General features: G+C 45.3%; 3 protein-coding genes across 3 annotated transcripts; all 3 read left to right on the plus strand.

Annotated features, from left to right (window-relative positions):
* The first annotated feature begins 8,451 nt into the window (after positions 1–8,451).
* LOC139831723 (uncharacterized) lies at positions 8,452–9,248 on the plus strand. Its single transcript, XM_071821047.1, has 2 exons — positions 8,452–8,881; positions 9,001–9,248. Exons 1-2 carry the CDS (start codon positions 8,452–8,454, stop codon positions 9,246–9,248), a joined length of 678 nt encoding a protein of 225 aa, XP_071677148.1.
* A 12-nt stretch (positions 9,249–9,260) lies between these two features.
* On the plus strand, positions 9,261–9,854 carry LOC139831724 (uncharacterized). The gene has a single exon (XM_071821048.1). It carries the CDS (start codon positions 9,261–9,263, stop codon positions 9,852–9,854), a length of 594 nt encoding a protein of 197 aa, XP_071677149.1.
* Positions 9,855–9,896: 42 nt separating this feature from the next.
* Positions 9,897–33,779, plus strand: LOC127303973 (uncharacterized). Its single transcript, XM_051334689.1, has 3 exons — positions 9,897–10,592; positions 10,681–10,875; positions 33,135–33,779. The coding sequence occupies exons 1-3, from the start codon at positions 9,897–9,899 to the stop codon at positions 33,777–33,779; spliced, it is 1,536 nt and encodes a 511-aa protein (XP_051190649.1).
* The last annotated feature ends 38,310 nt before the right edge of the window (positions 33,780–72,089 follow it).

Consider the following 72,089-nt stretch of genomic DNA (forward strand, 5'->3'; position numbering starts at 1 on the left):
TATTAACTGGAAGGAACTAGGCTATTGATCAGATTACAGCCCTGATGTAGGCCTACATAATTAGTCGGAATTTGATTTAATTATGACACATACCTCACATATGTGTGTTCTGGGACATGTACAAATAGTATCCAATTAACAGATAAATTATATCGTGGTTGGTAATTTTATCTGGACACTGTTTGGAAAACGAGTTTAAAATAACTTGGAAGCTTATCTGTAATTGGAGTTTGACTCTGGAAATTACAGTATAAGTAGGTCCCTACCCTCTAGCCTCAATTTTGCAATTGTGAGCGGCACCACGGAAAAGTGCAGAGGAATAGAGGGTAGACCTAATCCCATCGGTTTATTACAATGGTATCAGAGCGCACGGTTTAGGTTGACGGCGATTAACCGGAATCGAGTACGGTTGGTTTCGGTCGTCACCGATCCATATTGCTTCCGCAGCAACTCTGCTCCTACCCGTCCGCCGCGCACACAAGCTCACAACCAATCTCGCCTATTCAAGATCGATCTAGCTTTACGCCGCCGCATCCAATCGATCTCCACCTGCGCACAAGCCCGTTGTTCTCTGCAGAAGACGCCGCCCACTCTAGAAGCCAGTCCACGCCCGGCCGGCCTCGCCGATCTCGGTCGCCGTCACTCCAGTCCGCCTCGCCGCCGCCCGACGCCCTACCGCCGCGAGCAGGGAACGCCACGCCTTCGTCTCCACCTGAGCTACGCCCGGTCGTCGATCCGTCTGCCGCTACCAGCTTCTGACTTCCGACGTCCACATCCTCACCCAATCCTGCTGTTTGGAATCAACAGCATCAGTACGTCTCCCACGAGCTACAAGCTTAGAATCTGAAGGTCAATTTTTTTTTTTCTTTTAGCTGCTACTGCATTGAGGTGTTATCTGCTGCTGTTTCGGGAATTTTTCCTGCTGTTTGGAATCATCAACGTCAGCGCAAGATATCCAATGGCTTCCAATAGTGTTTTTGCTGAATTGCTGAGATCATACAAATTGGATGGATCAAATTACACTATTTGGAAGAGGAAAATCACGTTTTTACTCACTGCTGAAAACATAGATTATATTACTATGACACCTGAGCCAAACGAACCATCCGTGGATGCTTCGGAAGAGGAAAGAGACAATTATGAAGAAGAGATGAAGGAGTGGACTACTGATAATAAAAAGGCTAGAGTCTATATACTTGGTTCTATGTCTGATGCATTAGCTACTGAGTATGAATCTGAGAAGGCTTCCTATAGAATTATGAGAAGGCTGGAGGAGGATTTTGGTGAAGTTTCTTTAATCAAAGTTCTTAGCTTGTTCAACAAATTTTTGACAGTAAAGATGACTGATAGTGTTTCTGTTAATGAGCATCTGAATAAGTTATCTGTGTTGAATGAGGAATTGAGAATTGCAGGCTACCCTTTTCCTGAACAAGTACTAGTCATGGTGGCGCTTAATTCTTTGCCGCACTCATGGGAACAGTTCAAGATTTCTTTCTGCCATTCTGAGAGAACTCTGAACATGCGCTCGCTGAGACATCATTTGCTCATGGAAGAAGACAGAAAATCTTCACAAGGGAAGGAGCGACACTCACATCATAATGAGTTACACCTTGGCGAAGATAGGAGAAACTGGAATAAAAGGAATTCTACAGGAGACTTGAGGGACAAAATAAATAGAAAGAGAGATTGGGATAACAATGACAGAAGGGGTTCAAATCAGAATTTCGACAAGAAGTATTTCAAGTGTCACAATTGTGGAGATTATGGGCATTTTCGCAATGATTGCAAGAAGAGGAGGAAACCATCCAAACCCTATGAGAAGCATAAGAGACCAAATCAGGACAAGCATGATGACAAGCATCGGGACAAGTATCAGGACAAGCGTCAGGACAACAAGAAGGATAATTCTTCTCCTGATGGTATGTGTAATTTATTTGTTTGTTCTGAATCTTTATTTACTACTTCTGCATCAGATCATTGGGTAGTAGATTCTGGTTCCACTTCGCATGTCGCAAGGAATGAGTCTGGCTTCTCATCTTTAAAACCAATTGAAAAGGGAACTAGATTTATTTATCTAGGAACTACTGCTAAAGCTGATATATTAGGAGTTGGTGACTATACTCTTAAACTCCCTAGTGGAGGAAAGTTAATTTTGAAAGACACGGTCTACTCACCAAATATGAGAAAGAATCTGATCTCCGTTTCTAGGCTGGAATTAATTGGTTTTAAGGTCTTGTTTGGAGATGCAAAAGTTAAAATACTGATGAACGGAAGATTAGTCCAGTCAGGAAATAGATTTGATGGCCTGTATTATATTGAGGATTTCCTAGATATTGATAAAATGGATTGCATGGTTACTGAACAAAACTCCGTGGTGAGGAATATAAATGGTAATAATAATAGTTCTGAATCATATCTTTGGCATCTTCGGTTGGGGCATATCTCAAAGAACAGAATTAAAAGGCTAATTAGTTCTGGAATTGTAAACTTCAAGTGGGAAGACTATGGCATTTGTGAGGCTTGTGTCGTAGGAAAGATGACTAGGGCGCCCTTTCCCAAGGCGTCAAGGTCAAGTGAACCACTTGACATAATTCATTCAGATATTTGTGGGGAAATGTCTACACCCACAATTGGACATAAACTCTACTTCATTACATTTATAGATGATTACTCAAGGTACGGCTATGTTTATCTCATTAAGCATAAGTCGGAAGGTTTTGACATGTTCAAGATATTTAAAGCTGAAGTAGAGAATCAACTCAATAAAAAGATTAAGGTGCTAAGAACTGATCGTGGTGGTGAATACACATCAGGAATTATGGATGATTTTTGCAAGGAAAATGGAATTGTTCATCATTATACTTTACCTTACACTCCTCAGCAAAATGGCGTGGCTGAAAGGAGGAATAGAACCTTAATGGATATGGTTAGGTCCATGATGGCATACTCCGATCTTCCTTTATCTTTTTGGGGAGAGGCTCTTCATACTGCTGTTTACTTGCTTAATCATTCGCCTTCTAAATCTGTTAGCTCTACTCCTTATGAATTATGGAAAGGGAGGAAACCTACATTGCTAAACTTAGCTGTGTGGGGCTGTAATGCACAAATTAGAGTTCCTAGTCAATTGAGAACTAAACTGGAACCTAAAAGTTATCCAGGAATATTTATTGGCTATGCTTCTGGTTCAAAAGGTTATAGATTTTATGATGCTGAAAAGAAAAGGTTGATTGAAAGTAGAGATGTTGTGTTTCTTGATGAGGATACACCTCGTCGTGCTAAAAGGGCGAGAGTGGAATTATTAGCAACCCCGCTGGATACTAGTCAACTAAATGCTGAAACTGATTCTAACAATCAGGAAAATCCATCTACCGATGAAATTAATGTTGAAACTCCCTCGACTAGTTTACCTAGGAGAAGTGGGAGGAATGTAGCTGCACCATCATATCTTGACGATTATTATGTTTTTATGGGGGAAGTGCACTCTAAAACTTCTAGTTTAGAGGAAGAACCAAAATCGTTCAAACATGCTATGTCTTGTTTAGAATCCAAATTGTGGATGGAAGCCATGCGTGAGGAACTAGACTCCATGAAAAGAAACAAGGTTTGGGAATTAGTTGATTTACCAAATAACTGTAAGCCAGTAGGATCTAAATGGATATTTAAAAGGAAGTTAAATGCATCTGGTTGTGTGGAAAAGTATAAAGCGAGACTTGTTGCTAAGGGATACACACAAAGGGAAGGAATTGACTTTGTGGAAACTTTTTCACCTGTAGCAAAGTTTACTTCTATTCGTATTATTGGTGCATTGACTGCTTATTATGATTTAGAGCTCCATCAAATGGATGTCAAAACTGCGTTTTTGAATGGTCATTTGGAGGAAGAGATTTATATGTTAGTCGGAATTTGATTTAATTATGACACATACCTCACATATGTGTGTTCTGGGACATGTACAAATAGTATCCAATTAACAGATAAATTATATCGTGGTTGGTAATTTTATCTGGACACTGTTTGGAAAACGAGTTTAAAATAACTTGGAAGCTTATCTGTAATTGGAGTTTGACTCTGGAAATTACAGTATAAGTAGGTCCCTACCCTCTAGCCTCAATTTTGCAATTGTGAGCGGCACCACGGAAAAGTGCAGAGGAATAGAGGGTAGACCTAATCCCATCGGTTTATTACAAAGCTGCAGAACAAATAGACTTGGTTGGGGATAAAACTGAATCCGAACAGTAATTGGGACCAAGACAGTACGATCACTTGGAAGAAACTTAAAGTCTTGCTCAATTTTTATAGACTAACAGAGAAGGAAATCTCAACTATTTCGAGATAAAAAATCAAGCGACAAGTATAAAAAAAGAGGTGGGTCGTTCTCCCATGGCTGTTATCTTGTGGCTGCTCCATTGGCTGGCCAGCTCGAGCAAATGGCAAAGAAGGTGACCTATGCTCGTAGTACAACAGCGACCGAAGCAAGCTTCTGGAAGGATTTAATTTTCATTGATTTTGATTATTTTGGTTGATCTGTTATATCCTTACTGAATGGAAATCCAACTCAAAACTCATTCATGTTTTATTTGCTGCAACTTGTGCAAAGGGTTTTTCTTTTTTAACTGAAACAGAAATAAATCTCCGGATCTCTTCCAATGTAAGTTGCTTAATTTTTTTTCTTGAACTACATTTAGTTAAACAAAGTAAAACTTACGGGTTGAGATATTATAGAGGGACATTTTTAGAGTTCACCATATTAATACAAAGCAAACTGAAATAGTTTAGAGAACGATATAAATAGACATATAAAGATAAAGTCTATGCTATGTTCGATGAGAAAATGCCACAAAGTAAGGCTACGATTATGGTGCTACCTAGATTGTCCAGAAAAATTTCAGTTGTATGGACATTTTACATACTAAATTTCAGAACCGTGTAACAGCTATAAATTTATTTGGATTCATATCTTAATAAAATTTAAGGGCACCGTTCACCATAATTACAAGTCTACCGTATTACCGTATTCATAATATTTTTTTAATATATTGTGTTTCATCATAAATAGGAGATAACGTGATGGTGACAAAGAGGAGAAGTGTGAACCCAGATGGTTGCTTGGAGTGTTTGAGTATTCGTTTCTCCCGGTGCAACGCACGGGCACTTTTTCTAGTCTATATCTATACCTAATAATAAAGGAGCTAAGGTTTCTGCCAAAATTTTCGTCCAACTTTTCGTTGGACCGTTTTACCCTCCCACCAAATCCTATAATACATTAAATTGCCACCATACCGGTTCCTTCGTTTTCTTTTCCCCTACCCCGAACGAACTCGATCTGGCCGCTACCATGTCGATCTGCGGCTTCAGGCGACCTCCAACTCCAGGTGCAGCTTGCCGCTAGGAAAGATGATGTCGAGTCACTACCGCAACCAATTGGAGGTGCTCAGGCTGGCCGGGCTCGCATGGAGGAATTCCTGCTGGACGGGCCAAGCCGGCAGGTAGAGGAAACCAGCTCGATTGGGAGTTACCAAGGCTCGAAAAGGTGGCCTTTGCGTGTTTGGTACTGCTCCGGGATGCCGACATGGCTATGGAGGTGTCTAGGTGCAGGAGATCGGCTGGCGGCATATCCAGATGTCAGGGCAGTAGGGTGCGGCCCTTCGTGGCCGTAATACAGTCGTTATTGGCCAGGAACCGATGCTAACGTAGGCTGGAAGGTCTAGCCACGAGGAACCGGTCCGAGCCGGCGGCGGCTCGCCGGAATTTTGTCGGCTGCCGAGGTGATCCGCAACGGACGAGAGAATGACGACTCCTTTAGGAGACAGAGATAATCCGGGCGACGCGACCAGTTGAGGAAGGCACCAAACCTCCACTACTGTCGAAATTGTTGTCTGAAAGACTGAAGATGGGGTAGTCGGAGGTGAGTATTTGGATGGATCGACCAGATCCACGGGGAGCAACTTGAGCCCCGACCAGACCGAGGAATTCGCGAGTCTGCGCACTCTGCACCTCAGTACGTATGTGTGCCTCCTTCTAGCAGTTTCTTAGCAGAGTAAAACTGATTTCCTAGCTCGTGCATGTCATCAACTATTCCAAATTGTAATTTAGTAGATAAGCTTCACCGTTTGTGGAGATTGTGCTCCAGGTGAGGATCGACCGAGTAGTTGGAGTGGAGGGCTGTGACCTGCACATACGAGAGAGGGAGGTGCTGACTGCTGACCCTGTTCTCCATTATTGCGCTCAGCTCGACAATGATTTGTGTTGTCTTTGTGGAGGCTATGCTAATACCCATCTTCTAGATGCAAGGGTGGACTTCAGATGAGGTACTAATACAAAAATTATAGACTTCAGACCAGATTGTCTGGTAGCTCGGATGTAAGGTAAGTATTGAGAATCATCAGATACCCAAATCATAGTAGCTTAAGGTATACAAGCAGCTGCAGGATGCAGTTTTTATTTTTTGATAAACAGTTCAAATTCTGAGGCAGTATCAATCTGTCTATATATATAGCCACTCCTGCCACGAACGAACAGGAAGGCTATCAGTCTGCTCTTGGGTCTAACTGGCAATGAAAATGCAGGTGTGAAGTCTGAAGATGAACTATGCTGGAGTTGTACTTTTATTTTGATGACAAACTGTATGTTCAGACTCTATGGCCATATCCTCCAATCTCCTCACACTGGGCAGGTGCATGCTACTGTGTTCTTTCAGTTTCTCAAGTAACATTATTATGGTGGTCGGAGTTATTTGGTGTAGAGGAGTAAACGATTGTCTGATTTTGATTCTCCACAACTGTCACAGCATTGATTTAAAGAGCATGAAGATCGGCCGGACTAGAATGTGGCTGAGCAAATTCATCACTGCTTTTACTAAGGACGATGGCAGCAGAGTGTCACGGGCGATATATGATTTTTCCCGATCTGACCTCCACACCGTCGATAATGACTGAAAAGGTACAAACAAATACACATTTCGGACTCTTTTCTATATTTGCAAGTCCTAATATGTCATCACTATAGTGAAACTTTAAAAGTGATAAAGTGAAACATTTTTATCTTTAAAAGTGATAAAGTGAAACTTTCTTCGTCAAGTTTGTAGTAACCTGTTCCTGATAAAAACTAATTCAGATACGGTGGTGCGCTAAACTTCTATGTCCGTTGAGTGCATACTGCTAATGTCATTTTGCTTCGATTGGCATACGTATTTTAAAAGGTTATTTATTTATATTTAGTATGACACCGTAGCAACGCACGGGCTTTGTCCTAGTAATAGTAATATGCCTACAAACGGAATCTACACTTTTGGGTGTATATACATTAAAACATACTTGTGTATTCCTAACAGTTTAGTTTTCGGCTTGGCAGAAATCTTCACGATAGTTCAGCTTTATTAGATCTCTATCCATATTTTGTATAGGATCCTTGAGTTTAAAGTAAAGTTATAACCCCAGATCCACGCAGACGTATGCCCTTCTGCTGGTGGTGGGCCAGGTGGGCGCCACCTAAGCATGGCGACGTGCGAAGACCCGGTCTTGGGCTCCGCGTGCTCTGTGGCTAGGCACGGGTCGCCTTTGTCGCTGCCGCTCCACGACGATAGCCCAGGCCTTCGTCAATGCTCCTACTCTGTAAGTTCGTCGTGCAGCGTGCGCTGCCCTGGGGCAGCGTGTCTCCGCGGGGACGACATTGCGATCGAGGCCGCTGAGGCGTTCCTGTTGGGGCAGAGAGACGCGGCCCTGCTCGGTGCGGGTTCTCCGGGCACGCCGGGCCGCTCCCTGCTTGCGGTTGAGACGCAGCTTGGGCATGGGTCGATGCAGGCTCCCGCGGCGCCTGCTGGCCATGTGCTGCATGCTATGGGGCCCGCCACGATGACCACGCCATCTGCTAGTGACCACGTGTCCATCTCGAGGACAGTGCATGCTTCCACGCCCCATGTGCATGCCACCACGCCATCCGCGTCGCTCCCTGGGCATGTAGGGGCTGAGATTGCTCCCGTGCCCCTGGACGTTGGCGCTGCTGCTGCAGCTGATGACGGTGATGACCAGGCTCTATCGGCCTTGCTTCGGCAGTTCCGCCGTAGGATGGACGACCCTCTACTGCCGCTGCCAGACCCGAAGGTGGTGCGCCGGAGGGTGTTTCACGTGGCACGGCCCTCCGCTAGGCGCAGCCGCCGTCTTGCGGCCAAGGGGAAGGGCGTTGCGGTCTCCGCCGTCAAGCGGGCGCAGCGTTTACTCATGGAGAAGCTCGGAGTATGTCAGGAGGGTGAGCAGTTGTCCGCAGACCAGCTACGGCAGTACGCTGACATCTTTACGTCGCCTCTTGGCCCGGAGCAGGTCGCGGCTATCACCGCGCTGTTTGGTCTTCAGTGCGGCGATGCGGCGGACGACGTGGAGAGCTCCCTGGGAGATGGTGCCGCTGAGGCGGCTGCCGTCTGACCGGTTGCTGACCGTCGTTGGTAGGCAGTTTCTAATGGATGTCCAAAACATCTATGTTGCCGTCTGGAATGCGAGGGGCCTTAACAATCCGGCCCGTCGCTCAGCGGTTAGGATAGAGGTAGATGATGCGCAAGCATCCGTGGTGTGCGTTTCGGAGTCCAAACTCCAATCTGTAACCCAGTTTGATATTGCGCAATGGTTTGGCGCCCGCTTTGACGGGTTTGTGTATGTGCCGGCTGTGGGTTCCGCTGGTGGCGTGCTTGTTGCTTGGAGATCCGAGGATGTGCGCGTCCTTGCCTCTCGTGTGGACAGGTTCTCTGTCTCCATCCACATTGTGAAAGGGGACGGGGCTGCTTGGTGGCTTACAACAGTATACGGCCCTACCTGCGATAGCCTCAAGGATGAGTTCCTCAATGAGCTCCGGATGTTGAGAGCCGCCATCGTTGGCCCGTGGGCGGTTACAGGTGATTTTAACCTCATCATTCGGGCCAGCGACAAGAGCACACCGCATGTCAATCGGCGCACCATGGGGATGTTCCGGCGCTGCCTCAACGAGTTGGAACTCAAGGAGTCCACCTTGCAGGGCGACGCTTCACGTGGAGCAACAGTCGCGCTGAGCCCACCTTGGTCAAGCTTGACCGGTGGTTTGCCTCGGTGGATTGGGAGGAGCTACACCCGGACGTGTCCCTGTCGGCCCTGACGTCCTCCATATCGGACCACTGCCCGATCCTCATGTCCACGGCAGTGGCGTCCCACTTTGGGAAGCGCTTCCGCTTTGAGAGGTTCTGGTTGAAGCTGGAGGGCTTCATGGACACGGCTAAAGTGCTCTAGGAGGGCGCGGATATGGGTGAGGTGGTCCCTTCGAACCCTATCGCCAGGGTTGGGCTCAAGCTGCGGAGGGTCGCCCGCGGTCTGCGGGGGTGGAGCCAGCGCAAGGTCGGTTCGACCCGCGACATGCTCCTGGTGGCCAATGAGGTTATCTTGCGCCTTGACGTCGCTCAGGAGTCCAGGGCGTTGTCTGCGGCCGAGTCTTGGCTGCGCCGTAGCCTCAAGCTCAAGGTGCTTGGCCTCGCTTCGCTTGAGCGGACCATTGCTCGCCAGCGTGCTAGGGTGCTGGGTCTGAGGGACAAGGATGCTTCTGCTCAGTTCTACCGCATCCTGTCGTCGGGAAGGCGGCAGCGCTGTTGCATCTCTGCCCTGAGATGTGGTGAGCGCACTGCCACCGACCTCGCAGGGAAGGTGGCCATGGCCACGGACTACTACGTGGATCTGCTTGGCACGACCCGACCCAGGGAGTTCGACCTTTCCCTGCAGGCGCTTGGGCTGCCAAGGGTGGACCTAGCGCATTTGGAGGCCCGTTTCACGGAAGAGGAAGTTTGGGCCGCCCTTTGTGCGATGCCCTCCAACAAGTCGCCGGGGCCAGATGGTTTCACCTGAGAGTTTTACCGCCACTGTTGGCCCTTCATCAAGGTGGATGTCATGGCGGCTCTTCTCGAGATCTGGTTGGGGCGGCACCAAGGTTTTGAGGACCTTAATGAGGCTCTCATCACCCTCATACCTAAGCGTGATGGAGCCATTGACCACAAGGACTTCCGCCCCATCAGCCTGGTTCACAGCTTTGCGCGGCTGTTGACTAAGGTCTTGGCAAGACGCCTGGCACCGGAGATGCTGCAGCTTGTTGGCCCGCACCAGACGGCTTTCATCCGTGGGAGGTGCATCCACGATAATTTCCTCCTGGTCAAAGAGTCGGCCAAGCTTCTGCATAGGAAGCGAATCCCTTCCTTGCTCCTCAAGGTTGACACGGCGAAGGCGTTCGATTCCATCTCTTGGCCTTTTCTGCTTAGTGTCCTGAGACAGCGGGGATTCGGGACAAGGTGGCTTGGTTGGATTAAGCTCCTGCTGCGCACCGCCTCTACGAGTGTGCTCATCAACGGAGTCGTCGGCGACGCGTTCCGGCATGGTCGAGGGCTGCGACGGGGAGACCCAATCTCGCCTTTGCTTTTCGTCATCGCCATGGAGGTGCTCCCGTCCCTTTTTTCTACCGCGGTGCGGGCAGGGCTGTTGTCGGATCTTGCTGCGGTGGGCCTCAGGCACCGCATCTCCCTCTACACCGACGACGTGGTGGTGTTCGCCAAGCCTGGCAGCCGCGAGCTCGCGACTATTTGGGGGGGGGGGGTGGGTGCTCCGATCCTTCGAGGCCACTTCCAGGCTCCTGGTAAACTACCAGAAGAGCTCCGCCGCGCCTATCTGTTGCTCGCAACAGGAAGTACTGGAGTTGTCGGCGACGCTGCCTTGCCCCATCTCTCACCTCCCGTGCACCTACCTCGGTCTTCCCCTGTCGCTGCGGAAGCCACGGAAGGAGGACCTCAAGGCGGTCCTTGATAAGCTGGCGGCCAAGCTGCCGTATTGGAAGGCCAGGCTCATGTCGCGGGAGGGGCATGCCGTCTACGTGCAGGCGGTTATGACATCCTCTTTGGTGTATGATGCTGGCGCGCAGACGACGTGCCCGTTGGGAACCCCAAGAGGAAGGTGTGATGCGTACAGCGACAAGTTTTCCCTCAGTAAGAAACCAAGGTTTATCGAACCAGTAGGAGCCAAGAAGCACGTTGAAGGTTGATGGCGGCGGAGTGTAGTGCGGCGAACACCAGGGATTCCGGCGTCAACGTGAAACCTGCACAACACAACCAAAGTACTTTGTCCCAACGTAACAGTGAGGTTGTCAATCTCACCGGCTTGCTGTAACAAAGGATTAGATGTATAGTGTGGATGATAATGTTTGCAGAGAACAGTAGAACGAGTATTGCAGTAGATTGTATTCGATGTAAAAGAATGGACCGGGGTCCACAGTTCACTAGAGGTGTCTCTCCCATAAGAATAAGCATGTTGGGTGAACAAATTATAGTTGGGAAATTGACAAATAAAGAGGGCATGACCATGCACATACATGTTATGATGAGTAGTGTGAGATTTAATTGGGCATTACGACAAAGTACATAGACCGCTATCCAGCATGCATCTATGCCTAAAAAGTCCACCTTCAGGTTATCATCCGAACCCCCTCCAGTATTAAGTTGCAAACAACAAACAATTGCATTAAGTATGGTGCGTAATGTAATCAATAAATATATCCTTAGACATATCATTGATGTTTTATCCCTAGTGGCAACAGCACATCCACAACCTTAGAACTTTCTGTCCTTTGTCCTGCATTTAATGGAGGCATGAACCCACTATCGAGCATAAATACTCCCTCTTGGAGTTACAAGCAAAAAACTTGGCCAGAGCCTCTACTAGCAACGGAGAGCATGCAAGATCATAAACAACACATAGATGATAGATTGATAATCAACATAACATAGCATTCACTATTCATCGGATCCCAACAAACGCAACATGTAGCATTACAGATAGATGATCTTGATCATGTTAGGCAGCTCACAAGATCCAACAATGATAGCACAATTAGGAGAAGACAACCATCTAGCTACTGCTATGGACCCATAGTCCAGGGGTGAACTACTCACACATCACTCCGGAGGCGACCATGGCGGTGAAGAGTCCTCCGGGAGATGATTCCCCTCTCCGGCAGGGTGCCGGAGGCGATCTCTTGAATCCCCCGAGATGGGATTGGCGGCGGCGGCGTCTCTGGAAGGTTTTTCGTATCGTGGCTCTCGGTACTGGAATTATTATCGACGAAGGCTTCTTATAGGCGAAGAGGTAGGTTTAGGGGCGACGCGAGGGGCCCACACAGTAGGCCGACGCGGCCAGGGCCTGGGCCACGCTGCCCTAGTGTGGCGTCGCCTCGTCGCCCCACTTCGTATCTCCCCCGGTGTTCTGGAAGCTTCGTGGAAAAATAAGATCATGGGCGTTGATTTCGTCCAATTCCGAGAATATTTCCAAACTAGGATTTCTGAAACCAAAAACAGCAGAAAACAGCAAGTGGCTCTTCGGCATCTTGTTAATAGGTTAGTGCCGGAAAATGCATAAATATGACATAAAGTATGTATAAAACATGTAGGTATCATCAATAAAGTAGCATGGAACATAAGAAATTATCGATACGTTGGAGACGTATCAGCATCCCCAAGCTTAGTTCCTACTCGTCCCGAGTAGGTAAACGATAACAAAGATAATTTCTAAAGTGACATGCCATCATAATTATGATCAATACTATTTGTAAGTACATGTAATGAATGCAGCGATCCAAAGCAATGGTAAAGACAATGAGTAAACAACTGAATCATGTAGCAAAGACTTTTCATAAATAGTACTTTCAAGACAAGCATCAATAAGTCTTGCATAAGAGTTAACTCACAAAGCAATAAATTCATAGTAAAGGTGTTGAAGCAACACAAAGGAAGATTAAGTTTCAGCGGTTGCTTTCAACTTGTAACATATATACCTCATGGATAGTTGTCAACATAAAGTAATATGATGAATGCAAATATGCAAGTATGTGAGAATCAATGCACAGTTAACCCAAGTGTTTGCTTCTTGAGATGGGAGGAAATAGGTAAACTGACTCAACATAAAAGTAAAAGAATGGCCCTTTGATGAGGGAAGCATCGATTGCTATATTTGTGCTAGAGCTTTTATTTTGAAAACAAGAAACAATTTTGTCAACGGTACTAATAAAACATATGTGTTATGTAAATTATATCCTACAAGTTGCAAGCCTCATGCATAGTATACCAATAGTGCCCACACCTTGTCCTAATTAGCTCGGATTACCTGGATTATCACCGTAATACATATGTTTTAACCAAGTATCACAAAGGGGCACCTCTATGCCGCCTGTACAAAGGTCTAAGGAGAAAGCTCGCATTGGATTTCTCGCTTTTGATTATTCTCAACTTAGACATCCATACCGGGACAACATAGACAACAGATAATGGACTCCTCTTTAATGCTTAAGCATTCAACAACAAATAATATTCTCATAAGAGATTTGAGGTTTGTTGTCCAAAACTGAAACTTCCACCATGGATCATGGCTTTAGTTAGCGGCCCAATGTTCTTCTCTAACAATATGCATGCTCAAACCGTTCAACTCATGGTAAATCGCCCTTACTTCAGACAAGACGAACATGCATAACAACTCACATGATATTCAACAAAGGTAGTTGATGGCGTCCCCAGGAACATGGTTATCGCACAACAAGCAACTTAATAAGAAATAAGATACATAAGTACATATTCAATACCATAATAGTTTTTAGGCTATTTGTCCCATGAGCTATATATTGCAAAGATAAAGGATAGAAATTTAAAGGTAGCACTCAAGCAATTTACTTTAGAATGGCGGAGAAATACCATGTAGTAGGTAGGTATGGTGGACACAAATGGCATAGTTATTGGCTCAAGGATTTGGATGCACGAGAAGTATTCCCTCTCAATACAAGGCTTAGGCTAGCAAGGTTATTTGAAACAAACACAAGTATGAACCGGTACAGCAAAACTCACATAAAAACATATTGCAAGCATTATAAGACTCTACACTGTCATCCTTGTTGCTCAATCCCTTACTAGAAAATATCTAGACTTTAGAGAGACCAATCATGCAAACCAAATTTCAACAAGCTCTATGTATTTCTTCACTAATAGGTGCAAAGTATATGATGCAAGAGCTTAAACATGATCTTTATGAGCACAACAATTGCCAAGTATCAAATTATTCAAGACATTCTACCAATTACCACATGTAGCATTTCCCGTTTCCAACCATATAACAATTAACGAAGCAGTTCAACCTTCGTCATGAACATTATGAGTAAAGCCAAGGACATATTTGTCCATATGCAACAGCGGAGCGTGTCTCTCTCCCACACAATGAATGCTAGGATCAAACTTTATTCAAACAAAACAAAACAAAAACAAACAGACGCTCCAAGCAAAGTACATAAGATATGACAGAATAAAAATATAGTTTCACTAGAGGAACCTGATAATGTTGTCGATGAAGAAGGGGATGCCTTGGGCATCCCCAACTTAGATGCTTGAGTCTTCTTGAAATATGCAGGGGTGAACCACCGGGGCATCCCCAAGCTTATAGCTTTCACTCTCCTTGATCATATTGTATCATCCTCCTCTCTTGATCCTTGAAAACTTCTTCCACACCAAACTCAAAACAACTCATTGGAGGGTTAGTGCATAATCAAAATTCACATGTTCAGAGGTGACATAATCATTCTTAACACTTCTGGATATTGCACAAAGCTACTGAAAGTTAATGGAACAAAGAAATCCATCAAGCATAGCAAAACAGGCAATGTGAAATAAAAGGCAGAATCTGTCAAAACAGAACAGTCCGTAAAGACGAATTTTTAAGAGGCACCAGACTTACTCAAATAAAAATGCTCAAATTGAATGAAAGTTACGTACATATCTGAGGATCACTCACGTAAATTGGCAGAATTTTCTGAGTTACCTATAGAGAATTCAACCCAGATTCGTGACAGCAAGAAATCTGTTTCTGCGCAGTAATCCAAATCTAGTATGAACCTTACTATCAAAGACTTTACTTGGCACAACAATGCAACAAAATTAAGATAAGGAGAGGTTTCTACAGTAGTAACAACTTCCAAGACTCAAATATAAAACAAAAGTGCTGTAGTAAAATCATGGGTTGTCTCCCATAAGCGCTTTTCTTTAACGCCTTTCAGCTAGGCGCAGAAAGTGTGTATCAAGTATTATCAAGAGATGAAGCATTGGCATTCTTACCATTGGCTCTACGCTTACCCTTCTTACTCTTTGGTTTAGGGAATATATGATGGCATCCAGGTATGGAGGAACTTAGAGTGCCTTTTTCCACATCTATGGTTACTCCGAAGAGCTCTAGCAGGGATCTTCCAAGTGTGATTTGTCATGTACCAACACATTCAATAACGAGATAATCAGTGGATACCGTTTTTCCAAAAAGGTTTGTGAATACTCCTTCAGCTATTCTCTTGGGAATTATAACAGAGTTATCAGTGAGAGTTATTCCTTCTCCTCCTTCGGTAAGTCCCCAGAGTGTCAAAGATTTATAAATACTTTTAGGCATAAGGCAAAATTCAGTCATAATATCACAACGAGCATCAAAATTTTTACCATCAATAGTAAATTTAATAGTGGGGTCCCACATTGATGGTTCAGAGTTTATAGGAACATAATCAAAATGCTCACGAATCCGACCATACCCTTCTTTCAAGCAAGATACATGTGTCTCAAGAGTATTCAATCTATTATAGACACTAACAAGGGATGGATCATAATTATTAGTGGAGCTAGATGATGCAACCAATTTTTTTATGGCATTAAAAGCTTGATCCCCATCACAATGAAGGAAATCTCCTCCCACTACAACATCTAAGGCATATCTATAGCGAAGAATAAGCCCAAAATAAAAATTACTAAGAAGCAAACTTAGTGTCATTTTAGGTTCAGTTTTATTATAAGAATCAAAAATTCTAGACCAAGCTTCTTTAAAACCCTCTTCACCCCTTTGTTTAAAAGTGAAGATCGATTCCTCGGGTGACAGAGTAACAACTACAGGACTAGTCATAGTAACAAAAATAAGGTAAATGCAAGTAACTAATTTTTTTGTGTTTTTAATATAGAGATTGCAAACAAGACAGTAAATAAAGTAAAGCTAGCAACTAATTTTTTTTGTGTTTTGATATAATGCAGCAAACAAAGTAGTAAATAAAAGTAAAGCAAGACAAAAACAAAGTAAAGAGATTGGAAGTGGAGACTCCCCTTGCAGCGTGTCTTGATCTCCCCGGCAACGGCGGCAGAAAATACTTGATGCTGTCCAGGACTGGCGCGTGGTTGACGAAGGAGGAAATGGTGTAGCTTTCCTTCGTTCCCCGGCAACGGCGCCAGAAAAAGTCTTGATGCTGGCGCGCAGTCAACGTGCCCGTTGGGAACCCAGAGAGGAAGGTGTGATGCGTACATCGGCAAGTTTTCCCTCAGTAAGAAACCAAGGTTTATCGAACCAGTAGGAGCCAAGAAGCACGTTGAACGTTGATGGCGGCGGCGTGTAGTGCGGCGCAACACCAGGGATTCCGGCGCCAACGTGGAACCTGCACAACACAACCAAAGTACTTGTCCCAACGTAACAATGAGGTTGTCAATCTCACCGGCTTGTTGTAACAAAGGATTAGATGTATAGTGTGGATGATGATGTTTGCAGAGAACAGTAGAACGAGTATTGCAATAGATTGTATTCGATGTAAAAGAATGGACCGGGGTCCACAGTTCACTAGAGGTGTCTCTCCCATAAGAATAAGCATGTTGGGTGAACAAATTACAGTTGGGAATTGACAAATAAAGAGGGCATGAACATGCACATACATGTTATGATGATTAGTGTAAGATTTAATTGGGCATTACGACAAAGTACATAGACCGCTATCCAGCATGCATCTATGCCTAAAAAGTCCACCTTCAGGTTATCATCCGAACCCCCTCCAGTATTAAGTTGCAAACAACAGACAATTGCATTAAGTATGGTGCGTAATGTAATCAATAAATATATCCTTAGACATAGCATTGATGTTTTATCCCTAGTGGCAACAGCACATCCACAACCTTAGAACTTTCTGTCACTGTCCCAGATTTAATGGAGGCATGAACCCACTATCGAGCATAAATACTCCCTCTTGGAGTTACAAGCAAAAACTTGGCCAGAGCCTCTACTAGCAACGGAGAGCATGCAAGATCATAAACAACACATACATGATAGATTGATAATCAACATAACATAGCATTCACTATTCATCGGATCCCAACAAACGCAACATGTAGCATTACAGATAGATGATCTTGATCATGTTAGGCAGCTCACAAGATCCAACAATGATAGCACAATTAGGAGAAGACAACCATGTAGCTACTGCTATGGACCCATAGTCCAGGGGTGAACTACTCACACATCACTCCGGAGGCGACCATGGCGGTGAAGAGTCCTCCGGGAGATGATTCCCCTCTCCGGCAGGGTGCCGGAGGTGATCTCCTGAATCCCCCGAGATGGGATTGGCGGCGGCGGCGTCTCTGGAAGGTTTTTCGTATCGTGGCTCTCGGTACTGGAATTATTATCGACGAAGGCTTCTTATAGGCGAAGAGGTAGGTTTAGGGGTGACGCGAGGGGCCCACACAGTAGGCCGGCGCGGCCAGGGCCTGGGCCGTGACACGCGTACAGCACGCGACCGTTGGGAACCCCAAGTGGAAGGTGTGATGCGTACAACAGTAAGTTTCCCTCAGTTAGAAACCAAGGTTTATCGAACCAGTAGGAGTCAAGAAGCACGTTGAAGGTTGATGGCGGCGAGATGTAGTGCGGCGCAACACCAGGGATTCCGGCGCCAATGTGGAACCTGCACAACACAAACCAAGTACTTTGCCCCAACGAAACAGCGAGGTTGTCAATCTCACCGGCTTACTGTAACAAAGGATTAGATGTATAGTGTGGATGATGATTGTTTGCAGAAAACAGTAGAACAGTATTGCAGTAGATTGTATTTCAGTATAGAGAATTGGACCGGAGTCCACAGTTCACTAGAGGTGTCTCTCCCATAAGATAAATAACATGTTGGGTGAACAAATTACAGTTGAGCAATTGACAAATAAAGAGGGCATGACCATGCACATACATATTATGATGAGTATTGTGAGATTTAATTGGGCATTACGACAAAGTACATAGACCGCTATCCAGCATGCATCTATGCCTAAAAAGTCCACCTTCAGGTTATCATCCGAACCCCCTCCAGTATTAAGTTGCTAACAACAGACAATTGCATTAAGTATTGCGCGTAATGTAATCAGTAACTACATCCTCGAACATAGCACCAATGTTTTATCCCTAGTGGCAACAGCACATCCATAATCTTAGAGGTTCTTGTCACTCCTCCAGATTCACGGAGACATGAACCCACTATCGAGCATAAATACTCCCTCTTGGAGTTACTAGCATCAACTTGGCCAGAGCATCTACTAATAATGGAGAGCATGCAAGATCATAAACAACACATAGATATAAATTGATAATCAACATATCAAGTATTCTCTATTCATCGGATCCCAACAAACACAACATATAGAATTACAGATAGATGATCTTGATCATGTTCGGCAGCTCACAAGACCCGACAATTAAGCACAATGGGGAAAAGACAACCATCTAGCTACTGCTATGGACCCATAGTCCAGGGGTAGACTACTCACACATCATTCCGGAGGCGACCATGGCGGCGTAGAGTCCTCCGGGAGATGATTCCCCTCTCCGGCAGGGTGCCGGAGGCGATCTCCTGAATCCCCCGAGATGGGATTGGCGGCGGCGGCGTCTCTGGAAGGTTTTCCGTATCGTGGCTCTCGGTACTGGGGGTTTCGCAACGAAGGCTATTTGTAGGCGGAAGGGCAGGTCAAGGGGCGTCACGAGGGGCCCACACTACAGGTCGGCGTGGCCAGGGCTTGGGCCGCGCCGCCCTATGGTGTCGCCACCTCGTGGCCCCACTTCGTCTCCTCTTTGGTCTTCTGGAAGCTTCGTGGCAAAATAGGACCCTGGGCGTTGATTTCGTCCAATTCCGAGAATATTTCCTTACTAGGATTTCTGAAACCAAAAACAGCAGAAAACAGAAATTGACACTTCGGCATCTTGTTAATAGGTTAGTTCCAGAAAATGCACGAATATGAAATAAAGTGTGCATAAAACATGTAGATATCATCAATAATGTGGCATGGAACATAAGAAATTATCGATACGTCGGAGACGTATCAGCATCCCCAAGCTTAGTTCCTGCTCGTCCCGAGCAGGTAAACGATAAACAAAGATAATTTCTGGAGTGACATGCCATCATAATCTTGATCATACTATCTGTAAAGCATATGTAGTGAATGCAGCGATCGAAACAATGTATATGACATGAGTAAACAAGTGAATCATATAGCAAAGACTTTTCATGAATAGTACTTCAAGACAAGCATCAATAAGTCTTGCATAAGAGTTAACTCATAAAGCAATAATTCAAAGTAAAGGTATTGAAGCAACACAAAGGAAGATGAAGTTTCAGCGGTTGCTTTCAACTTATAACATGTATATCTCATGGATATTGTCAACATAGAGTAATATAACAAGTGCAATATGCAAGTATGTAGGAATCAATGCACAGTTCTGTTATCACCAGAATTTGACCGAGTCAGGGGTGGGCTGCGATCAAGATGGGCTTGAAGATTATACATGGAAGAATATACGTGAATCGGCCTTATATGCAAAGTTTGGGCTAGCTGGCCCGTGTATCTGTAATATAGTAGGATGCGTGTTGATTAGATAGAGTTTGGCTCGTGCACGGTTGGGATTATTCCCACGTTAGAAAGTCTACGGACTATAAATATGTATCTAGGGTTTATGAAATAAACAACAATCACGTTCACCACAAACCAATCTAGGCGCATCGCCAACTCCCTTGTCTCGAGGGTTTCTTCCGGGTAAGCATCATGCTGCCTGGATCGCATCTTGCGATCTAGGCAGTACAAGTTTATTCGCTGTTCATGCGTTGCTCGTACTGAAGCCTTTTTGATGGCGAGCAACGTAGTTATCTTAGATGTGTTAGGGTTAGCATTGTTCATCATATCATATGCTATCGTCGTGCAACCCTTAGACATCTAGCCGCCCTTACACCTATCTTAGGTGTAGGGGCGGCACCCCGCTTGATCATTATTTAGTAGATCCGATCCGTTATGGTTGCTCCTTGTTCTTCAAGGATTAGTTTAATATCTGCATAGTTAGGCCTTACAAAGGGTTGAAGGATCCAGCGGCGCGTAGGGTGTAGTTTGCTAGCCCTAGACAGGATGTTCCGGGGATCAACTTAGTGTTGGTTTTTAGGCCTTGTCTAGGATTGGCTTACGAACACCGTGCGTGGCCGCGAGGCTCAATCACGAGTAGGATGTTCCGATTATGCGGTGAAAACCCTAAATCGTAGTAGGTCGTTTTAGCTTTATTTCGATCAAGCAGGACCACCATATATTCGTACACCTTGTGCGAATCATGGGTGGATCGGCTCTTTGAGCCGATTCACAGGACAACCTGAGAGCCGATCGAGGCTCGTATTTAATGTTTACGTGTATGCCATGCAGGAAACTAAGCGAGGCATCTCCATCACCTTCCTGACCAGGTATAGGTCAGGTGGCACGCCCTTGCATCAGCATCGGACGTGCGTGCCGAAGTCTTTGCGGGCCGTCGCTCGGAGGGACCAGGGCCAGCCGCAGTCCTGGGAGCCTCCCGGCTCTCCTGTGTTGCCCGTCGCTGCTCGCCGGTGGGTTTCTGACCGCAACACATTCTGGCACGCCCGGTGGGACAGTCTTCGACATCAACCACATCGCCATCTACATCTGAGATGGCGGACGGCACTCCAGTCACGTACGAGGATCTGACCGAGGAGCTCAAGAAGAAGTATGACGAGGTCAAAGCAATCCTCGAAGCCGACCTCATCGGCTCTTTTCACAGAACCCGCTCACATGGCATCAGGTGGAAAGGGTTCTCACCTGAAGGCGCGCTCGATGGAGTGGACCTGTCCGCCCCGTCAGAAGAACGCACCAGGTCCCTGCGTCAGGAGATTAACTACATGGTAGCTCACTCGCTGCACCGCCATTCTGAGAGCCTGGTGAACACTTTGGAGCGTGTCGCTCTTCGGGTGATCCAGAAAATCATGAGGCATCAGTACTCTCCGTCAGGACCAGCTCTCGGGACTTACCAAGGAGAGATGCCACTCCAGTCCCGTCCACCGCTGCCATTCGCGTTGGCAGCACCAGAAGTGCCGAATTCACCGGCATACGTCGTCTACAAGATCGGTGGTGACCCTAGCGACTACCAGTTCTTGCATGAGGCGCCTAAGGAGATCCCTCACGGATACACGTGCACATATGTGCCAGACTGCAGAATCGGGCACTCACAAACCGCATCTGCGGCAGCGGACTTACGGAAAGCAGGAGGAACTTCAGCGACAGATCTTGAGAAGCGAGACGTGGCTAGCTAAGTACGCCACTCCAACAAACCTCCAGAGCTCAGCTCCTGCAGTTGGCTCAGAGATGGAAAAGCAAGCATGGCTGGCTAAGTATGCCACTCCGGCGAATCTTCAGAGTTCGACTCCTGCAGCCAGCACCGCGGATCAAATCAGTACCATACTGAGAGACCAGTTCGGCATGGTGCCGAAAAGGAGGACAATCGGCTATTCCAAGCCATACCCCAACGAGTACGAGTTGATCCCGCTACCACCCAAATATCGGCTCCCTGATTTCTCCAAGTTTAATGGATCAGATGGTTCCAGCTCCATCGAGCATGTGAGCCGATATTTGGCACAGCTGGGCACGATCTCAGCAGCAGATGAGCTGCGTGTGAGGTTTTTCGCACAGTCCCTCACAGGATCGGCTTTCGGGTGGTACACATCGCTGCCACCAGACTCAATCCGGACGTGGAAGCAGTTGGAAGAGCAGTTCCACATGCAGTATCACTCAGAGGCTTCCGAGGCCGGCATTGCCGATCTAGCACAAGTACGTCAGAAGCGTGGAGAAACTGTGGCGTAATACGTCCGGCGCTTCGGACTTGTTAGGAACCGATGTTATTTGGCTCGTGTGACTGAAAAAGAAGCGATCGAGTTGGCGGTGGTGGGCCTTGCATCACCAATCAAGGATATGGCCTCCCAAGCAGACTACCCTTCATCGGCGCACATGGTTCGAAGCGTCGTTATATGAACAGCGCCACCCGGACTTGTACCAGGACAAATTCAAGCGTGCGGTAGTCCTGGTTGAGGCAGATGAAGACGAAGGCTCTGCGGGAGATCAAGAGGTAGCAGTGGCTGAATGGACTCGGGGGGCAACCCCCGTGTCCTGCAAATGGGTTAAGCCACCAGGTCCGCCCAGAGGGTTCGATTTTGACGTGACTAAAACTGAGCAAATCTTCGACCTCTTACTCAAGGAGAAGCAGTTGAAGTTACCCGAAGGCCTCAAAATCCCCACGGTACAGGAGCTGAACGGAAAGCCATACTGCAAATGGCATAACTCGTTCTCCCATACCACCAACGACTACAGGGTGTGGCGTCAGCAGATCCAAATGGCGATAGAACAAGGACGTCTAATTTTCAACCAGTACGCCATGAAGGTCGACACCCACCCCTTCCCCGCCGTTAACATGGTGGAGTGCACTTACCCTGGAGGGTGCCAGCCAGGATTCTCGTTCAACATCAACATGGTAGGATCTGGACACCACTCTGGCAAGGACGGAGACGAGGGCAGCTGCTCTCATAGCAAGGACACAGAGGAAGCCGCTCCACGCGATCGGCTCCGTTACGATGGCAAGCGCTACATCACAGAGGGAGAAGTGAGGAATGTGAGATATCAGCGACCTCTCTCTGATCACCTCCTCAACAAGTATGTGAGTCAATATGACCAACACCGAGGACCCAACGACGATGGTGAAAGAGAACGTCTGGCTAGGGACGCCAGGAGGCGTCGTCGGCATGATCGCGATGAGGAGGAGTACGAGCGCCGTGCCAAGGAAAAGTCGAGGGAGCAAGACGACGATGATAGGCACTGGGACTGTCCCTTCTTCAGGCACTGCTGGGATTCAGGAATGAGCCAATTACCTACAATCGGCAACTGCCCAGAATGTAGACAGAAGAGAAAGGATGCAGCTAACGTGTCCGTGTTCAAACGTCTAGGGCCTCTCCCGCCTCGGAACAAGCACGCTGAGTCCCCTCGGGTGGAAGATCTCGAGGATTTGGAAGACGATGATGAAGAAGAAGAAGACAGGTACCACCGGCCAAGGTGGTGCCCTGATGGACTCAGCCGTTCCCAAAAGCGTAGGGTTCAGCGACTGCGTGGCTTGGAGGAAGCCGAAAGGTTATACCTGCACACGCTAAGGAAGGCGCGGCCTGATCTGGCCGCGAAAATTCAGCGAACCCTGGATGAAGAGGGTCGACCACAAAAAATGGAGTGGCGCCCCAAGAAGGAAAGCCGATGATGAAACATCGGCTGGCACAAACATGGTGTTCATCCTTCCGACGGAGTTTAGTGCTCCAGGATTAGACGAGGCACCTGTGGCACAACTTGACTGCGGCCCACGGCCGGTTATCTTTGAGAAGCCACGAGAAAGAAGCTACAGACATCTGAAGGCCCTGTACTTGCGTGGTTATATCAATGGGCAGCCTGTCAACAAGATGCTGGTGGACACCGGAGCGGCAGTCAACATTATGCCATACTCCATGCTACGTCGGTTGGGACGCTCTAGCTCGGATCTGATCAAGACCAACGTGACACTGAGCGATTTCAACGGCCAAGCATCTGACGCACAAGGTGTTCTGAACGTGGATCTGACCGTAGGAAGGAAAACCATCCCTACGACGTTCTTTATCGTCGACAGCAAGAGCACCTATGCTGTCCTGCTAGGAAGAGATTGGATCCACGCCAACTGTTGCATTCCATCCACGATGCACCAATGCGTAATACAGTGGGATGGAGATGAGGTAGAGGTCGTCCATGCAGATGACTCAGCCGAGATTTCGACGGCTGGCATGAACGCTTGGGAAACAGCAGGCCAAGAGCCACTCTCAGGCATCAATTTGGACGACTGCGAGCGCATCGACGTGACAAAGGATGGGGTTAGGCTGGTCTTATCCACCGGCCTGACCGTGTAGCAAGAACGAACCGATGGGCAAACGTGGCGAGGCCGATCCTTGGGATCGGCCCCAAATATCTATGGAGGAACATTGCAAAACCTTCATTGAGCGATTCGATCAACGTGGAGGCCGATTCCAGCAATCGGCCAAAATTATCTTCACCACACATTCTGCCTGTGTTCAACGTCGATCTGATGGGCAGCGGTTTTACGTCGGCTGATGAGAGCCAACATTAGTCCTAACGGAGCCGACGTTCAAATACAGTGCCTTGGCTAACTACAGAGCCGATATCCGCAGTTACCTGGCAGATTCGGCTCGGGGGCACTTAGTCAGATGAACGTGTGCAGATGAACATATGTGCAGTGAAATATTGGGGGCCGATAGAAAAAATCGGCCAGTAAAAAAAAATTTCATGGTATACAGCCGATGCACGGACATCGACTTTAGAGCTAAGAAACAAAGCCGATGTACAACCATCGACTCTAGTACAATTACACAGGATCTACCTGCTGCGTGTATTTTTCGCCAAAACCCAGTTCAGCTGTGAGGCCTTCTGCTTCCTCGAGGGGGTGAACAATGAGAGCTGTCTCAGCTGCAAGGAGCCGATTTCGGTACCCGAACCTTCTCTTCGAGGACTTCCAACCCTTTGCGCCAGTTCAGCAGTACTGTCAGAAGCATCAGTTTGGCATGCAAGGCAGCCTATTTCTCATTAAGCTGTTGGTGTTTCGTCTACAACATCGGCTTTCAGCGGAAGAAAGGTGATCAATGGGGGCAAGTTTGGCTGACTCTGCATGGTGGCTGTCTCAGATTACCTGAGCTCAAAGCCCTTTGTTTGATCTGTGCATCCTCACCGCTAGTCTCGCCTTGACTGAGGCTCGGGGGGGGGGGGGCAGCTGGCCTGGTAGATGCTCTGTTTTTGGAAGCCGATTGGAGTGTCGTCGGCTGACCCTGCATCATAACCTTCTTCGAAAGCGGTGAGTTGTTGCAGTGGAAGACTACTAGAGCTGCTGAAAGGGAAGCCGCCATCATCTACAGAGTCAGAACCGTCTCTGTTGCTGTGAAAAGATAGAGCAAGGCGCTATGTTCGGACAGTAAGGGGCAGTTAAGGATCACCTTCAGGCTGGGAACCATAGCGTTGGCTTTGGATGGTGCTGCCCATGGATGCATTGCAGTTGCGAACCTGCGCGATTGACATCTGAGGTTCGTATGGCCGTGGGTTGGATCTGTTCAAGTGGTGTTTTGGGGAATTGGGTTTTGCCCTTGCGGACAGGCCACAGATTACCATTTGGATAAACAATAGAGTTGGCTCTGCTCGCGTTTTCATGGCAAGGACCGGTGCGCTGCCGTCGGCTCGTAATTTGTTGACTTATTTTAGCAATCGGTAAATTTGGTGAAAGGACAGAATCAGATGAGAAGTTCTTCTTCATAATAAGAGGGGTTTTTACAAAAGAAGAGCCGATTGCTCAAGAAAGGGAAAACAAAAGAAGAGCCGATTGCTCAGGGGCTACTAGTCCTACTTTACTAGTCCTCGCTGTCCTCGTCGTCGGCATCGCTGCCGTCGGCGCTGCTTCCGGAGAGTTCCTCGTCGCTGCTACCCCAGCCCTCGGCCGGGGCCTCTTCTTCCTTGTCATCATCATCATCCTCGCTGTCCGCCCAAGCGCTGAATCGCTTTGCCGGCGGGTACCCAGCGGAGGAGGAGGAATCATCCTCCTCCTTTTCCTCTTCTTCCTCTACTTCTTCTTCTTCCTCCTTCCCGTCGGAGGAGGTGGGTTTCACCCAGGGGTGGAGGTCGTCTTCGCTTTCGCTCTTCAGCTCCCCTTCGATGAGGAACTTGAGGTCGTCTTCCCCATCGGTCAGAGGTAGGTCACCATCTGACCCGACGAGTGCTTCGGGTGGGCCGTCTGGCACATGATCAAAGTTCCACTCCTGCTCGCTCGAGGAGGAAGACTGGAGGGAGAGGCCTGAGGAGATGGAGGAAGAGGATGACATTGCTGCAGGGGAAGAGGGGTTTTTAGGTGCCGATGACCGGAGCAGAGCAAGGGGATAAAGTGGCGAACCATTCGGCACAGTTAAATAAAGGGGATATTGTGGAGATTCAATGCCACAGCAGTTTCCGAGGAGGTGGTGCCCAGCAGGAATAAATTTGCCAGATCACGCGGAGAAGTGGAAGAGGCAGGGCATCATGATGAAGGATACTGCGATGGTTCTGCCACGACATGACACGACGAAGAAAAAGCAGAGTGATTTTGGAATTATCAATTCCAAAACCAGGGGGGCATGTGTTATCACCAGAATTTGACCGAGTCAGGGGTGGGCCGCGATCAAGATGGGCTTGAAGATTATACATGGAAGAATATACGTGAATCGGCCTTATATGCAAAGTTTGGGCTAGCTGGCCCGTGTATCTGTAATATAGTAGGATGCGTGTTGATTAGATAGAGTTTGGCTCGTGCACGGTTGGGATTATTCCCACGTTAGAAAGTCTACGGACTATAAATATGTATCTAGGGTTTATGAAATAAACAACAATCACGTTCACCACAAACCAATCTAGGCGCATCGCCAACTCCCTTGTCTCGAGGGTTTCTTTCGGGTAAGCATCATGCTGCCTAGATCGCATCTTGCGATCTAGGCAGTACAAGTTTATTCGCTGTTCATGCGTTGCTCGTACTGAAGCCTTTTTGATGGCGAGCAACGTAGTTATCTTAGATGTGTTAGGGTTAGCATTGTTCATCGTATCATATGCTATCGTCGTGCAACCCTTAGACATCTAGCCGCCCTTACACCTATCTTAGGTGTAGGGGCGGCACCCCGCTTGATCATTATTTAGTAGATCCGATCCGTTATGGTTGCTCCTTGTTCTTCAAGGATTAGTTTAATATCTGCATAGTTAGGCCTTACAAAGGGTTGAAGGATCCAGCGGCGCGTAGGGTGTAGTTTGCTAGCCCTAGACAGGATGTTCCCGGGATCAACTTCGTGTTGGTTTTTAGGCCTTGTCTAGGATTGGCTTACGAACACCGTGCGTGGCCGCGAGGCTCAATCACGAGTAGGATGTTCCGATTATGCGGTGAAAACCCTAAATCGTAGTAGGTCGTTTTAGCTTTATTTCGATCAAGCAGGACCACCATATATTCGTACACCTTGTGCGAATCATGGGTGGATCGGCTCTTTGAGCCGATTCACAGGACAACCTGAGAGCCGATCGAGGCTCGTATTTAATGTTTACATGTATGCCATGCAGGAAACTAAGCGAGGCATCTCCATCACCTTCCTGACCAGGTATAGGTCAGGTGGCACGCCCTTGCATCAGCATCGGACGTGCGTGCCGAAGTCTTTGCGGGCCGTCGCTCGGAGGGACCAGGGCCAGCCGCAGTCCTGGGAGCCTCCCGGCTCTCCTGTGTTGCCCGTCGCTGCTCGCCGGTGGGTTTCTGACCGCAACAAGTTCACACAAGTGTTTTCTTCTTGAGGTGGAGAGAGATAGGTGAACTGACTTAACAATAAAAGTAAAAGAATGGTCCTTCAAAGAGGAAAGCATCGATTGCTATATTTGTGCTAGAGCTTTGGTTTTGAAAACAAGAAACAATTTTGTCAACGGTAGTAATAAAGCATATGTATCATGTAAATTATATCTTACAAGTTGCAACCCTCATGCATAGTATACTAATAGTGCTCGCACCTTGTCCTAATTAGCTTGGACTACCGGGATTATCGCAATGCACATGTTTTAACCAAGTATCACAAAGGGGTACCTCTATGCCGCCTGTACAAAGGTCTAAGGAGAAAGCTCGCATTGGATTTCTCGCTATTGATTATTCTCAACTTAGACATCCATACCGGGACAACATAGACAACAGATAATGGACTCCTCTTTTATGCATAAGCATGTAGCAACAATTAATTTTCTCATTTGAGATTGAGGATATATGTCCAAAACTGAAACTTCCATCATGGATCATGGCTTTAGTTAGCGGCCCAATGTTCTTCTCTAACAATATGCATGCTCTAACCATAAGGTGGTAGATCGCCCTTACTTCAGACAAGACGAACATGCATAGCAACTCACATGATATTCAACAAAGAACATTGGGATTGAGGATATATGTCCAAAACTGAAACTTCCATCATGGATCATGGCTTTAGTTAGCGGCCCAATGTTCTTCTCTAACAATATGCATGCTCTAACCATAAGGTGGTAGATCGCCCTTACTTCAGACAAGACGAACATGCATAGCAACTCACATGATATTGATTATTCTCAACTTAGACATCCATACCGGGACAACATAGACAACAGATAATGGACTCCTCTTTTATGCATAAGCATGTAGCAACAATTAATTTTCTCATTTGAGATTGAGGATATATGTCCAAAACTGAAACTTCCATCATGGATCATGGCTTTAGTTAGCGGCCCAATGTTCTTCTCTAACAATATGCATGCTCTAACCATAAGGTGGTAGATCGCCCTTACTTCAGACAAGACGAACATGCATAGCAACTCACATGATATTCAACAAAGAGTAGTTGATGGCGTCCCCAGTGAACATGGTTATCGCACAACGAGCAACTTAATAAGAGATAAAGTGCATAAGTACATATTCAATACCACAATAGTTTTTAAGCTATTTGTCCCATGAGCTATATATTGTAAAGGTGGAGGATAGAAATTTAAAGGTAGCACTCAAGCAATTTACTTTGGAATGGCGGAGAAATACCATGTTGTAGGTAGGTATGGTGGACACAAATGGCATAGTGGTTGGCTCAAGTATTTTGGATGCATGAGAAGTAATCCCTCTCGATACAAGGTTTAGGCTAGCATGGCTATTTGAAACAAACACAAGGATGAAGCGGTGCAGCAAAACTCACATAAAAGACATATTGAAAATATTATAAGACTCTACACCGTCTTCCTTGTTGTTCAAACTCAATACTAGAAATTATCTAGACCTTAGAGAGACCAAATATGCAAACCAAATTTTAGCATGCTCTATGTATTTCTTCATTAATGGGTGCAAAGTATATGATGCAAGAGCTTAAACATGAGCACAACAATTGCCAAGTATCACATTATCCAAGACATTTTAGCAAATTACTACATGTATCATTTCCAATTCCAACCATATAACAATTTAACGAAGAAGAAACTTCGCCATGAATACTATGAGTAGAGCCTAAGGACATACTTGTCCATATGCTACAGCGGAGCGTGTCTCTCTCCCACAAAGTGAATGCTAGGATCCATTTTATTCAAACAAAACAAAAACAAAAACAAACCGACGCTCCAAGAAAAGCACATAAGATGTGATGGAATAAAAATATAGTTTCAGGGGAGGAACCTGATAATGTTGTCGATGAAGAAGGGGATGCCTTGGGCATCCCCAAGCTTAGACGCTTGAGTCTTCTTGATATATGCAGGGGTGAACCACCGGGGCATCCCCAAGCTTAGAGCTTTCACTCTCCTTGATCATGTTGTATCATCTCCCTCTCTTGATCCTTGAAAACTTCCTCCACACCAAACTTAGAACAACTCATTAGAGGGTTAGTGCACAATCAAAATATACATGTTCAGAGGTGACATAATCATTCTTAACACTTCTGGACATTGCACAAAGCTACTGAAAGTCAATGGAATCGAAATATCCATCGAACATAACAAAACTGGCAATGCGAAATAAAAGGCAGAATCTGTCAAAACAGAACAGTTCGTATTGACGAATTTTATCGAGGCACCAGACTTGCTCAAATGAAAATGCTCAAATTGAATGAAAGTTGCGTACATATCTGAGGATCACTCACGTAAATTGGCATAATTTTCTGAGTTACCTACAGAGAATTTTGCCCAGATTCGTGACAGCAAAGAAATCTGTTTCTGCGTAGTAATCCAAATCTAGTATGAACTTTACTATCAACGACTTTACTTGGCACAATAAAACACTAAACTAAGATAGGGAGAGGTTGCTACAGTAGTAAACAAATTCCAAGACACAAAATAAAAACAAAGTAATGTAGTAAAAACCATGGGTTGTCTCCCATAAGCGCTTTTCTTTAACGCCTTTCAGCTAGGCGCAGAAAGTGTGTATCAAGTATTATCGGAGGGTGGTGCATCAACAGCGGGGTTTGGAGTTTTCTCAGCCAAGAATAGTATATTGGATACATAAGTTTTAGCGTCTCCCTTTTCATTAGTCTTAGGCTTGCTACTCTCATCAAACAAATTTTCAGGAACAAGACAAGCATAGTTATTTTCTAGTGCATCATTCATCGCTAGGAGCTTACATGGTATTGATGTTTTAATATCCCCCTCATAATTAACTTCATTAGTGTACTTTTGTATTTCCTTTTCCATCTTCTCAAGGGTACTGGCAAAGTTGGTATAAGAGCCTAGCATATTATATTTAGTGAAGACTTTTCTAGCTTCTCTCGCTATTCCCCCAAATTCTCTAAGAAGGGTTTCTAAGACAAAATCTTTCTTTTCCCCCTCTTCCATATCACCGAGTGTAAGAAACATGTGTTGGATTATAGGATTGAGATTAACAAATTTAGTTTCCAACATGCGAACTAGAGCAGCAACAGCAATTTTATAAGTAGGAGCAAGATCTACCAAGTGTCTATCTTCAAAATCGTCAACGGTACTAACATGGTTGAAAAATTCTTCTATATTATTTCTCCCAATTATAGACCCGCGCCCTACCGGCATGTTTTTTACGGTAAAATTAAAAGGAAACATGTTGAAACAAGGAAAGCAAATATAAGTAACTAATTTTTTTGTGTTTTTGATATAGCAAACAAGATAGCAAATAAAGTAAAACTAGCAACTATTTTTTTTTGTATTTTGATATAGTGCAGCAAACAAAGTAGTAAATAAAACTAAGCAAGACAAAAACAAAGTAAAAGAGATTGCGATGTGGAGACTCCCCTTGCAGCGTGTCTTGATCTCCCCGGCAACGGCGCCAGAAATTTAGCTTGACACGCGTACAGCACGCGACCGTTGGGAACCCCAAGTGGAAGGTGTGATGCGTACAGCAGTAAGTTTCCCTCAGTTAGAAACCAAGGTTTATCGAACCAGTAGGAGTCAAGAAGCACGTTGAAGGTTGATGGCGGCGAGATGTAGTGCGGCGCAACACCAGGGATTCCGGCGCCAACGTGGAACCTGCACAACACAAACCAAGTACTTTGCCCCAACGAAACAGCGAGGTTGTCAATCTCACCGGCTTACTGTAACAAAGGATTAGATGTATAGTGTGGATGATGATTGTTTGCAGAAAACAGTAGAACAATATTGCAGTAGATTGTATTTCAGTATAGAGAATTGGACCGGGGTCCACAGTTCACTAGAGGTGTCTCTCCCATAAGATAAACAGCATGTTGGGTGAACAAATTACAGTTGGGCAATTGACAAATAAAGAGGGCATGACCATGCACATACATATTATGATGAGTATTGTGAGATTTAATTGGGAATTACGACAAAGTACATAGACCGCTATCCAGCATGCATCTATGCCTAAAAAGTCCACCTTAAGGTTATCATCCGAACCCCCTCCAGTATTAAGTTGCTAACAACAGACAATTGCATTAAGTATTGCGCGTAATGTAATCAGTAACTACATCCTCGAACATAGCACCAATGTTTTATTCCTAGTGGCAACAACACATCCATAATCTTAGAGGTTCTTGTCACTCCTCTAGATTCACGGAGACATGAACCCACTATCGAGCATAAATACTCCCTCTTGGAGTTACTAGCATCAACTTGGCCAGAGCATCTACTAATAACGGAGAGCATGCAAGATCATAAACAACACATAGATATAAATTGATAATCAACATAACAAGTATTCTCTATTCATCGGATCCCAACAAACACAACATATAGAATTACAGATAGATGATCTTGATCATGTTCGGCAGCTCACAAGACCCGACAATTAAGCACAATGGGGAGAAGACAACCATCTAGCTACTGCTATTGACCCATAGTCTAGGGGTAGACTACTCACACATCACCCCGGAGGCGACCATGGCGGCGTAGAGTCCTCCGGGAGATGATTCCCCTCTCCGGCAGGGTGCCGGAGGCGATCTCCTGAATCCCCCGAGATGGGATTGGCGGCGGCGGCGTCTCTGGAAGGTTTTCCGTATCGTGGCTCTCGGTACTGGGGATTTCGCAACGAAGGCTATTTGTAGGCGGAAGGGCAGGTCAAGGGGCGTCACGAGGGGCCCACACTACAGGTCGGCGCGGCCAGGGCTTGGGCCGCGCCGCCCTATGGTGTCGCCACCTCGTGGCCCCACTTCGTCTCCTCTTCGGTCTTCTGGAAGCTTCGTGGCAAAATAGGACCCTGGGCGTTGATTTCGTCCAATTCCGAGAATATTTCCTTACTAGGATTTCTGAAACCAAAAACAGCAGAAACGACAAGCGGCACTTCGGCATCTTGTTAATAGGTTAGTTCCAGAAAATGCACGAATATGACATAAAGTGTGCATAAAACATGTAGATATCATCAATAATGTGGCATGGAACATAAGAAATTATCGATACGTCGGAGACGTATCAGGCCGCGCCGCCCTAGTGTGGCGTCGCCTCGTCGCCCCACTTCGTATCTCCCCCGGTGTTCTGGAAGCTTCGTGGAAAAATAAGATCCTGGGCGTTGATTTCATCCAATTCCGAGAGTATTTCCTTACTAGGATTTCTGAAACCAAAAACACCAGAAAACAGCAACTGGCTCTTCGGCATCTCGTTAATAGGTTAGTGCCGGAAAATGCATAAATATGACATAAAGTATGTATAAAACATGTAGGTATCATCAATAAAGTAGCATGGAACATAAGAAATTATCGATACGATTGGAGACGTATCAGTGTACCACCTCCTTGCGCTGGACCTCGACCCCTGGTTTTTCCGCGCGGTCGACAAGATGAGAAGGGGTTTCCTTTGGCTGGGCAATGACGACGCCAAGGGCGGTTGCTGTCAGGTGGCTTGGCGTCTCGTTTGTCAGCCCAATTCATTGGGTGGGCTTGGGCTGCTAGACCTGCGTCGCATGAACACGGCGCTGCGCTCGCGTTGGATCTGGTTTCAGAAGACGGAGGCTACCAAGCCATGGGCTGGCCTGAACCTACACGTTGGTCCGGACTCCTGGGCCCTCTTCAATGCGTCTGTGGAGGTCGTTGTGGGCAACGGTAGGGCTTCCCTCTTCTGGGAGGATCCCTGGCTGGCCGGCCTCACCGCTGGGGCCATCGCGCCCGCGCTGATGAAGCTCGTCAAGCCGGCGTTCCGCAAACGGCGATCTATCCGGGAGGGCCTCGAAAACAACGCGTGGGTGCTCGATATCGCCAGCGAGCTATCAGTGGACGCCACGGTGCAGTACCTACGGCTATGGGATGCGGTACACGCGGTGGCTATTGTCTGCGACGAAAGCTTCGGTAGTGATGTCTTCAGATGGAAGTGGAGCGGAGATGGTTCTTTCTCCTCTCGCTCTGCCTACAGGATGCTCTTCCATGGCACCATCGGGCTCACGGCGGCGCCCTTGATCTGGGCTTCCTTCGCACCACTCAAGCACCGGTTCCATGCTTGGCTTGCGCTAAGACGACGGTGTTGGCTGACCGGCGGCTCAGACGGGGCCTCCCATCCCACATCTTGTGCCTGCTCTGCGACGTCGCCGACGAGACTATCGACCATATCTCCCTGCACTGCAGCTATGCGCAGGGCATATGGCGAGGGTTAGTGCAGCGCCTCACCCTTCCCGATATCGTGCCGGGGGGGGGGGCAACCTGGGTATAGGTGACTGGTGGGTTCAGGTTGCCTCCCGTTTTGGTGCAGGAAGAAGGAGAGAAGCAAACTCGCTAATCATGCTCGCCATAAGGGCCCTCTGGTTGGAGCGCAATGCGCGTGTCTTCGAAAACAAGGGCTTGCCCATGACGTCCACCCTAGACGAGTGGACGTCTTGGTTGGTTACCCGCGGCGGGACAGCGAGAGAGATAGAGTAGCTTTCGCAAGCCAGTGGTGGTTTGGCAGGGTGTGTGTCGTGTCCCCTCTTGGGTTGTACTATGAACCATCCTTGTCTCGGGCTTTCTTTTGTCCGCTCTAAAGCTTAATACAATGACGCGCAGATCTCCTGCGGGTTCTTAAAAGAAAACCTTTTGCCTCTTTCGCAGGGGCTTGACTACATTAATAAGAATTGGACACGTGACATTTAACCAAAAATAAAAATACACAAACCACCATGTGATAAATATGAAGGGATTTCTATTTTCGTGCCCCTGGTTCTTTAGTTGTGCTCAGTTTTCCCCAGCCTCTTAACTTTTCCTCAGTTTTCTCCTCCCTCTAGTTTGAAACCCCTCGGACGGGAGGGTTGCCGTCAGGTCAGAGGCCTTACCGTTACCGTTAATCTGACGGGTGGGGCTGCACAGATCGAGGTGGGGCTGCACAGAGGGCAGTTCCTCTCTGACCGTCTCGTGCTGACGGGTAGCCATCCATTTGTCGCTGACGCGTGGGCCGTTTTATTTCCTGATTGTATACGCGGTGCTGCCAATGACAAATGGGGCCGATCTATAGGCACTACAAGAAAAGTTGCCATGGCCGACGAAGTTGAAGTCGCGCCGTGGTTGCTGGTGTACCATGGCCGACGATTTTGGGTCTGTCCGTTGTGCATGTCAAAACGTTTTTTTTCTCGTTTTTGAGGCCACCTAGCCCGACGAAACCGGCCAAAACGTTGCGTATGGTGGCCCGGGACGTGGTGCATCTCGAATTCTCGGGTTCGCCGGCCGAGTCAACGCAAATCCGCACCGCCGAGGGATGTAGGGCCCAGATGGCAGCCTCTCTGGCATTGTTTTTTTTCTCGATCGCACCATCTCGTTCAACGCTCTCCGATCGAGCCGTTTACGATGCAGGATCATGGGTCCCGCATGTCATCCTCTATGAACCAAAATTCTTTCTATTCTTGGATTTTTTTTGACCCCCTGATTTCTAGCTACTTCCTTTTTCTTTTGATCCCTTGCCGCCTTGGAAACGTTGACACCGCTGATGCTAATTGGGACCCGCATGTCATCCTCTATGAGCAATCAACTTTCTTTTCTTGGAGTTTTTTTTGGCACCTCAAATTTGGTCACTTGCCTTTTTCTTTCGATCCCCTGCCGCCTCTCAAACGGTGATACCGCTGCTGCTAAATGGGACCCGCATGTCATCCTCTATGTACTATAAAACTTTCTTTTCTTGGATTTTTTTTGGCACCTCATATTTGGTCACTTACCTTTTTCTTTCGATCCCCTGCCGCCTCTCAAACGGTGAGACCGCTGCTGCTAAATGGGACCCGCATGTCATCCTCTATGTACACTCAAGTTTCTTTTCTTGAATTATTTTTGGCTCCTGATATTTGGTCACTTGCATTTTTCTTTCGATCTCATGCCACGTTTGAAACGTTGAGGAACCTGCTGGCTCATGGGACCCGCATGTCATCCTCTATGTGCTATAAAAGTTTATTTTCTTGGGTTTTTTTTCACCCTCTGATTTTTGGCTATTTCCTTTTCCTTTTGATCCCCTGCCGCCTTGGAAACGTTAAGTAAGCTGCTGACTCATGGGACCCGCATGTCATCCTCTATGTACAATCAACTTTCTTTTTCTTTTGATCTCAAGCCGCATTTCAAACGTTGAGACCGCTGCTACTAATTGGGACCCGCATGTCATCCTCTATGTACAATAAAGTTTTTTTTCTTGGATTATCTTTGGCTCCTGATATTTTGTCACTTGCTTTTTTCTTTCGATCTCATGCCGCCTTTGAAACGTTGAGTAAGCTGCTGGCTCATGGGTCCCGCATGTCATCCTCTACGAACAATAAAAGTTTCCTTTCTTGGAGTTATTTTTGACCCCTAATTTCTGGCTATTTGCCTTTTTCTTTTGATCTCCTGCCCCCTTTGAAACGATGAGGACGCTGTTGGCAGGTCGGTCCCACATGTCATCCTCTGTGAACAATAAAAGTTTCCTTTGATGGATTTATTTTGAACCCCTAATTAATTTAGGGATATTTCCTTTTTTTCTTCCTTTGACCCCCTGCCGCCTTGGAATCGTTGAGGATGCTGCTGCCTCATGGGTCCCGCATGTCATCCTCTCAGAACGGTAAATGTTTCTTTTCTTGGATTTTGTTTACCAAATGATTTTTGGCTAATTTTTTCTTTCGATCTCCTGCCGCCTTTAAAACGTTGAGGACGCTGCTGGCTCACGGGTCCCACATGTGAGCCTCTATGAACAATAAACGCTGAGGATGCTGCTGCCTCATGGGTCCCGCATGTCATCCTCTTAGAACGAAAATGTTTCTTTTCTTGGATTTTGTACCAACATATTTTTGGTTTATTTTTTCTTTCCATCCCCTGCCGCCTTTAAAACATTGACGACGCTGCTGGCTCATGGGTCCCCGATGTCAGCCTCCCCGTACAAGAAACATATGATATCTTGATTATTTTGCAGACAATAAACAATGTATTGCGCTCTGAGCTATATCAAACGGAAAATTAAATCTTTATTTTTACATAAAAAAACTTGTATGTTGAATCTCCTTGTTTTTTTGTCTTTGCGAAGCATAGGACTTTCCTGTTTTTTTAGAAAATTCGGAACTTTCCTGTTTTGGAGTTGGCTGAAATTGTACGAGTCAAAAGGCCAAGCAGGATAGTTCGAAGGCCCAGATGTCCAGATGCAGCCCAATTGAAATCTTTCTTCTTGGATTTTTTTCACCCCCTGATTTCTGGCTACTTCATTTTTCTTTTGGTTTTGTGCCGCCTTGGAAACGTTGAGACCGCTGCTGCAAAATGGGACCCGCATGTCATCCTCTACGTACAATAAAATTTCTTTTCTTGGATTATTTTTGGCTCCTGATATTTGGTCACTTGCCTTTTTCTTTCGATCTCGCGCAGCCTCTCAAACGGTGATACCACTGCTGCTAAATGGGACCCGCATGTCATCCTCTATGTACAATCAAGTTTCTTTTGATCTCATGCCCCCTTTGAAACGATGAGAACGCTGTTGGCAGGTCGGTCCCACATGTCATCCTCTATGAACAATAAAACTTTCCTTTGATGGATTTATTTTGAACCCCTAATTAATTTCTGGATATTTCCTTTTTTCTTTTGATCCCCTGCAGCCTTGGAATCGTTGAGGATGCTGCTGCCTCATGGGTCCCGCATGTCATCCTCTCAGAACGATAAATGTTTATTTTCTTGGATTTTTGACCAACTGATTTTTGGTTTATTTTTTCTTTCCATCCCCTGCCGCCTTTAAAACGTTGACGACGCTGTTGGCTCATGGGTCCCCGATGTCAGCCTCCCCGTACAAGAAACATGTGATATCTTGATTATTTCGCTCTGAGCTTTGCAAACGGATAAATTAAATCTTTATTTTTACATAAACAAACTTATATGTTGAATCTCCTTGTTTTTTGTTTTTGCGAAACATAGGACTTTCATGTTTTGTAGTGGGCTGAAATTGTACGAGTCAAAAGGCGTCCAGCACGATAGTTCGAAGGCCCAGATGTCCAGATGCAGCCCAATTGAAATCTTTCTTCTTGGATTTTTTTCACCCCCTGATTTCTGGCTACTTCATTTTTCTTTTGGTTCTGTGCCACCTTGGAAACGTTGAGACCGCTGCTGCAAAATGGGACCCGCATGTCATCCTCTACGTACAATAAAATTTCTTTTCTTGGATTATTTTTGGCTCCTGATATTTGGTCACTTGCCTTTTTCTTTCGATCCCGCGCAGCCTCTCAAACGGTGAGACCGCTGCTGCTAAATGGGACCCGCATGTCATCCTCTATGTACAATCAAGTTTCTTTTCTTGAATTATTTTTGGCTCCTGATATTTGGTCACTTGCCTTTTTCTTTCGATCTCATGCCACGTTTGAAACGTTGAGGAACCTGCAAGATCATGGGACCCGCATGTCATCCTCTATGTACTATAAAACTTTCTTTTCTTGAATTATTTTTGGCTCCTCATATTTGGTCACTTGCCTTTTTCTTTCGATCTCATGCCACGTTTGAAACGTTGAGGAACCTGCTGGCTCATGGGACCCGCATGTCATCCTCTATGTACTATAAAAGTTCATTTTCTTTGTTTTTTTTCACCCTCTGATTTTTGGCTATTTCCTTTTTCTTTTGATCCCCTGCCGCCTTGGAAACGTTGAGTAAGCTGCTAGCTCATGGGACCCGCATGTCATCCTCTATGTCCATCAACTTTATTTTCTTGGATTTTTTTGACCCCCTAATTTCTGGCTACTTTCTTTTTCTTTTGATCTCAAGCCGCATTTGAAACGTTGGGACCGCTGCTGCAAAATGGGACCCACATGTCATCCTCTATGTAAATAAAGTTTCTTTTCTTGGATTATCTTTGGCTCCTGATATTTTGTCACTTGCCTTTTTCTTTCGATCTCATGCCGCCTTTGAAACTTTAAGTAAGCTGCTGGCTCATGGGTCCCACATGTCGTCCTCTACGAACAATAAAAGTTTCCTTTCTTGGAGTTATTTTTTACCCTTAATTTCTGGCTACTTGCCTTTTTCTTTTGATCTCATGCCCCCTTTGAAATGATGAGAACGCTGTTGGCAGGTCGGTCCCACATGTCATCCTCTATGAACAATAAAACTTTCCTTTGATGGATTTATTTTGAACCCCTCATGAAGCTCAGGATATTTCCTTTTGTTCTTTTGATCCCCTGCCGCCTTGGAATCGTTGAGGATGCTGCTGCCTCATGGGTCCCGCATGTCATCCTCTCAGAACGATAAATGTTTATTTTCTTGGATTTTTGACCAACTGATTTTTGGTTTATTTTTTCTTTCCATCCCCTGCCGCCTTTAAAACGTTGACGACGCTGTTGGCTCATGGGTCCCCGATGTCAGCCTCCCCGTACAAGAAACATGTGATATCTTGATTATTTCGCTCTGAGCTTTGCAAACGGATAAATTAAATCTTTATTTTTACATAAACAAACTTATATGTTGAATCTCCTTGTTTTTTGTTTTTGCGAAACATAGGACTTTCATGTTTTGTAGTGGGCTGAAATTGTACGAGTCAAAAGGCGTCCAGCACGATAGTTCGAAGGCCCAGATGGCAAGATGCAGCCCAATTGAAAAATATCTTTTCTTGGATTTTGTTTTGACCCCCTGATTTCTGGCTACTTCCTTTTTCTTTTGATCCCTTGCCGCCTTGGAAACGTTGAGGCCGCTGCTGCTAAATGGGTCCCGCATGTCATCCTCTATGTACAATAAAATGTCTTTCTTCGATTATTTTCGGGTCCTGATATTTGGTCACTTGCCTTTTTCTTTTGATCTCATGCCGCCTTTGAAACGTTGAGGAAGCTGCTGGAGCATGGGTCCCGCATGTCATCCTCTATGAACAATAAAAGTTTGCTTTCTTGGAGTTATTTTTTACCCCTAATTTCTGGCTACTTCCTTTTTCTTTTCATCCCCTGCCGCCTTTGAAACGTTGAAGACTTTGCTGGATCATGGGTCCCACATGTCAGCCTCTATGAACAATAAACATTTCCTTTCTTGGAGTTATTTTGTACCCCTAATTTCTGGCTATTTGCCTTTTTTTCTTTCGATCCCCAGTCGCCTTCTAAACGTAGAGGACGCTGCTGGCTCGTGGGTCCCAGATGTCAGCCTCCATGGACAATAAACCTCTCCTTTGTTGGATTTATTTTTCACCCTCTGATTTTGGCTATTTCCATTTATTTTGATCCACTGCCGCCTTGGAAACATTGATTAAGCTGCTAACACATGGGGCCCGCATGTCATCCTCTATGTACAATCAACTTGCAAGATCTTCGAGCGAAAGAGCTTGTATTAGTGGGACCCATATGTCAACCTCTATGTACAATAAAAGTTTCATTTCTTGGATTATTTTTAGCTCCTGATATTTGGTCACTTTCCTTTTTCTTTCGATCTCAAGCCGCCTCTGAAACGTTGAGTAAGGTGCTGGCTCATGGGACCCACATGTCATCCTTTATGTACAATAAAGTTTCTTTTCTTAGATTTTTTTACACCTGATTTTTGGTCACTTGCCTTGACGCTGCTGGCTCATGGGTCCCACATGTCAGCATCTATGAACAATAAACCTTTCCTTTGTTGGATTTATTGTTTACCCCTAATTTCTGGCTATTTGCCTTTTCTTTTGATCCCCAGCGGCCTTTGAAAACGTTGAGGAACCTGCTGGCTCATGGGACCCGCATGTCATCCTCTATGTACTATAAAATTTCTTTTCTTGGTTTTTTTTCACCCTCGGATTTTTGGCTATTTCCTTTTTTCTTTTGATCCCCTGCCGCCTTAGAAACGTTGAGTAAGCTGCTGACTCATGGGATCCGCATGTCATCCTCTATGTACAATCAACTTTCTTTTTTTGGAGTTTTTTTACCCCCTAATTTCTGGCTACTTTCTTTTTCTTTTGATCTCAAACCGCATTTGAAACGCTGAAACCGCTGCAGCAAAATGGGACCCGCATGTAAACCTCTATGTACAATAAGTTTCATTTCTTGGATTATTTTTGGCTCCTGATATTTAGTCACTTGCCTTTTTCTTTCGATATCATGCCGTCTTTGAAACGTTGAGTAAGCTGCTGGCTCATGGGTCCCGTATGTCCTCCTCTACGAACAATAAAAGTTTCATTTCTTGGAGTTATTTTTGACCCCTAATTTCTGGCTACTTCCTTTTTTCTTTTGATCCACTGCCTCCTTTGAAACGTTGAGGATTCTGCAGACTAATACAAGCTTTTTCTCTCCAAGATCTTGCAAGTTGATAGATTAAATCATAGAATTATTAGGATATGTTTTAAATTTCAAATCTACTTTATGAATTATTAAAAATACCGTTATCCATGTGGGTATGGAGCGATCAAGGATTTTCATATTGGGCATGAGCAGTTTCAAAAATTGGAACCCAATAATTCAAAATAAATAAAAACAACTTTTATGTATAATCTCTGCGTTTTTTTTTTGCCATTCATAGGATCTGTGTTTCATTAGAAAAGGGTCGAAATTGCATGAGCAGAAAGGCCCATTTGTAGTTATTGGGCTTCGACAGCCGGAGCAAGTAGGCCGATAGCAATTACCATGTAGATGGCCGTTGGCAACCCAAAGTGAAATATTGGGCCCAACAGGGGAAGACTGAACAGTACTATTTTCTAATTGGATGGTGGTACATGGCGTAATCCTGCCAAAAAAAAAGATGGACACGGGTTGCTGAAATTTGCCCATCTGCGCCTAATATCGCCGCCGCGGCTCCGCTTCCGCCGCCGCCGCCATGCCTCGTCTCGCGTCGAGCTCGCGGTACTGCCGCGTCTCGGGCACGGGGTACCGCGGCGTCCGCGCGCGCCCCAAAGGTACGTATTACGCGGAGATACGTGACAGCGGCGAGCGCATCGGCCTCGGCACCTACGAGACCGCGCACGAGGCCGCGCGCACGTACGACGCCGTGGCGTGGCGGCTCGGGCGCCCGCGATCGTCGATGAATTTCCATGACGTGTGGACGCGCCAGCAGGCCGAGGATCTCGCGCCGCCGCCGTACATCGTTAGACAGGAGGAACAGCACCGCCGCCGCGAGACGGAGCGCCGTTTGCGCATCGCCGAGCGGGACGAGCGCGTGGCGCGCGAGTGGGCGGCCCGCTTCCCCGAGGACGTTGCCGCCGAGAACGAGCACTTCCGCAGACGGAGGGCGGAGAAGGCGACGAGGCGGGCTGCGAAGAAGGAGGACCACGCACGACGGAGGGTGGAGAAGGCGACGAAGCGGGCCTTCATCGAAGCGCAGCTCGCCGGGCCGACCACCATTGGCGAGGATGACCCCCGTTGGATTGACCTCTTCTCGTCGGATCCGGTGTCGGGCACGACACCGGACTCGTCAGATGTCGAGTTTTAGTTTAGTTTTATCGCACTACTTTGTAAAAATATGAACTACGGAGTATCTATCAAGCTAATTTTATCCTATTTTATGTCTATTTCTAGTCTTTGTTTGATCTTCTGTTTTACTGCACTCTATTTTTCATTATATTCTATTTTTGGCGCTGCATTTATAGCGCCTCTGAAAATACGCTGTTTCAGCCCTGCATTTGGCCGCCACAGTTTGCAGCTTCCGGTGAAGCTATTGCCGGCTCCATGCGCAGCATCAGCCTGACGCCAAAATATAGAGCCACTGCTTGAGTTGCTGTAATATGTTTGTCAGCAGGAGCTTACCTAATTAGTGAAAAAGATGTTCAGCGTGGGATTCGAAAAAAAGATCTTCATGTTTTTTTCCTAGCGATCCTAGTTCGGACTTTTGATTGTGTTGGCTAGTGCATGTAGCTTGACACCTGTATTATGTGATCCTGATATGAGGATAAGAACACCTTCAGCTTGCATTGCTAATGGTGTCTACTGCAGCAGTGGCGTACCTTCAATGGAGACTGATGCAAGAGAGTTGGTACTGGTGAGCCTGCACTTGACATCATCGTGCCACCTGAAGTAGGTGGTGTATTGGGATTAGACTGATAAGCATAGCACCTTGCAAAGAACAAGATGATGCTAGTGTTGGTTAACGTGATTTTACGCCAAAAGTCATGTATGCTCAACAGGTGCCGTACCTAGTTTGGATATTGCGTTGTTACCCTTTTGTGGTTTGGTGTTCGTCTAACAGAGAAAGCTACTCTTTTCCCGTGTAAGTGTTATTATGTGAACAAAAGTTGTATGTAAATATATATCGGTCAGAGAACCAAGATTGCATATTCTTACCTGGTTATAACACATAAATCATAATAACAATTAAAGAGAAAAGGAACATTTGCCTTTGCAATGTGATTGTGCCAAGTAGATTAGACAACCAACCACAAACATTACAGGTCAACAGCCAAACGCATGCGAAAGTCCTAAGGTAAGCTCCATAATACATGTTGAAACCAAAAGCCTAGAAACCATAAGAAAGGTAGCTCCACATCACAGTTCCACGACAGCAGCATACTGATCATAAAACATATATCAAGTCAGGACAGCTGCACCACTGGGTAAGCATCCATGGGGTCTGGCTCAAGAGCAAAGACTGTGTGAATGCTGCAAAATGTGGCTCTTGCCTCACCCCACCCATACATCTTATCATGGAACCTTACCAAATCAGCATGAATCATCTTGACATAAACATAGCTCCTCTCTCCATGCTGATGGGATTGAACAATGCGCCAGTTGCAGTGCTTCAGCTTGTCAAACAGTATGCAGGAGATGACAAAGCATGCTGGCTGGTCTTTTGTAGTGACAATGGCTTGGAGTAGCTGGTCCTGTGAACCACCCAACTGGATCTTTAGAGCTTGAAGGACAGTCCGTGCCATATAAGCTACCGTTGCTGACTCCAGCTCGGGTTCAGGTGAATGACAGCTGACATCTTGTCCTCGAGATGCAGATCCTTCTTGATCAGATTCAGCGGAATCATCACCACTACTTACAGGTGCATCAGGTTCTACAGAAGGCACATCAGGTACATGCTCCAGTTCATAGGAGTTGGGTGGGACAGCACCGTTTGCTGAAATCTCTATAATACCAGCTCCAGGTAGACCACCAGTCTCTACAGAGGGTAAACCACCAATATCCACTTCAGAGGATTCTCGTGGCACGACACCTTTCGCTAGAGGCTCTACCCTACCAGCTCCAGGTCCACCACCAGTCAGTACTGTGGGCATAGTCATGACGGGTTCTACCAATACAAAACCTCCTTCGGGTGGCGTGGCAACTTCGGGTGCAGGATCATCAGTAGCAACTCCAGCATCAGCACCAGTTACATCGGTCTTGACAATAGGTAAACCGTCTTGCTCCAGTTTAGAGAATTCCCGTGGCACGACACCGTTCACTAGAGGCTCTACACTAGCAGATCCAGCTGCACCACCAGTTTCTACAGCATGGGGTAAACCCAATCCACAACCTTCTTCATGTGGCACGATGATGCAAGGTATAGGCTCATCAGTACCAGGTCCAGCTGCATCAGTCTCATAGACAGTAAACAAGGTGGCATCGAAGGTTTAAAAGACTGGCATGCCATTTCACCTTTGTCATCAGACAATATAGAGTTTTCTTCAACTCTATGTTTCTGCAATAATAAGCACATGAACATAAATTAGACCAGAGCATCTAGCCATCTAACAGGGGCAGCGGCAAAACAAGCGTCGATCCATATGTTTACCTTGTCATCTGGGATATCAGAACACACCGATTTAGAAGTCATTTCACATAGCATCCGCTTTTTCGTTCCTTCCCCTACGTCCATCTGGAATAAGTAATACTATTGATCACATAAAACTAATTAATCAAATATATGCATATATTGAGAAGTTTGCATGGCAAATTGTGGATTCTGCTTTTATCACCTACGAATCGTCGTTCTATATATTTACCTTGTCATCTGGGATATCAGAAGTCACAGAATGAGAAGTCATCTCACTAAGTATCGGTTTTTTCGCTCTTTCCCCTCCATCCATCTGCAATAAGAAGTACTATTGATCACATAAAGCCAATTCATTGAATATATGCATATGTTGAGAAGTTTGCATAGCAAATTGTGGATTCTACTTCCAATCACCAAGTAATCTCGTGAGAAATGCATGATCAAGATATGTTTCTCCCTCTTGATCGACATCTGCATCTCCATTAAGACTAATCATCGTGCGATGGTGCTCTTCAGAAGAGCGCATACACTTCCAATCACCAGACAAGCAAACAATTGTTGATTCTAGTAATGCTTAATCAGCAGTGGCCATGGAACAACCACAGATCGACCAAGCAAAAAAAAATCAACAGCCTACTGACCACTAGGAAAAACAAACTAGGCCCATACATGGCCTCACAAATCATCATCAAACGTCGATCAAACTAGCAAGTTTGAACATGGATTACTAATTTATTTTCTGATAAAGTGAGTATATTAATATCGAAAGATATTGATTACACTGAGCCTCTGCAACAACGCAATACCTTACTGGTAGTACGGATGCACATGGATTCCTAATACTCCCTCTGTTCGGTTTTAATTAGTCGACGCGAGGGAGAGAAGAAAATGAACTGTCGATGCTTTCAACTAGAGTCAATTAAATACGAACGGAAGAAGTACGTAGTAGTATTGACAAATATCCGGATCTAGTCTAAAAATAAATTGGCATGTAAATCCTAGTAGTCTACTAAACTAGGATCAATACCCTAGATTAGGGTTGCAAGCGGCGTCCGCGAATCATCCCGCAAAGCAGAAAATTAGAGAAAATAGTGGTTGAGATTAGAGCAGATTTAAAGCACTCGCACTGAAACTAGCTAGCCGCTACCCACCCCGCTTGACACCCTGCCCTAGATGTGAATCTACACCAAATATTCAAACAAGGATGAGCAACCGCCAATAAAATTTTATCTGCACATCATCATCTCTACCATACACAAGGGTATGGTGATTTCACATACATCCATTGTTGCCGCGGGACGAGGATGAGTGATGCGCCGCAGAGAAGGTTCCTCACGCCTCTGTCGCCGCCGCCGTCGAAGAGGAAGTCGAAGCCGCGCGATTGTGGTCCGTCACCGATATGGAGGTGTGATGTCTACGGGTGCTTCTATTCTTGTAGACAGTGTTGGGCCTCCAAGAGCAGAGGTTTGTAGAACAGCAGCAAGTTTCCCTTAAGTGGATCACCCAAGGTTTATCGAACTCAGGGAGGAAGAGGTCAAAGATATCCCTCTCATGCAACCCTGCAACCACAAAGCAAGAAGTCTCTTGTGTCCCCAACACACCTAATAGGTGCACTAGTTTGGCGAAGAGATAGTGAAATACATGTGGTATGAATAAGTATGAGTAGTAGCAACAGCGCCAGAAAAGTGCTTTGCTGTCCAGGACTGGCGTGTAGTTGATGGTGGTGATATTGCAGGAAGTACAGATGCAGTAAAACAGTAAACAAGCAGCGATAGCAGTATTTAGGAACAAGGCCTAGGGATCATACTTTCACTAGTGGAAACTCTCAACATTGATCACAGAAATAAATAGATAGATGCTAGACTCTACACCCTCTTGTTGGATGATGAACACCACTAACTGTGTAGGATTACACGAACCCTCAATGCCGGAGTTAACAAGCTCCACAATATTCGATGTTCATATTTAAATAACCTTAGAGTGCATGACAGATCAACACAACCAAACCAAGTACTAACATAGCATGCACACTGTCACCTTCACGCTACGAAAGGAGGCATAGATCACATCAATACCATCATAGCAATAGTTAACTTCATAATCTACAAGAGATCACAATCATAGCCTACGCCAAGTACTAACACGATGCGCACACTGTCACCATTACACCGTGCAGGAGGAATAAACTACTTTAATAACATCACTAGAGTAGCTCATAGATAAATTGTGATACAAAACACATTGCAATCATAAAGAGATATAAATAAGCACTTCACTATGCCATTCATAACAGTGAATAAGTATTCTGTGAAATATAGCCTAAGAGACCCACACGGTGCACACACTGTCACCTTTACACACGTGGGACAAGGAGTCTCCGGAGATCACATAAGTAAAATCCACTTGACTAGCATAATGACATCTAGATTACAAGCATCATCATATGAATCTCAATCATGTAAGGCAGCTCATGAGATTATTGTATTGAGGTACATAGGGAGAGAGATTAACCACATAGCTACCGGTACAGCCCCGAGCCTCGATGGAGAACTACTCCCTCCTCATGGGAGACAGCAGCGTTGATGAAGATGGCGGTGGTGTCGATGGAGAAGCCTTCCGGGGGTACTTCCCCGTCCCGGCGGCGTGCCGGAACAGAGACTCCTGTCCCCCAGATCTTGGCTTCGCGATGGCGGCGGCTCTGGATGGTTTCTTGTACCGTCGCTTTTTCGTCTCGAAGATTTAGGTCTAGGAGGCTTTAATAGGCGAAGAGGCGGCGTCGGAGGGGCGACGAGGCGATGACACAATAGGGGGGCGCGACCCAGGCCCTGGCCGCGCCACCCTGTCATCTGGGGCCCCTGTGGCCCCCCTCTGGCGGCTCTCGGGTGTTCCGGATGCTTCCGGGGATTCTAAGATGCTGGGCATTGATTTCGTCCAATTCCGAGAATATTTCCTTACTAGGATTTCTGAAACCAAAAACAGCAGAAAACAGGAACTGGCCCTTCGGCATCTTGTCAATAGGTTAGTTCCGGAAAACGCATAATTATGACATAAAGTATGCATAAAACATGTAGATATCATCAATAATGTGGCATGGAACATAAGAAATTATCGATACGTCGGAGACGTATCAGCATTCGCAAGCTTAGTTTCTGCTCGTCCCGAGCAGGTAAACGATAACAAAGATAATTTCTGGAGTGACATGCCATCATAATCTTGATCATACTATTGTAAAGCATATGTAATGAATGTAGCGATCCAAACAATGGTAAATGACATGAGTAAACAAATGAATCATATAGCAAAGACTTTTCATGAATAGTACTTTCAAGACAAGCATCAATAAGTCTTGCATAAGAGTTAACTCATAAAGCAATAATTCAAAGTAAAGGTATTGAAGCAACACAAAGGAAGATTAAGTTTCAGCGGTTGCTTTCAACTTGTAACATGTATATCTCATGGATAGTTGTCAATGTAAAGTAATATAACAAGTGCAATATGCAAGTATGTAGGAATCAATGCACAGTTCACACAAGTGTTTGCTTCTTGAGATGGAGAGAAATAGGTGAACTGACTCAACATAAAAGTAAAAGAATGGCCCTTCGCAGAGGGAAGCATTGATTGCTATATTTGTGCTAGAGCTTTGATTTTGAAAACATAAAGAGAGTATAAAAGTAAAGTTTTGAGAGGTGTTTGTTGTTGTCAACGAATGGTAGAGGGTACTCTAACCCCCTTGCCAGACAAACCTTCAAAGAGCGGCTCCCATTTTATTTTATTTTTGTGTGGCACTCCTTCCAACCTTTCTTTCACAAACCATGGCTAACCGAATCCTCGGGTGCCTGCCAACAATCTCATACCATGAAGGAGTGTCTATTTTTGTTAATTAATTTGGGACTGGGAATCCCATTGCCAACTCTTTTTGCAAAATTATTGGATAAGCGGATGAAGCCACTAGTCCATTGGTGAAAGTTGCCCAACAAGATTGAAAGATAAACACCACATACTTCCTCATGAGCTATAAAACATTGACACAAATCAGAGGTGATAAATTTTGAATTGTTTAAAGGTAGCACTCAAGCAATTTACTTTGGAATGGCGGAGAAATACCATGTAGTAGGTAGGTATGGTGGACACAAATGGCATAGTGGTTGGCTCAAGGATTTTGGATGCATGAGAAGTATTCCCTCTCGATACAAGGTTTAGGCTAGCAAGGTTTATTTGAAACAAACACAAGGATGAACCGGTGCAGCAAAACTCACATAAAAGACATATTGTAAACATTATAAGACTCTACACCGTCTTCCCTGTTGTTCAAACTCTTTACTAGAAATTATCTAGACCTTAGAGAGACCAATTATGCAAACCAAATTTTAGCAAGCTCTATGTATTTCTTCATTAATAGGTGCAAAGTATATGATGCAAGAGCTTAAACATGAGCACAACAATTGCCAAGTATCACATTATCCAAGACATTCTACCAATTACTACATGTAGCATTTCCCGTTTCCAACCATATAACAATTTAACGAAGCAGTTTCAACCTTCGCCATGAAAATTAAAAACTAAGAACACATGTGTTCATATGAACCAGCGGAGCGTGTCTCTCTCCCACACAAGCATTTATTCAAACAAAAATAAAAACAAGAAACATACAGACGCTCCAAGTAAAGTACATAAGATGTGACCAAATAAAAATATAGTTTCAAGAGAAGGAACCTGATAATTTTTCGATGAAGAAGGGGATGCCTTGGGCATCCCCAAGCTTAGATGCTTGAGTCTTCTTGAAATATGCAGGGATGAACCACCAGGGCATCCCCAAGCTTAGAGCTTTCACTCTCCTTGATCATAGTATATCATCCTCCTCTCTTGACCCTTGAAAACTTCCTCCACACCAAACTCGTAACAAACTCATTAGAGGGTTAGTGCATAATCAAAAATTCACATGTTCAGAGGTGACACAATCATTCTTAACACTTCTGGACATTGCTTAAAGCTACTGGAAGTCAATGGAACAAAGAAATCCATCGAACATATCAAAACAGGCAATGCGAAATAAAAGGCAGAATCTGTCAAAACAGAACAGTTCGTAAAGACGAATTTTATTGAGGCACCAGACTTGCTCAAATGAAAATGCTCAAATTGAATGAAAGTTGCGTACATATCTGAGGATCACTCACGTAAATTTGCATAATTTTCTGAGTTACCTACAGAGAATTAGGCCCAGATTCGTGACAGCAAGAAATCTGTTTCTGCGCAGTAATCCAAATCTAGTATGAACCTTACTATCAAAGACTTTACTTGGCACAACAATGCAATAAAGTAGGATAAGGAGAGGTTGCTACAGTAGTAACAACTTCCAAAACTCAAATATAAAATTAAGTACTGTAGCAAAATATACACATGGGTTATCTCCCAAGAAGTTCTTTCTTTATAGCCATTAAGATGGGCTCAGCAGTTTTAATGATGCACTCGCAAGAAATAGTATTTGAAGCAAAAAGAGAGCATCAAGAGGCAAATTCAAAACACATTTAAGTCTAACATGCTTCCTATGCAAAGGAATCTTGTAAATAAACAAGTTCATGAAGCATAATGCAACAAGCATAGAAAGATAAAACAAGTGTAACTTCAAGATTTTAAGCACATAGAGAGGTGTTTTAGTAACATGAAAATTTCTACAACCATATTTTCCTCTCTCATAATAACTTTCAGTAGCATCATGAGCAAACTCAACAATATAACTATCACATAAAGCATTCTTATCATGAGTCTCATGCATAAAATTATTACTCTCCACATAAGCATAATCAATTTTATTAATAATAGTGGGAGCAAATTCAACAAAGTAGCTATCATCAAATATAGGAGGAATATTGTAATCATAATCAAATTCACTCTCCATAGTAGGTGGCACCAAAAGGCTACTATCATTATAATCATCATAAATAGGAGGCAAAGTATCATCAAAGAAAATTTTCTCCTCAATGCTTGGGGGACTAAAAAGATCATGCTCATCAAAACCAGCTTCCCCAAGCTTAGAATTTTCCATATCATTAGCAACAATGGTGTTCAAAGTGTTCATGCTAATATGTTCCATGGGTTTTTTTAATTTTCGGATCAAACCATCCATGTCTTAAATCAGGAAATAGAATAAGAAGCTCATTGTTGTCCATTATGCCTTACTAGTGTAAACAAGAAACAAAAAGATGCAATTGCAGGATCTAAAGGAAATAGCTTCGAGCACACACACAATGGCGCCAGAAAAGTACTGTTACCTGGAACCGGAGTATGAGTGCCTTTTACCTTTCCTCCCCGGCAACGGCGCCAGAAAAGTGCTTGATGTCTACGGGTGCTTCTATTCTTGTAGACAGTGTTGGGCCTCCAAGAGCAGAGGTTTGTAGAACAGCAGCAAGTTTCCCTTAAGTGGATCACCCAAGGTTTATCGAACTCAGGGAGGAAGAGGTCAAAGATATCCCTCTCATGCAACCCTGCAACCACAAAGCAAGAAGTCTCTTGTGTCCCCAACACACCTAATAGGTGCACTAGTTCGGCGAAGAGATAGTGAAATACAGGTGGTATGAATAAGTATGAGTAGTAGCAACAGCGCCAGAAAAGTGCTTTGTTGTCCAGGACTGGCGTGTAGTTGATGGTGGTGATATTGCAGGAAGTACAGATGCAGTAAAACAGTAAACAAGCAGCGATAGCAGTATTTAGGAACAAGGCCTAGGGATCATACTTTCACTAGTGGACACTCTCAACATTGATCACATAAATAAATAGATAGATGCTAGACTCTACACCCTCTTGTTGGATGATGAACACCACTAACTGTGTAGGATTACACGAACCCTCAATGCCGGAGTTAACAAGCTCCACAATATTCGATGTTCATATTTAAATAACCTTAGAGTGCATGACAGATCAACACAACCAAACCAAGTACTAACATAGCATGCACACTGTCACCTTCACGCTATGAAAGGAGGCATAGATCACATCAATACCATCATAGCAATAGTTAACTTCATAATCTACAAGAGATCACAATCATAGCCTACGTCAAGTACTAACACGATGCACACACTGTCACCATTACACCGTGCAGGAGGAATAAACTACTTTAATAACATCACTAGAGTAGCTCATAAATAAATTGTGATACAAAACACATTGCAATCATAAAGAGATATAAATAAGCACTTCACTATGCCATTCATAACAGTGAATAAGTATTCTGTGAAATATAGCCTAAGAGACCCACACGGTGCACACACTGTCACCTTTACACACGTGGGACAAGGAGTCTCCGGAGATCACATAAGTAAAATCCACTTGACTAGCATAATGACATCTAGATTACAAGCATCATCATATGAATCTCAATCATGTAAGGCAGCTCATGAGATTATTGTATTGAGGTACATAGGGAGAGAGATTAACCACATAGCTACCGGTACAGCCCCGAGCCTCGATGGAGAACTACTCCCTCCTCATGGGAGACAGCAGCGTTGATGAAGATGGCGGTGGTGTCGATGGAGAACCCTTCCGGGGGCACTTCCCCGTCCCGGCGGCGTGCCGGAACAGAGACTCCTGTCCCCCAGATCTTGGCTTCGCGATGGCGGCGGCTCTGGATGGTTTCTTGTACCGTCGCTTTTTCGTCTCGAAGATTTAGGTCTAGGAGGCTTAAATAGGCAAAGAGGCGGCGTCGGAGGGGCGACAAGGCGATGACACAATAGGGGGGCGCGGCCCAGGCCCTGGCCGCGCCACCCTGTCATCTGGGGCCCCTGTGGCCCCCCTCTGGCGGCTCTCGGGTGTTCTGGATGCTTCCGGGGATTCTAAGATGCTGGGCGTTGATTTCGTCCAATTCCGAGAATATTTCCTTACTAGGATTTCTGAAACCAAAAACAGCAGAAAACAGGAACTGGCCCTTCGACATCTTGTCAATAGGTTAGTTCCGGAAAACGCATAATTATGACATAAAGTATGCATAAAACATGTAGATATCATCAATAATGTGGCATGGAACATAAGAAATTATCGATACGTCGGAGACGTATCAAGGTGGAGCTACTAGGGAAGAGGTGGAGGTGGAGGTGGAGAGGGAGTGATGGTTTGTACTAGTGGCAGCCGGTGAGGTAGTTATAAATACAGCCTCTCTCTCTTTTTTGGCAAGGAATGCAGCTTCTCTTGGAAGGCAACGAGGCAACGTACTCCAGATTTCGTATATTACTATAATATAATATGGGCGGAGAAATTTGGACGCATCTGTGTTGTCTTGTCAAATGAATCACCAGGATTTGCTTTTAGTACTCCAGATTTGGGCGACCCAAGGAAGTAGAGATAGTAATGTACGCCATCTAGCTGCACGCTATCAAATCAAATAAATGGTCATGCCATTTACTTTTAAGATGGTGCAGCAGTTATTCTGACCAAAGAAACATGCACGTCTGCTGATTATTTTGATAGTACTACTAGTAGTACTAATATTTCTGATGGGTATACATTTACCATCCGCTAGCAAAGAATGTTTGGCACATTGTTCTTATGGCTTTCAACATCACACCCCTTAATAATATTATTAATCAATGTTTGGGAAATTAATTGAGTGTGTTAATAAAAAATTAAAACCCACAAATCCAACTGTACTATTTTTAGGGCCATATGAAGGACAAGGAATGATTTTAAATGCCATATGGAGTACCTCCAACCATGTGAAATATTGTTCTGTCATGCAGGTGATACCCATGGCTTCGCATTAAATCCGTATGTTGTCCTACATACAGTCAACTATGAAGTACCACGATTTGGTTTTTGGGTGCAACCGGCTAGAGAATGATGCACGGGTTTGTACAGCCAGTACAATTCACATTAATATTTTCTGATAGGATGTTGATGTGTATATGTAAGAATCATACACTAGAATGTCTTCTATGTTTAGATGGCTGATCTACGTTTATACTTTCTGTGAACCATGAGGTTAAGACCTTTGTCTTTGTAATAAAGATTGCTAAATAACAGTATATATGTATGCCTCTAGGGACACTGAAACAGCCAAACAACCATGCATGTGTATAGACCGTATTTGATCAAATTACAAGAAGCACCTGGGTTCATGCAAATAGCATCAATTTATCACCTAAGTACATTAGCTATAAATAGTTAAATAGGAGTCAAGACCAACTGAGCGTTGGTGTAGCTTGGGATGAACCAAAACTCTGATTGTCTTTGTTCCAGTCCAGCGCGTTGGTGTAGCTTGGGATGAACCAAAACCCCGTATGCCAGTTGGCCGCTGGACCGCTGCTTGAGAAAGAGATGCTTTGGTGGTCTTCGCCATTTAGACTGAAGCGGAAAATTTCTTGATGTGATGTGTCAAACTGAGAGCCAATGGCCTGAGGCGTGGTGTAGATGCAGTTTCTTCTTGTCAAATATCCTGGGGGAAATGTTGCACCACCCACTGGCATAAAAATCGGATAGTTCAACCCAAGGAACATATAATAGTCTCCAAGATTAGTAACCCTTTCCCACGGGTTGGCTGGAAGTAACCGACTAGTGTCATTCGAGAATACAAAGCAGGTATACCCCAAATAGCTGTGAACAACACGACCGCAATGGACAGAAGGGGTACTATCATAATAAGTTGGAGCACCGTCAGCGTCAAAATCCATTACGCCACGTGCATAGACCAGGAGAAGTCTAGAACGATCTTGAGATCTTGCCAGCCACCACGTACGACTATTAGAGTCAAAATCATCATCGTCATCAAATCCAGCCGTCGACGGAATGAATGGAGCAGGGAGCACTATAGGACCTTGAAAAAGGAAAGAACACGTCACATGAAAATATATTTCATGATTTATCTACTAGTGATATTGATTTGATATTGTAGATGCCAATACTAGTACTTTATAAAATCATGGTCGAACATAAGATGGTTTGAAATATATTTCGAACATCTTGGTAAAACTTCATATGGATTTAAAACATGTTCCCCAAAATATTGGTCCAAATTTTAGATGGTTTGAATATAGTACTCCTTATTCTCTAGAACCGGGGGAATATAAACAAATGAAAGTCTTTATCAATATTGCATGGCACCTTTATTGATTCTATTTCTACTCTACCTTAAATTTTCCAGGGAGTAATAATAAAGAAACTTAATTACTAGGGGGCCTTTTTCCTACGGAACAACATGCACATTAGACCATACTAAAATTCCTATAGATGTTAAATTCTATATATGTCCATACCACAAGAGGGTTATGGTGTGCGCCTATGGAATTCCTTTAAGCCAAAAGATGCCAAGACAGTTCAACAAATAAGAGGTGAAATACTATATAAGTTACGTATAAAAAAAGATAGGGAGGAAATGTTACCAAATTGATTAGGATCCCATGCATAAACATTTCCAAGCCCAGTAACGACGAACACAAGTCCGTTATGTATAATTGCATCGCAGTATATGGCGCCGTACTGAAACTGGTTTTCAAGAAATATCCATGTACGAGGATATTCGCCATGGAGGTAGGCAATTGCAAAGTCGAAGATTGCGACAAGGGAGAAATCTTTATACCCCCTAGCAGCTGTAGGAACTTGGCAAATAGCTATCTTCTACAGTTGAATAGCATCACCCTGATACTCGAATATAAGTGGATTGCGTGTGGTTTCAAACTTCTTCGTCAAAGATGGAAGCTTAATCTTGCGATGAGTGTAGACATTGAGGAGGTTCCACTTGCCTTTGGGGCCAACCATGGCGATCCAATCTCCATTGGCGCCTGCCCGCTCCTCATCCTTACCGTGTGGCATTAGGCAATCATAGGAGAACCTGTCCAGCGGCACTAGTTTGCACTTGCTGTGCACCGGCAAATCCTCCTTGAACTCCCATGGTTTATCCGCCGGGTCACAACAGAGAACACATGGAAGGCCAAACGGCTGAGAAGCAGGCAGAGTGGTTGTTATCACCAGAATTTGACCGAGCCAGAGGTGGGCCGCGATCAAGATGGACTTGAAGAATATACATGGAAGGATTACGTGAATCGGCCTGTTATGCTGAGTTTGGGCTAGTTTGCCTTTGTATCTGTAACATATTAGGATACGTGTCGGTTAGTTAGAATTTTACCCGTGCACGGTTAGGTGCACGTCTAAGTTAGAAAGTCCCCTGGACTATAAATATGTATCTAGGGTTTATGGAATAAACAACAACCAACGTTCAACCAACCAAATCAATCTCGGCGCATCGCCAACTCCTTCGTCTCGAGGGTTTCTACCGGTAAGCAACATGCTGCCTAGATCGCATCTTGCGATCTAGGCAGCACAAGCTCCACGTTGTTCATGCGTTGCTCGTACTGAAGCCTTGTTGATGGCGAGCAACGTAGTTATCATAGATGTGTTAGGGTTAGCATAGTTCTTCGTGTAACATGCTATCGTAGTGCAACCCTTGCATGTCTAGCCGCCCTTACACCTATCTTAGGTGTAGGGGCGGCACCCCGCTTGATCATTATTTAGTAGATCTGATCCGTTACGGTTGCTCCTTGTTCATCAAGGATTAGTTTAATATCTGCAATAGTTAGGCCTTACAAGGGGCTGGAGGATCCAGCGGCACGTAGGGTGTCGTTTGCTAGTCCTAGACAGGATGTTCCGGGGATCAACCTCGTGTTGGTTTTTAGGCCTTGTCTAGGATCGGCTTACGATCACCGTGCGTGGCCGCGAGGCCCAATCCTGAGTAGGATGATCCGATTATGCGGTGAAAACCCTAAATCATCGTAGATCTCATTAGCTTTATCTTGATCAAGCAGGACCACCATATATTCGTGCACCCCGTACGAATCATGGGTGGATCGGCTCCTTGAGCCGATTCACAGGATAACCTGAGAGCCGATCGAGGCTCGTATTTAATGTTTACGTGTATGCCATGCAGGAAACTAAGCGGGGCATCTCCATCACCTTCCTGACTAGGTATAGGTCAGGTGGCACGCCCTTGCAATCAGCATCGGACGTGTGACCAGAAGGCTTTGCGGGCCGTCGCTCGGAGGGACCTCAGCCAGCCGCAGCTCTAGGTTGTTCCCGGCTCTACGGTGTTGCCCGTCGCTGCCCGCCGGTGGGTTTCGGACGACAACACATTCTGGCACGCCCGGTGGGACAAGCTTCTACATCAACCACATCGCCATCTACATCTGAGATGGCGGACGGCACGCCAGTCACATACGAGGATCTGACCGATGAGCTCAAGAAGAAGTATGACGAGATCAAAGTCATCCTCGAAGCCGACCTCATCGGCTCTTTCCACAGAACCCGTTCACATGGCATCAGGTGGAAGGGGTTCTCACCTAATGGTGCACTAGATGGGATAGACCTCTCTGCCCCGTCGGAGGAACGCACCAGGTCCCTGCGGCAGGAGATCAACTACTTGGTGGCTCACTCGCTGCACCGCCACTCTGAGAACCTGGTAAACACGTTGGAGCGTGTCGCTCTTCGCGTGATCCAGGAGATCATGAGGCACCAGTACTCGCCGTTAGGACCAGCTCTCGGGACACATCAAGGAGAGTTGCCACTCCAGTCCCGTCCACCGCTGCCATTTGCGTTGGCAGCACCAGAGGTGCCGGCTTCACCGGCATTCGTCGTCTACAAGATCGGTGGTGACCCTAGTGACTACCAGTTCTTGCCGGAGGCGCCTAAGGAGATCCCTCACGGGTACACGTGCACGTATGTGCCAGATTGTGGTAACTGGGCACTCACAAACCAGGCCACAACATCAGGGACTTCTGGGAAAACAGGAGGGACGTCAGCGACAGATCTTGAGAAGCAGACATGGCTAACTAAGTACGCCACCCCGACGAACCTCCAGAGCTCAGCTCCTGCAGTTGGCTCAGAGCTGGAAAAGCAAACATGGCTGGCTAAGTACGCCACCCCGGCGAATATTCAGAGTTCAACTCCTGCAGCCAGCACAGCGGATCAGATCAGTACCATACTGAGAGACCAGTTCGGCATGGTGCCGAAGAGGAGGGCAATCGGCTATTCCAATCCGTACCCCGACGACTACGAGATGATCCCGCTACCACCTAAATATCGGCTCCCTGATTTCTCCAAATTCAGTGGATCAGATGGTTCCAGCTCCATCGAGCACGTGGGCCGATATTTGGCACAACTAGGACCGGCGTCAGTGTCGGATCAACTACGCGTGAGGCTCTTCTCACAGTCCCTCATGGGATCGGCTTTCGGGTGGTACACCTCGCTACCACCAGACTCCATCCGGACGTGGAAGCAGTTCGAAGAGCAGTTCCATATGCAGTACCATTCAGAGGCTTCCGAGTCCGGCATTGCCGATCTAGCACAATTACGTCAGAAGCGTGGAGAAACGGTGACAGAATACATCCAGCGCTTCAGGAATCTTAGGAACCGATGTTATTCGGTTCGTATAACTGAAAAGGAAGCAGTCGAGTTGGCAGTAGCGGGCCTCGCAACACCGCTCAAGGACATGGCCTCCCAAGCAGACTACCCCTCACTGGCGCACATGGTTCAGAAACTGTCAGCATATGAACAGCGCCACCCGGACCTGTACCAGGACAAATTCAAGCGTGCAGTAGTCCTGGTCGATGCAGAGGAAGACGAAGTTTCTGCGGGAGATCAAGAGGTAGCAGTGGCTGAATGGACTCGGGGAGGAACCCCCGTGTCCTGCAAATGGGTAAAGCCACCAGGCCCCGCCCAGGGGATTTGATTTTGACGTGACCAAGACTGAGCAAATCTTCGACCTCCTGCTCAAGGAGAAGCAGTTGACGATTCCTGAAGGTCTCAAATTCCCCACGGTGCAAGAGCTGAACGGAAAGCCATACTGCAAATGGCACAACTCGCTCTCCCATGCCACCAACGACTGCAGAGTATGGCGTCAGCACATCCAAGCGGCGATAGAAAAAGGGCGTCTAATTTTCAACCAGTACGCCATGAAGGTCGACACCCAGCCCTTTCCCGCCGTTAACATGGTAGAATGCACTTACCCTGAAGGTTGCCAGCCAGGATCCTCGTTCAGCATCAACATGGTAGGACCTGGGCACCACTCTGGCAAAGATGTAGACGAGGGCAGCTGCTCTCGTAGCAAGGACACAGAGGAGGCCGCTCCACGCGATCGGCTCCATCATGATGGCAAGCGCTATGTCACAGAGGGAGAAGTGAAGAACATAAGATATCAGCGACCCCTCTCTGATCACCTCCTCAACAAGTATGTAAGTCAGTATGACCAACGCCGACGGTCCAGCTATGATGATGAAAGAGATCGTCTGGCTAGAGAAGCCAGAAGATACCGTCGGCATGATCGCGATGAGGAGGAGCACGAGCGCCGTGCCAAAGAAAAATCAAGGGAGCAAGACGACAACGACAGGCACTGGGACTGCCCCTTCTTCAGACACTGCTAGGATTCAGGAATGAGCCGATTGCCCACAATCGGCAATTGCCCAGAATGCAACCAGAAAAAGAAGGAGGCAGCCAACGTGTCTGTGTTCAGGCGCTTAGGGCCTCTCCCGCCACAAAGCAAACGCGCTGAGTCCCCTCGCTGGGCAGATCTCGAGGATTCAGATGACGAGGGACAAGAAGAAGAAGACAGGTACCACCGGCCAAGGTGGTGCCCTGATGGACTCAGCCGTTCACAAAAGCGCAGGGTTCAGCGATTGCGCGGTCTGGAGGAAGCCGAAAGGTTATACTTGCATACGCTAAGGAAGGCACGACCTGATCTGGCCGCGAAAATTCAGCGAACCCTGGACGAAGAGGGTCGTCCACGGAAAATGGAGTGGCGTCCCAAGCAAAGGAAAGCCGATGATGAAACATCGGCTGGTACAAACATGGTGTTCATCCTCCCTTCGGAGTTCAGTGCTCCAGGATTAGACGAGGCACATGTGGCACAACTTGACTGCGGCCCACGGCCGGTTATCTTTGAGAAGCCACGAGAAAGAAGCTACAGACATCTGAAGGCCCTGTACTTGCGAGGTTATATCGATGGGAGGCCTATAAATAAGATGCTGGTAGACACCGGAGCGGCAGTCAACATCATGCCGTACTCTATGCTACGTCGGCTGGGATGCTCTAGCTCAGATCTAATCAAGACCAACGTGACATTGAGCGATTTCAACGGCCAAGCGTCTGACGCACAAGGTGTTCTGAACGTGGATCTGACCGTAGGAAGGAAAACTATCCCTACAACGTTCTTCATCGTCGATAGCACGAGCACTTATGCTGTTCTGCTAGGAAGAGATTGGATCCACGCCAACTGTTGCATTCCCTCCACGATGCACCAATGCATAATACAGTGGGATGGAGATGAGGTAGAGGTCGTCCAGGCCGATGACTCAGCCGAAATTTCAACGGCTGGCATGAACGCATGGGAAGCAGCAGGCCAAGAACCCCTCTCAGGGATCAATTTGGACGACTGCGAGCGCATCGACGTGACGAAGGGAAGGGTTAAGCTGGTTTTATCCACTGGCCTGACCATGTAGCTGAAGCAAAGCGATGAGCAAACGTGGCAAGGCTGATCCTTGTGATCGGCCCCCAAAATCTATGAAGGGACGTTACAGAACCTTCAGTCAGCGCTTCAATCAATATGGAGGCCGATCCCAGCAATCGGCCAAAATTATCCTCACCACATGTTCTGCTTGTGTTCGTCTTTGATCCTACCGGAGCCGACGTACGAATTACAGAGCCGATATCTGCCATTCCCTGACAGATTCGGCTCGGGGGGCACCTAAACACGATGAACATGGAATAGGTGCAGGAGAACATGCGTGCAGTAAAAATATTGGGGCCGATAGGAGAAAATCGGGCAGTAAAAAAAAAATTTTTTTGAAGCCGATGCGCAGCCATCGACTCTAGTACAATTATACGAGGTTTACCGGATCTCCACCAAGTCCAGTTCAGCTGTCGAGGATTTCCAACCTTTGATACTAGTTCAGCCGTGTTGACAGAAGGGATATATCGGCTTTCTAAGGAAGAAAGGTGATCGGCTTTGGCGCATCCTCTCTGACATTCTCGCCTCGAGTAAGGCTCGGGGGGCAGCAGGCCTGGTAGATGCTCTGTTCAGGAGCCGATTGGGGTACCATCGGCTGATCTTTCATCGCAACCTTCTTCACGGATGATGAGTGTTAAAGAAGACCATTAGGTTTGGTTGGAAGAATTCAAAGGCTTCCCTGAAGATTCTACATTATCCACCAGATTTCAAGATCATCAGTTGAAGAATGGAAGGGTGAATTTTTAAAGGACTGATGCATTGCTATCGGCTCATTACGCATTGGCAGAGGGGACAAATCGGCAAGGTCAGTAGAAGAGGAAATCGGCTAAATTAAGCTCAGGGGAAATCGGCAAAATCAAATTGGGAAAAGTTCTTCATTGATAGGCGAGATTTCTTACATAAAGAGCTGATTGCTCTCAAAAGGAAGTACTAGGGGATACATTGCCCCATCTACTACTACTGGCCCTATACTAGAGGTCCTATCTACGGGCCGTCGCTGCCCTCGTCGTCGCCGTCGTCACCGCTATCGGCGCTGCTCCCGGCGGGCTCGTTGTCGCTCCAATGGCCGCCGACTGGGCCCTCATTGTCCTCATCCTCTTCGTCAGCGTCGTCGTCGTCGCTGTCGAAGTCGCTGAGGTTGCCCGGCCAGGGGCAGAACCTCTTGGCCGGCGGCTCGTCGGAGGAGGTGTCGTCCTCCTCCTCCTCCTCTTCCTCCTCCTCCTCGGGGGAGGAGAAGTCACAGGAGAAGTGATCGTCGTCGCTCTCCTCCTCTGTTTCCCCGTCGGCGAGGAAGCAGAGGTCGCTCTCCCCGTCGGTCAGGGACTGGTCGTCCTCCGACCAGATGGAGAAGTCATGGCTAGACTCCTCCCCGGCCTCAATGGCGCGGCGGGTGTTGGCTGCGTGGACCTCCGCCGGGTTCGGCTCCGGCGTCGGCTCGCGAGAGGAAGAGGACTGGGTGGAAAGATCCGATGAAGCAGAGGAGGAAGAAGACATGGTGGCGCAGGAGGGCTTTTGGAGTGCTAATGCGAAGAAGATGCGGAAATAAACTGTGCGGAGCGGTTAAATAAAAGGGGATATAGTGGAAATTCAATGCTACAGCAGTTTTCGAGGAAGTGGTGCTTAAGAAAAAAAAACTGCCAGGTCACGCGGAGAAGTTGAGAAGGCAAGGCATCATGATGACGGATACTGCAACGGTTCTGCCACGACATGACCCGACGAAGGAAAAGCAGAGTGATTTTGGAATTACCAATTCCAAAACCAGGGGGGCATGTGTTATCACCAGAATTTGACCGAGCCAGAGGTGGGCCGCGATCAAGATGGACTTGAAGAATATACATGGAAGGATTACGTGAATCGGCCTGTTATGCTGAGTTTGGGCTAGTTTGCCTTTGTATCTGTAACATATTAGGATACATGTCGGTTAGTTAGAATTTTACCCGTGCACGGTTAGGTGCACGTCTAAGTTAGAAAGTCCCCTGGACTATAAATATGTATCTAGGGTTTATGGAATAAACAACAACCAACGTTCAACCAACCAAATCAATCTCGGCGCATCGCCAACTCCTTCGTCTCGAGGGTTTCTACCGGTAAGCAACATGCTGCCTAGATCGCATCTTGCGATCTAGGCAGCACAAGCTCCACATTGTTCATGCGTTGCTCGTACTGAAGCCTTGTTGATGGCGAGCAACGTAGTTATCATAGATGTGTTAGGGTTAGCATAGTTCTTCGTGTAACATGCTATCGTAGTGCAACCCTTGCATGTCTAGCCGCCCTTACACCTATCTTAGGTGTAGGGGCGGCACCCCGCTTGATCATTATTTAGTAGATCTGATCCGTTACGGTTGCTCCTTGTTCATCAAGGATTAGTTTAATATCTGCAATAGTTAGGCCTTACAAGGGGCTGGAGGATCCAGCGGCACGTAGGGTGTCGTTTGCTAGTCCTAGACAGGATGTTCCGGGGATCAACCTTGTGTTGGTTTTTAGGCCTTGTCTAGGATCGGCTTACGATCACCGTGCGTGGCCGCGAGGCCCAATCCTGAGTAGGATGATCCGATTATGCGGTGAAAACCCTAAATCGTCGTAGATCTCATTAGCTTTATCTTGATCAAGCAGGACCACCATATATTCGTGCACCCCGTACGAATCATGGGTGGATCGGCTCCTTGAGCCGATTCACAGGATAACCTGAGAGCCGATCGAGGCTCGTATTTAATGTTTACGTGTATGCCATGCAGGAAACTAAGCGAGGCATCTCCATCACCTTCCTGACCAGGTATAGGTCAGGTGGCACGCCCTTGCAATCAGCATCGGACGTGTGACCAGAAGGCTTTGCGGGCCGTCGCTCGGAGGGACCTCAGCCAGCCGCAGCTCTAGGTTGTTCCCGGCTCTACGGTGTTGCCCGTCGCTGCCCGCCGGTGGGTTTCGGACGACAACACGTATTTGGCTGACTGAAGAATACTTTTGGAGGAACCGACTAGGGACGCGGCGGTGATGGCGTCGCACTGGCTGATGAGCACTTCAAGGGGGCCTTCCGTAAACACCTTGTGAAACAGCCCAGATCCACAGACCCTACTCGATTTCGCCATCGCAATGAGGCAGGTGGTACAATGGGGTTGGTATTTTCTTGGGAGATTTACTGATTCGAACTTTGGGAGAGAGATGGCGATCAATGGCGGCAGGTGGGGGTTTGAGTTGGAGAACAGAGGCTCTCAAACTGGGCACTGCTGGATAGGATGCGAAAGCGCCATGGCGGAGACGCAGGCGCGTGCTATGGAAGCTGGGCGGAGTGGGGATAGACGGCGGAGGTGAACCGAGACGCTCCTCCTCTTATGCATATATACTGCCTACTGCAGTTTCGAGGAGAGTGTGAATGTGTTCAAAAAAAGAGGAGAGTGTGAATGTGTTCAAAAAAAGAGGAGAGTGTGACTGTGACCCGACACCCGAGTAGGAGCAGACGGACTATAGGAGTAGCCCCATCATTACAGTCCATTAATCGTGCTCCCTACAATAAATAAGTGAAACGTCCCAGGCTTGTGTTGTCTAATCAAATCGATGGCCATGTCAGTATTATGGTGAACAAATAAAACAAATACACACCAACCTTGTTCTTTTTGCAACATGGAGTACACCAACCTAGCAAGGCATCAACCTTCTCGCCATCAACTAGGACTCCGTGGCTCCGTCTCACCAAAGTTGTCTCAACTTTGTAAAAAAAAATACATCTATCCATCTAAATTTTAACAAAGGTGAGACACTTTTGGTGGGACCGAGGGAGTACAAAAAAACTTTACTACTCCATGCTAGTATCGGCCACTTTTCGAAAAATAATTCAAATTTCAACTGAAGGCGTGCTATTTTATGGTCCTGAAAATTGCCAAAAAAAAATACAACCAAAAAATGCAACAGATCCATGTTAAGGGGGTACACCCTACGCAGTATACATTAAGAAACTTCGAAACTTCAGCGACCTTGTAAGAATGTCCATGACAGTGCAGTTTGGCAAATTAGGAAGAGACGAAATATGAATTCAACCAAAGAAATCTAAACGAATCCTTAGACAATAGCATAGTTAACACGTTCAGAAAAAAATGATGACTCCAAAAGAACAACATTAGCAAGAAATACTCCATTTTAGTTTGAACTTGCAGTCACATACATATAATAATTCTGGAGTAGTAGTACTACTATACAAGTCCAAAATACATCCGAACGAACCCTACTTCGAACTAAACTACTCCCTCCGATCTTCGAGTAACTACATTGCAGTATGACTAAACGAAGATTATTGTATAACCTTCTTGTTGATGCAAACGCAGATAGGCAACACACGCTTCCCTCCATTCTGCTTCGCGTAACGGGGCGGCACCGCCAGGAAAGAAGTGAGCTGCTGCAACATGATCGAGCTAGGCGTCGGGGAGCTCGTCGGCTCGATTACCGCCATCAAGGTGTCCGTCGAGAGGTCACTGGTGTAATATCCCAGGTAATGGGGTTACAAAAATAGAGGAAACAGATGTGTGCATTGCATTCATGCATAGAAAATCTGGGGAATTTTCGCGCTTTAAAGTAAAACAGTCACAGAATGGCGAAGTTTCACTTGACCTTGGTGGAATTGAAGTAGCTCATCAAGTCAAGCGCTATAAACCTCAATGTGACTTTGCTAAAACCTTGTTTTGGGTAGAGATGATTTGATCTAAGGGCTTAGATCAAATGGAATTAAATCTAACACAACAACACTTCAATCAATGATCAACTACTTGATCTTATTAAAGATCACAACATAATATTCCTTGCCATAGCATATGAACATCTAATCAATTACAAGCCAAGTAACAATAAATTGGAGAAACTATTCTTCACTTATCTTCTCCATGTCTTAAACTAATCCATGATCCTACCATGAACCTCATGGTATTTATTTTACTTCATTCTTGGAAACATGACAAGGAGATCAACTCTAGAAATACACATTCTTCTCTATTCCAAATAGTTAAGCATCAAACCCAGTGAGGAGAGAGTTCTATTATAATTATTAGAGAAGCATTAACAAACCTGGAGCAAAACCTTGGATATACATCCAAGTATTCAAATCATCATCTTTGAGAGGAACACTAGGATATTATTCAAGATAATTCCTAGAGAGATAAACCCTTTATATTTAACATAGACATTGATGATCACATCAATCTCTATAGAGCCTAACCTCAGGTTAGTATTAAAGTCCTTCCCAAATGAGTGAGACCATTCATACTAATCCAAGCTTTACCTATTTAAGAATAAAGGACAACCTTTGAACTAAAGTATTAGGAGATTAACCATTTCATCTTGGAGTGGTGAGACAACCTAACATCACATGGAATAATACCATATCCATGAACTGATAAAGTAATGAGGAGACTAATTCAACCCAGATAGCCAAGTGGAGTTTTAGACTAAATATCTATTGAGATATTGTGAGTACACCCTAAACCCTAGAATAACAATTCCTATGAGGGAGCTCAAGTTATGGTGTTACACTCAAGTTAGTGAGGCAACACTTGGATTTGAGGGAAAGAACTATCCATATACCCAGATGATTATATCATCATTCCCTGGAAAGAACCCTAAGAATTATCTCAGGCATTCTCCTGGGATATAATCTATAGAGACAACCATAGCCATGTCCACCCAAGAAACTATAAGAGAGATATTATACCTTAATTAATCAAGACAGTGCTTGATCATGGAAGTGAGAACCTCATTTAATGAGAGATACCTTAGGAAGCCAAACCTTGATCATTATAAATTGAGTAATGACCATAAACCCTAAGAATTTGAGGTAAAGATATTAGGAACAAGTTGATCATGCCTAATCCATGATCATGCTCTTGAGGTATGTGAGGATAAGTTAAACCCTACTAGAGCAAGTAGATATCATTCCCACATAAAATTTTAAGAAGATAACTAGTAATCAACCATACGCTTATATCCCAACTTTAACTTGTGAACCACTTGAGGATCATGAGTAGAATCCTACCACATCTATATTTCATAAATTAAAGAACCTAAGAAAACCTTAGAGTTAAACACTATACTTCATATGGTGAGAAACCACAATTAAGATTCAACCCATGTGTCATTAGGTAAATAGCATTGGAACCCTAGATTTGCACACCAAATAAATCTTATGCTTCAATTCTTGAACATAAGCAAAACCTTGTGCTACATTATATGGTTAAACCCATATGTGTAGTGATCAACTATTTATCTTTGTAACCAAGATCAACCATGATGGGACAATATCTACTTTAGACATTTTCAAAGATAATAAGAGTGTTAACCTTGAAAGGGAGTTATAAGAGAGTTTACAAAACTATAATAAATAGTTGATCACATAAAATATTATGCAAGTGATCAAACTCTCAAATAAGAATCAAGTCCTAATGTTAACTTCTAAAATACTTGGAGTAGAAATCATCAACTCTAATAATTCAAAAGAGATTGGAATTCTTAAGAGAAAAATGAATTTCAAAGAAACCCTATATTCATGCTTAATTGATATTTTGAATAAGCCCAAAAGTATGCAATATACTCAAAAATAAAATGCTTGTTTTAAATAAAAGAGTGGTGTAATAGTCATTGCACTACATCTTATTGAATTAACCTAATAAAAACCTGCAAGTAAAATTTAGAATTCAAAGCTGAATTAAAGCCAGAATTCAAATAAAATTGAAAACAGTAAATACAAGAATAGAAAAGAAAAAGAGAAAAGAGGGGTGTCTACCTGGGCAGGCCACGGCAGCCCAGCACCAGAGCCCAGCAGCAGCCCAACACTCGGCCCAAACCATTACAAACCCAGCCCAAGTACTGCTTCGGGTGGATAAGATCCGAGACGAAGACGTCTTCGTCTTCGCCACCGTCGACGCCCTGGAGAGCGCCACGGCGCTGTGAGCTCCACGTCCCGCGTCGTCGCCGCCGATTTTGACTGCCAGCACACGCCAAAGTCCGTATAAAACGCGCAGGAGTCCTCCATTTCCCCTCTTCTGCTCTACTTCCGCCCCAACTCGAAACCCTAGTTCACCCTGGTCACCGCCACCACCGCCAATTGGGGCATCCCCGTACCTCGCCGAGGACGCTATCATCACCGCCATCCTCGACTCCATCATCTGGCGCAAGGAATCGGGCCGAGACGGTCAAGATCAACCGTATCGAGCTCGTCTTCCCCGTAGATGGCCGAGCACTGCCGTGACCGTCGCCTCGCCGTCCGGCCACCCCTGCCTCGCCTGAGCATCTCTACGCAACGAGGGTGAGCTCACGCGTCTCCCAAGCCCCTTATTTGGTCCCAGCATGCCCTGTAGCCTGCCACCGCCGTAGACCGCCGTGCGCCGCCGCTATTCATGCTCGCCGGAGCTACTCCGGCGACCATTAGGGAGCGGCGCCGCCACCTTCTAGCTCAGTGAAGCGCCACGCGTCTTCCCTGCTACTCAGGTTGGGCATAGGAGCCCCGCATCGATGCCGTCGTCTGCAACTGGCCGTCGGCCGGCCACTTCCCTGGCCACGTCGGCCATTTTGACCCAGTCAAGACCACCCTGGCAGCTGATGTGGCATTGGCCCACTCGTCAGTGGCTGTGTGTTGGCTAGCCCGGGTGTGTTTAGTAAATTTCGTTTAAATTTAAATTTCATTAAAGTGCTGAAACTTTGCAAATATTTATGAAATTCATCTTAACTCAGAAAAATCCAAATAAGATATTAAAATGTTCAGAAAAATAAACTCTACTCAATAAAAATATAATATGAAATTTTTATTTTTAATAAAAATTTAATTATTTAACCCTATTAATTTAAGCATTTATTATTAATTCTAAATACAATTAAAATTCTGAAATTAAGAAAACATTGATAAAATAAATAAAACCAATAAGCAAATAAAGAAAACATGAAAACTCATTTTCTTTATTTGATATCCTGTTTAATCTTTATTAGAGAGATTTAAAACCTAATTAATAATTACCTTAATTATTAATTCATTAAAAATAATAAATGTCAAATCCAAAACTAATTTTATTTCAACATTATTAATAACTACAACTTGATAATGAAGTTATTAATCATAGACCTATAGGGTAATTAGGAAACCCTAGTTCCATTATAAACCAAGTGATAACCTCATAATTTTATGTGGAACCCTAAGACCCTAATTCAATTATGCATCACACCCTAGTTCCATTATTACATGTGAACCTTAATTTAATTCTAACCTAAACCCTAGGTTAGAACATGTGATCATGTTACTCCATTACCATAGAGCCATAATTAGCAACTAAAGACATATCTATGTCCACATAAAATGTAGAACCCTATCACTAGCAAATTAGCATTCCAAGTATGCATACCATTAAACCAAGGTGAACAACTAAGATCAACCAAGTGTAAACCCTAGATCCTATTACCAAAACCATTATCCTTATTGATCCCTAATTAGCATCACACCCCTGTGATGAACCATAATAGCAACCATGCCCAGTATCTTGAGCATTACATAACCATATTCCACTAAAACCTATTAGTGTCGAATACTTATCCACCATCCTATTTAGGAGCCAATTATTCCTTACTTAAGAGAACCAATAGTAAAACCTAAACCACCTCAACCCTAATTGATATACTTCTTATTTCTTAAGAAGTATGTTCTTCAAAAGTTATTCTTTTGAAGAAAATAGGGAGTAGCCATCAAATCTGCTTAATAGGATTGATAAACCCTATCCAGGTATCAACAACAAGGTATACCAACCTTGATAACACCTATATATAATGATTTGATTATAATATGACTCACTAAAACCATATAAGCCTAGTAGCTGATGAATCCAACATTGTTGGGATCCAACTAATACTTACCCTAGAAACTAGTTGAAACCCATAATAAACCATAGAACTCCACAACCCTGATTATTATACTTGTTCTTTATTAAAGAACATGTTCTTCAAAAGTTATTCTTTTGAAGTATATAATAATCAATCAGTAACCATGACATATAGTACTAAAACCAACCACTATTCATTACATGTTAGGATTACACCAAACCTTATTGTTGTGTACTATTATTGTTGTTATTATGATTTATTACAGCATCTGCTTATGATAACAAGCAACCAATTCTTAATAAGAACCTTGTCTGTGAATCACTCTAAAGGTGCAACACACCCTGAACTAATCATTACCACTCACTAATCCTAAATCATCGGGGTTAGGTCAAGCTTAGAGCGATTGCATCTCATACTTATGCATTATTGCATCCTGGCCAATCTTTTAAACATCGTCCTTACCGGATGATGATGCTATTTCAGAATTTGGAGTTATCGCGTATCGAAGACTTGTCTGCATAATCTTGCAGACAAGAAAGGCAAGTTCATCACTTGCTCATGTCATTTGAGTATTTCTACCAAATTACTTGCAAAGTACTATGGTTATCACTATTGCATAAAAACCAAAACCACTACTTTCATAACTATGAATATGACTATGTGGTGGGCAATGGAACCATGGATTGTGTTGATATGGTGGAGGTTCCATTGCAAGGGTTTATATCCATCTAGGATTAAACAACAAATGTCGCTTGATGATTCTTGTGCCGTAACACCCGTGTTAACCATAAGATCCGGAGTGGGACGGAGTAGTCAAAAGTGTTTCCACCTCTCGTTCATCAACGGATGCTCATTACCGGGTGCTCATGATCTTGCGAGACTTGATGCAGGGGTGGGAACCCGTAGAAGTCCCAACGGTAATGAGGTCTATGATGGGTTGCATCTGCCGGCGTAGGAATGTATGGTAGAGCCCTGCATTGACATCGTGGTCGGAGTCCACTCTGAAATCTATGGGAATAATGGGGCCGGCGTGGACCCAGGGTCGGAGTATGCAACAAAGGGTGGGTGTTCGAGGTAGCAGAGGAACATGATTGGCTAGACCTTATACCGGGCCTCACACCATAGGAAGTGTGGACGGGGAAATTGCCCGGTTGGCACCAAGGTTAAGATCTCTTATGGGTAAAGCAACACACCTCTGCAGAGTGTAAAGAACCGTGACCTGTCACTCCCTGTTCCGGGATATGGAACTGCGAACGCTGCCGGAAAGGAGCTCCATGAAGTTCTAGTAAACCGGTGAAGGCTGACGGACATAGTTCTTCTGAATAAAAGCAACCTTTTGAAGAAATGGTTATGAAAACCTGCATTGGTATTAGACTTTCTGGTCTAATGCCGTAGCTAGTGCATTAAACACCTCTTCCCTATAATGAACTTGTTGAGTACGCTCGTACTCATCCCACTCTTAAATCCCCTGCTTAGATATGGAGGCATCGAAGGAGGATCTACAGTGCAACTCGAAGAACGAGGAGTCAACAACTACTTCAAGATACAGGACCCTATCAGAGGAGTCAGATACCACATCCATCAAGGAGAAAACCTAGTTTAGCCATAGAAGGGAACTAGCTTCCTAAACCTAGCTCCTAATTAGCTAGAATTTATTCTTAGCCTCTGTAGCTAGTTAAATACTCTACAAATAGAGTTCGTGATAAGATTAGACTACGAGTCGTTCTTCTGGAGTTTATTTGCAGTTTTACCTCATGGTAAAGTAGGAGGCTGTGATGATCTTATGTAACAGAGTCGATGTTGTAATTCTATAGACATACCTTGGACCCGCATATGTTTCTGTTGTACCACTCTGAGCGATATAATACTAGTGGAACGGTGTTTCATTGGTGTTATATCAGACTTGCATACTACACCATGCAGTGGTATGCCGGGTCACCACAGTTGGTATCAGAGCAAATGCTTTGACCTTAGGATTAAAACCCTTTAAAGGAGACCTATAGGATTGGTAGTGTCTATAGGAAGTTGTCCTAGGTAAACCAAATACTTCTTATGACTTGAGATGGATATTCACTTGAGAATAATCCTGACACACTTGAGTCAACATTTCCTACCTAACTTACCAAGATAAAGTAAAATTAGTCAGCTAATCCCAAGTAGGTAGTATATCAATAAGTCCTTAAAACAATAGATGAGTAGATCACAGTTGGTATACAATACATGGTAGTCCAAAGAGAGGATACAACCACAAGGAAGCTATCCTATTGGAGGATGTGTACCAACATATGTTATAATTAAGTAAGAGTTATCCAGAACTGTAGTAGGAGTAATATCAAGTGATGAAGATAATTAAGATATCCTAATAGAAGTTGTAGACCCAAACAAGTAATAGGGTAAGTAAAATTTATCTAAACTTGTGAAACAACTGATAGTAAGTGATACAAACAAGTGACATGAGTAGTATAGACCATGATGAGTCAATCATGGGAGGTAAGGAAGAGAGATAGGAATAAAATATGCCTACTTACATGGTAGGGATAGAAATCATATATGATTCACCTGAGAATAGTTATGTGATGGACTAGAATATCATAAACATTTAGGAGGAGAACAATAAGAAGTCAGGTCTTCAACAACAAAGCAAGATTTGTGTTCCAAAACCATGGGAACTGTGTCAAGTACATGTCGCGACCCCGGTGGTCATAGGCTAGACAAACCCAGATCACCATCTGGCATAAGCCTAACCTAGATCTCTAGGGCCTACAGGGTGAGAATCGGTAATACAACAGTGACTCTACGACTCAAAGAGTAATACAAGCTCATAGCTGAGCGAAAAAAACAAAGTATTACAAGCAGAGGTCACTGACCTGACATTTCATCAATCAACGGAAGCGAAGTTATGCTATTCTAAATAGCAAGATAGCAAAAGGCCTAAGAGGCCAGGAGCATAACGGCGACGTTCCAGCCCATAGATTCCAGGCTGCCACCTGGGAATCCCAAGCTACTCGTCGATGTCGACCTAGAAACCACCATTTGTTGGAGCGACTTCATCTGAAACAAAGCATGCAAAGCTGAGTACAGGGACTCAGCAAGACTTAGTACAACCTTTTAGCAAAGCTGGTATGCGAGGCTTTATGTGGAGCTTATTTTGCGGAAAGCCAGTTTTCCTTTGTAAAGAAGAGGGAGCAGAAGCTCGTCTATTCAGATCATTTTAAAAGGGGATAAGAGAGCGATATCTCTAGCTCTACTGATCATCATATTGAATCCACAGAATCTTCATCATATGCTGAACCTATCCACTAGGAGCACCCCCTCGATACCCTGAGGAGGGATCCTTATCACACATTGATTCCAAGTTTTACGGTTAGGTTCATGTTGTCTATGATCATCACGTCCTTTCCCAAGTCGTCCTTAACCGTGGACACGGCTTTTCGAAAATATTTACCTTGCAGGGGTGTACAACTTTACCCACACGCGCCGACCGACTCTTAGCGCCGTCATGTACACGCTTCCTTGGCGTGCCGGCAGAGGGTGGTCGACCAAAACCTTTCCCTTACTTCGCCTGTCCCAT

This window comes from Lolium perenne, chromosome 5 (genome assembly GCF_019359855.2).
Source record: "Lolium perenne isolate Kyuss_39 chromosome 5, Kyuss_2.0, whole genome shotgun sequence".
Classification (NCBI taxonomy): Eukaryota; Viridiplantae; Streptophyta; class Magnoliopsida; order Poales; family Poaceae; genus Lolium; species Lolium perenne.

What these genes read in the sequence shown, in the direction of transcription:
- LOC139831723 (XM_071821047.1), top strand. Translation starts at nt 8,452, where the DNA reads ATGGATGTCCAAAACATCTATGTTGCCGTCTGGAATGCGAGGGGCCTT. An exon ending in TGGCCCGTGGGCGGTTACAG is followed by an intron (nt 8,882 to 9,000) that starts GTGATTTTAACC and finishes TCCACCTTGCAG; the next exon opens with GGCGACGCTTCACGTGGAGC.
- LOC139831724 (XM_071821048.1), top strand. Translation starts at nt 9,261, where the DNA reads ATGGGTGAGGTGGTCCCTTCGAACCCTATCGCCAGGGTTGGGCTCAAG.
- LOC127303973 (XM_051334689.1), top strand. Translation starts at nt 9,897, where the DNA reads ATGGCGGCTCTTCTCGAGATCTGGTTGGGGCGGCACCAAGGTTTTGAG. An exon ending in CGACTATTTGGGGGGGGGGG is followed by an intron (nt 10,593 to 10,680) that starts GTGGGTGCTCCG and finishes TGCTCGCAACAG; the next exon opens with GAAGTACTGGAGTTGTCGGC. An exon ending in ATGCCGTCTACGTGCAGGCG is followed by an intron (nt 10,876 to 33,134) that starts GTTATGACATCC and finishes ATCTGGTTTCAG; the next exon opens with AAGACGGAGGCTACCAAGCC.